At 42.8% G+C, this 72089-nt stretch overlaps 1 protein-coding gene across 1 annotated transcript; it reads right to left on the minus strand.

Moving 5' to 3' along the window:
* Positions 1-7833: 7833 nt before the first annotated feature.
* Positions 7834-53578, minus strand: AMOT (angiomotin). The gene is made up of 11 exons (XM_068962622.1): positions 52707-53578; positions 45583-46072; positions 40785-40929; positions 39785-39877; positions 36992-37137; positions 24730-24879; positions 23744-23934; positions 11516-11638; positions 10368-10600; positions 8542-9240; positions 7834-7953 (listed from the first exon to the last, which is right to left on the minus strand). Exons 1-11 carry the CDS (start codon positions 53576-53578, stop codon positions 7856-7858), a joined length of 3240 nt encoding a protein of 1079 aa, XP_068818723.1. The 3' UTR covers positions 7834-7855.
* Positions 53579-72089: the final 18511 nt, after the last annotated feature.

The raw sequence follows: 72089 nt of genomic DNA on the forward strand, positions 1-72089 counted from the left end.
GTGGAATGGATGTGGGGATCTGTGGAGCTGGCAAGGACAACTGTGATCCAGGGACCAAAGTCATCATCACACTTAGGATAGTGACCAAATTGGTAGATGAGAGTAAACAAAGACTAACTGGATGACAAGGGCTTTAAATGAACTGGAGATTTTTATATGAGTGAAGGAGGAATAATAGCTTAGAACCTGCATTGGGGAGCCTTTAAAGAAAATATCTTCCCTGTGCACTTGAAACTATCACAACATTGTTAATCAGCTATACCCCAATACAAAATAAAAAGTTTAAAAAGTACAAAAAATCCCTCCCCCGTTCGATATGTGAATTGTGGGAGAATGAACCCCTCTACTTTTGAGACTTTTAAGTGTCAGTTTGAAGCAGGAGTTATGGGATCAAACAGACAAGGTTTGTAAAGCAAAGAAGCACAAATGTGGTGTCATTCTGTTTGTTGGTGGGTTATACACTTTGGTTCCAGGAGTAGCACTTTAAATTTTTCATTATTAAAAATTTCATCTTATGCATATGAAAATATTTTGGGATGAAATGCTATGATGTCTGGGATGTGCTTCAAAATAATATAGGGTGGATGGGTGGGAGTTAAAAATTAAGCAAGATTTGCCACATGTTGATAATTGCTGAAACCCAGTAATGGTGATGTGGAAGTGCCTTCCACTATTCTGTTTTTGTGTGAATTTGAATTTCTTTGATAAAAGTTAAATAAGCTGCCTCATCTTTATAGATTCAGCCTATCCTTTTGCCTTACCTTTTCCCTATAGTCTCACTTTGTGAAGCTTTTATCCCCTCTCTACAAAACCCACAGGGACAAGTATTCATCTGCATTTTACTGATAAATTATTGCATTTAACTTCTCTGATCCTGTTAAGGGATTTATCCAAAGGTAAACATCTGTTTAGCAGCAGATTTAGGACTAGAACTCCATGTTCTTTTGACTTCTGAACTAGTATGTTCTACCACCTAATTAAGTGAGTTTTTAAATTTCCATTAAGAGACTGTTAAAATTCAAAGGAGTTCTCTAGGGACTTGGATCTTGGAAACATAGTCTTCACTTGGTTGCAAGTCTGACAAAGTGAGCTTGCCTTTGTACATGCTATTTCTTTTGCACTTAATGTTTGTTCCCACCCTCTAGCTCACCAGGTTAACACCTGCACATCCTTCAAAGCTCAACTTACTTCTCCCACACATATACTTTGTTCCATTCCCACAATCATTCCCTCCTTTGCACCAATTTTGCAGCTTGTTCAGTTTTTGTGTTTCATATATCACAATGAATTGTAAATGTATGTGTGTGGTTTTCTCTAATAAACTAGAATCATGCACTGTGTTTTATGAAACTTTGGGGCCTTGTACATAATGGCAACATCTAACTCATCTCACACGCTAGTAAAGTAATGCTCAAAATTCTTCAAGCCAGGCTTCAGGAATACATGAACCATGAACTTCCAGATCTTCAAGCTGGTTTTAGGAAAGGTAGAGGAACCAGAGATCAAATTGCTAACATCTGCCGGATCATCAAAAAAGCAAGAGTTCCAGAAAAACATCTACTTTTGCTTTATTGACTATGCTAAAGCCTTTGACTCTGTGGATCACAATAAACTGGAAAATTCTGAAAGAAATAGGAATACCAGACCATCTTACCTGCCTCTTGAGAAATCTGTATGCAGCTCAGGAAGCAACAGTTAGAATGGGACATGGAACAACAGACTGGTTCCAAATAGGAAAAGGAGGATGTCAAGGCTGTATATTGTCACCCTGCTTATTTAACTTATATGCAGGGTACATCATGAGAAATGCTGGGCTGGAAGAAGCACAAGCTGGAATCAAGATTGCTGGGAGAAATATCAATAACCTCAGATATGCAGATGACACCACCCTTATGGCAGAAAGTGAAGAGGAACTAAAGAGCCTCTTGATGAAAGTGAAAGAGGAGAATGAAAAAGTTGGCTTAAAGCTCAATATTCAGAAAACTAAGATCATGGCATCTGGTCCCATCACTTCATGGGAAATAGATGGGGAAACAATGGAAACAGTGAGAAACTTTATTTTGGGGGGGTTCAAAATCACTGCAGATGGCCATTGCAGCCATGAAGTTAAAAGATGCTTACTCCTTGGAAGGAAAGTTATGATCAAGCTAGATAGCATATTAAAAAGTAGAGATATTACTTTGCCAACAAAGGTCCATCTGGTTAAGGCTATGGTTTTTCCAGTAGTCATGTACAGATGTGAGAGTTGGACTGTAGAGAAAGCTGAGCACCAAAGAATTGATGCTTTTGAATTGTGGTGTTGGAGAAGACTCTTTAGAGTCCCTTGGACTGCAAGGAGATCCAACTAGTCCATCCTGAAGGAGATCAGTCCTGGGTGTTCATTGGAAGGACTGATGCTGAAGCTGAAACTCCAATACTTTGGCCACCTGATGCGAAGAGCTGACTCATTTGAAAAGACCCTGATGCTGGGAAAGACTGAAGGCAGGAGGAGAAGGGGACGACAGAGGATGAGATGGTTGGATGGCATCACCGACTCAATGGACATGGGTTTGGGTGGACTCCGGGAGTTGGTGATGGACAGGGAGGCCTGGTGTGCTGCGGTCCATGGGGTCACAAAGAGTCAGACACAACTAAGTGACTGAACTGAACTGAATATGTAGTTATTCAGCAACTCACACATGCCTAAAACCAATGGTAGAGGCAATAGGCAAATGAACGATACATGGGAGCCAAAACAAATACCCTGGGCTTGGCCAGTTTGTGCATCTGAGGGGTGAGTACTTGGATGTGGTACGAAATGGTGGTGCTGTGGGAAGCGTTTTCCCCTTTAGAAACCAAGTCCTGTTATTCAGGGATCTTCATTTAAATACCAGAGTGATTGCCAATCCATGTAGAAACTGTCTCAAGATCCAGTCACTTAACAGTTTTTTTCCTCCAATAAAAGCCAACCTGTAGGATCAGATGGAGGTGGTGAAGGAGAGAAGCAGGAAGTGTTTTCTTCCTGCAGCGTGTAACTCATACAGATAGCGCGGATTGCTTATCATGGTGGAGGAGGCTGACAGGATGGACGGTGCAGTACCACACAGATAAGAGGACTTTATAATACTGGATAATAAAGCTGCTCTATAGCACAGGGAACTCCGCTTGGTGCTCTGTGATGACCTAGATGGGTGGGATGTGAGAGTTAGGAGGGAGGCTCAAGAGGGAGGGGATATATGTATACTTACAGCTGCTTCACATTTTTGTACAGCAGAAACTAACACAACATTGTAAAGCAATTATTCTCCAATTAAAAAAAATACTGATATGTATACATACTCCTACAATGTGGTCACTTTTGAAGGAACGCCTGCTTTTTCTGTCCACAAATGACTGCTCATTAAGAACTAGATGTAATATATTTCTGAAAGGAATGCTTCACAAAGCTTTGTAAGAAGGTGTGGTTAACTTTAGTACTCTCTTCTCTGTCCTGAAAAAGAGGAGTGGGTTTTCACACATACAGTTTTTAAAGCACTCATCATTAAATATAAAGGGAATTCAGCCCAATTTAATAAAAAAATATAGAATGGAATGAATTCTATACCTTCTCCCTATCCATTCTGCACCACTCAACATGCTCAATGTCAGTGTGAAAACTGCCATTTCAAAGCCTGTGGGGATCTTATCCTCCCAGGTCAGGCTGGGACTCAATGGTTAACAGGAGGCACAGAGAGGGCAGTGTAAAGTCAGCTTTAACATTTTCAGTGAAAAGAGCCAACTTGTTTGTGGGTTTGATTTGCTTTTAATAACAAGCTCCCTCAACCAAAACTGATGAATTGGCATAAGAACAAGGGTACAAAAGGAACATCAAGGGGCCTTCCAAAATGCTAACCCAAGGATGAATTCTCTGCTTTGGGTGGCCATCATTTTATCCCTTGGAACCAGGAGATAAAAAGATGCAAAGCTTTTAATATATGCTTCCTGAATATATAAAGGAACCAGTTAGACCATGTGGCTCATGGTGATGTTGTCTTAATACTTTATAATCACATTCCATACCTTAAACAAATGCAAAATCTGCCACATGCTGCCCTTCAAAGGCGATTTCACTGGATACTGAATTGAAAGTAATCACTGATACAGCATAAATAAAGCCTCTTCTGGGTAAACACCAAAGCATTTTCCACACAGTATTGCATTTTAAAATAGCTAACTTTATTATCAGTGAAAAGATAGGCACAAAGTGGATTCAAACCTGCTTAACTTTATTGGAACTAGCTCAGTTGATTACAGAACAGGGTCTCCATCATTATGGGGCCACATACATTTTAAATCAAAGGTGATTCCTGTCCAGCCATCTGCCAACCTCAGCTATCCATTCTACAAACACATGCCATCAATCACAAGGGAGGCCAGAAGGAGGTCTGATGGCTCCACGTAACCCATCGTTGTTGCTACCAGAGAAAAATAAACAAACTCCCAACACTTGTCTAACTGATGATGGATGGTACTTGGAAGATATATTTCCAAGGATCATGGCGGGCTGAAATTGGTGGCAATTAGCCCGTAGCTGATGCCTTCCTTTGAAAACATGTTCAGCAAGACTGCACACATTTTAAGTAACACATTCCAAATGTGAATGAGCAATTGAGATAATGAGATTGCATGGCTAACAGACAAGAGAGTATCATTTATAAAAGTTAGTGCATATGTATACACTTGAAGCTGCCGAATTATGAGTGGTTAGGCTCTTGATAAAAAAGTAGTCTGCACAATCAGTTTGTTCGTTTCTCAACTGGTGTCCCCACCCACTCTGTAACAAGAAAAAGAATGCACGACTGGGCTCTTGGTGTTTCCCATGGCAGATGACATCAGATACTTTAGGTTCCCACTATCCTGTCGTCCTGAAGCTCAAAAGCAGCATTGAGAATAAATCCTTCATTAAAACAATAATCAGATACATGGTCTTAAAAGACAGCTCAAGCTAGTTTTATTTAATAGAAAATTGTTAATAGGAATTTTATATCAAGTAATGTTTATTCTAATGAAGTTTTTCTGTACATGGGACATTGGTATACAACTGACTCAGAAGGTCCCCAGAGACCACCAGGCAGTACAAGTTAAGACAACAAGGTCACCCTCCTGTCCTGAGGTGCCAGTAAAATGCATAGATAAGTGGGAGTCCAGAAGAATCCCTCAAATGTTATTATTTCCACACAATCATGAAAAGGTGGCTAACTTGAGATTTCTCCCATAAACCTGAATTTTTAAAATGACACCTATTAGAGATTTTCTGAAAAGGCTGGATCTATCCTCCCAGTAAACAGAAAACACTGACATGGACTTCTTCCATCTCTTAGATGTTCCGTATTACTTTAGCAAATTACCTGGGATTAAAAACTGAGCCAAAAGGGACTCCCTCTGGTGTGAGGGGGCAGAGAAGTTGTGAAAAGTTCAAAATAGTAGTTGGCCAAGAACTTCTTTTCCTCAAAATACAGGAGTCTAAAGAGACAGCTGCCACACAGTGTGGAATGCAGACATTTGTCACCTTACAAAATGTGATTAAAACGATGGCTCCCAGAGCTAGCAAAAACTTAGCAATGTGTCATGATCATGAAAGGAGTAGATGAAATGGTGGTTTCTTCTTTTTCTTTTCTATTTATCTGAATAGAAAGTAGCAGTCCTGAGGTTTGCTACTTGTTGCTTCTATTATGTGAGGGTTTCCCTCCATGACTAAAGGGTAGTATGAGTGAGTATTAACACAACTGCACTTTTCATTTCTATTTGGGATTCAGTTGATGACTGAGGACTTGTGTAGGATGATCATTTCATTTTTTAAGATTTCAGTCAAGACTGGCTGAAAAGTTACATCACCTTCCCTCCTGTCTCTCCCTCACCACAGACAAAATAATTCCTTTCAGGAACAATACAAAAATATTGTTAAATATGCCATTCCTACATTTGCAGAGGAACCCTGTAAAACGATCTGATACCCAAACCCATAGCAAGAGAAGAAGTGAGGTTGATTTCTTAGGGGGATGTTTCACGTGACTCTGTTGAAATAAGGATCAGGAAAGCAAAAACCTTGCAAAAGGCACTGCAGGAGAAGCAAGGAATTCAAAACGTTGGACAAATTACTCAAACCAGGGACACTGTCCAAAGCGCATGTGCTCTGGACTATGTTGGTGTCTCTTCTTAAACGGGAGCATTTTGTATAGAAAAAATGTTTCCCAGAATAAGTATGGTAACTGGCAGAATGGAAAGCTGTAGTGTGTGGTCTTGAAAAAGTCATTTAACCTCTCCAGGTCTCAGATTCCTCATTACTAAAATGAGGGGGTACAGCTATAGCTAAAGTTCTTCCAGCCACTATGCCTCACAATGTAATATATCAGGCCTACTCTTCTATTAATCTGGTTTCTAGCTAACACATCCCCAAACCCCATCCCCCCCAACCTTATCTAACACCTCCCTTCCTTCCCTCACCCCCCACCCGATACCCCTGAAAAATGATCTTAATGACATTGTCTGTGGATCTGTCACCTTAATGAAGGGCAGAGAGGTGACACAGAGCAGAGACCTGTGGTAACAGACAGCCATTCTGTGTCCCTAGAGGCAGCCCAAAGGCAAAGCTTGGGGCTATGGCCTCGTTGGTCCCTGCCCACATGTGTGTTTCTTGCTGCTCTCCAAAGGTGTTCCAAGATGAAGTCCCTGGCAGTGAGAAGAGGTAGCTGAGAATAGTGCTGCAGCACCCTCTCCCCCGACTGCAGCATAGTACTTTGGGCTTCTGATGCTATTCCATCGGAGGTGATAGCCAAATTTGTCTTTTAAGACGTATGTGAAGAATTTGGGAAAACAACACGAGTTATTTCAATGCAGTCACCAAAAATTCAAAGCCTTCAACTTTCAACAAAAATGCTTCTTCATTTTGCCAATGATTAGCAGTTTGAGATTGGTGACACAGCCAGTGAATTTTGCTGGAGAAGAAATAAACACTAAGCAGCTTGGTCTCAGGAAAGGCAAGCAAGCTGTGTTCCTGGCTCCACACAGACTACACAAGTCTGCATACAGCACCTCATGCAACTGTCCGTCAAGGCCTCAGGTGGTCTAACTCCCTAAGAGAGAAGTTGTGCTAATTTACTTTCCTAGCATCCGACAGCAATATATTAATTATCCAAATGCATAAATTACTCCAGAGTATATATATGAATGTATGAACCTCCACGAGGGGAACCAAAAGAACCCACGTCCAAAGCACCACTGTAATAAAGATAAACACAATCTCCTGGCCCAGGGTAGCTGGGAAATTGGGAGGGGGAAATCAACTCCAGCACCCTTCCACACCCCAATAGTCCCTACCTTTTCTCCAGTTTACACAGCTTCTACAACTATTCCCTTTCATGAGCCCAAAGCAAGAGGTCTCTCTGGATGCTGCCTAGGTGGTAACCATACAAAACAGCACACACCTCAATCCTCTCTGGCTTCCCACTTCTGAACTACATGTTACACACAGTCTCCAAACATACTGTGCTCTTCTATAAAAGAATGATCTGGAATATGGAAATGCGAAACAAATTTCAGCACGTTCAGAACATTGATGTATATCCAGCTATTAACAGTCCTAGTAGTTGTATAAATCCAAACAATAAACTTTAGAGCACATTTGAATGGATCTGGCTTTAGAGGTACTCCCTAAGGGTACCAGAACAGACTGGAGTTCGTACAGTATTACCTAAATACTATGTTGATTCAATAAAAAGTTTCTTTAAAAAAATCCCCTCCCCCAACCCTTGTCTTCACCCTCAAAATAAGAACAAACAAAAGGGAAGAATGATTAAAAGCATTCTTGCTGATACGCTGCAGCTCTTGATTTGACCATTTAGATGAGATATTCCACCATCTCTGTATCAGGCTCTTGTCCCAGGATCTGAATGGGAGTTTTTCTTTCCAGAGTGTTGGAGTGGAAAACAGAGCCATCTAAATGGAAATAAAGGTTTAGAAAACACTTAGGGACAAGGTGAAAACTCACGTTTTATCCTCATTTAAAAAATTATTTATTTTTAATTGGGTAATTGCTTCAAAATATTGTGTTGGTTTCGGCCATCCATCAACATACATCAGCCATAGGTATACATCCTGATTTCTTAAAAAAAAAAAAAAAAAAAAAAAAAAAAGGTTTTGGCCACACTGTGTAGCATGTGGGTTCTTAGTTCCTCTACCAGGGATCGAACTCACACCCCGTGTTGGCAGCTCAGAAACACTCAAAATTTGAGAAATGGCTTTAGAGCCCATATTTAAGCCTATGGCAAAGTAAGATTGGCCCACTACCCTCTGCATCTTGCTCACCTGAGCATTTACTGTTACTCGGAAAATGACCTTGCCTCATCCCCATTCCTGTCCTGGAGAAGTCCTCGACAGACTCTCTGCCCTCATCTCTTCTGATGAATCTGCTTTAGCACTTAAGAAGTCCGGCCCACATGACCAACTGTACCTACACATCAGGCCAACCCACCAATCCATAATTGAGGGCAAAACTCTGAGCTACCTGACCCAGAGAATCCTTACCTGGCTTATCCGGATTGCAGCTCAGGCTTGGTGTAGACAAACGACGTGGTCCAGAACCAGCGGCTGGACTTGCAGGAGCCTCAGACTGAGCCAAAGCTGGAACTGGAGTTGGAGCTGGAGGAGCAGCCGCAGCTGGAGCTGGAGTTGGTGCCTGAGTCTGAGCCGGAGCAGAAGCCTGAGACGCTGCCGGAGCTGGAACTGGAGTCGGAGCTGGAGCTGGAACTGGAGCCGGAACAGCTGGAGCAACCTGAATGGCGGCGGCGGCGGCGGCGGCGGCGGCGGAGGTGGCAGCAACAGGAGCAACAACAGTAGCAGTGACAGCAGAGGCAGTAGCTGGAATTGGAGCTGCGGTGGCAGCTGCAGGAATGGCAGCAGCCAGAGTAGCAGCCGCAGTTGCTGGAGACGGGGCGGTGGTGGCAGCAGCAGCTGGCGCAGCGGCAGCAGCGACAGCCACTGGAGCAGCAGCTCCCATGGTGGTGGTGGTGGTGGTGGCAGCGGCGGCGGCAGCAGCAACTGGAGCAGGAACAGAGATGGGAGCTACAGCGTTGGTTTTGTTGGATTCTACTCCCCGTTCCGTTTGGGTGCTGCAGTCCCGGCTGCCTGTCTTGGAGTGAGCTGACAGCAGGGGAGTCGAGGGCGGCACAGGCGAAGGGGTGGAAGGAACTGACTCAGCACGGTAGTCTCCACCCAGGAGGATACCTACCAAGGAAAGAAGGAGAGAACTTAGAAAACTACAGGCTATTCCAATAGACACCTGATGACCTCTTCTTCCTTGCAGGAGGTTCAGGGGGAAATAGGAACAGTTCCAAATTCTTTCCTTGTGACTCTAGGGAACCCAGAAATTAGTTTGTCAGGCACCTCCCACCAGCGCTGGCTCAAAGTTTCTTTCAGACTGGGCAGATCCCTTCTGGTTCTCATTCTCTAACCCCCAGCACAACATATTTAAACCTTTAAGTGTCCTGGGTATCTGTTTTGATTTATTTTTCCAATAGTGATTGATTTCCAACAAGCTGTCAGAATGCTTCTGCTTGGTTCCACTTGTAACCGACACTAGCTATTAGCAAACAGCTGAAAAGGACTGAGGCAAGGATTCTGTAGTCGCAGATGGGTATGATAGTAATTGTGTGATCTAAGGCTCTCATCCTAACCATGGTCCCCCAAATACCTACTCTAACCAAAGGACAGTGCAAGTGTCAGAGGACCAAGAGAGGTATTAGAAGCAACAAAAAGAGCTAAAATAAAAAAATATAAAGAGCTTGTTTCCTCAGGCTCTAAAAAAATGTGCCTCGTGGTATCCACAAAAGTTCTGGGGTTTTGATTAGAGGGGAAGGAAAGGACAGGAATGGAATGAAAAAGTACATTCTGTTCTCAGAACATTCTGGTAACAAAAACCTGCCACCCAGCTCCACTTAGGTTAACTAGAACTCTGAGTCCTCCTATTATATGGGAGGAAAGAACACAGAAAAAGTTGGAATTTTGAAGTGTTGAATGACACGAAAGCCACATGGGCTTTGGACAAAGCCAAAAGGTTCCACGTGGCAAAAGCCAAAGCTGAGAATTTTTAATAGGAAATTGACATTATCTTCCTTCCCAAAGAGAACTTGGGATTCTTATCAGCCTGTGGCTTCAACCAGTGTTCTCTCAGTGAGACTTCACACTGTCTGCTAAATATGCAGTCAGCCTCTCAGGATGACTAAACTGAACCTGGTGTACCTTCCTCTCTAAAATCAGGACCATCACTCCTTCTCATTGCCATGTGGGCATGTATCCAAGTCAGGGTTCTCTCTAAACATGTCACTTTAATCTGCTGTGTTTACTGTCATTACCTAGGCTCCCCTTCCAGCTCTTGTCATCCCGCTTCTCTTCCATGATGGGGGTGCCAGTCAGGGTTGAAGAATGTGAGAGCAAGCCTGATCCAGCATTGGAAATGGACATCAGAGACTTTGCTGGTCGCATGGATGACAGCTGCTCTGTCTTACTCGGCTCCTTCCGGGAACGCTGCTGGAGTACTTTGATCATGGCATCCTTCTCAATAATCTGGGCATGGAGGGTCTTAATCCTAAAAGCCAAAGACAAAAAAATGTATAAAATATTGTTGCCACCTCTAGGTTCTGATCTCACTACATGCATGGACTTGAGCTTCGATTTTCTTTTTCTAAAAAATCTTTTTGGCTGGCCATTCTGCCATGGTATGGGGATCTTAGTTCCCTAACCAGGGACTGAATCTGTGGCCCCTGCAGTGGAAGTGCAGTTCTAACCACTGGACCACCAGGGAGGTTCCCCATTATCTTTTCAACTAAGGGGTGGTCTACTTATTTCTGAGTTGTAAGACAAGAGACAGTGTCTTGCAACAATTTTTAATGCACACCCAAATGGGCACAGCAGAACATCCAGGAGTTATTGCTTAAACCTTAGGAAGCCAAAGAAAAAGTATCTGTGAAAAGAAAGGTTGTATGTGAGAGAGTAAAGTGATGCAGTGGGTACCACAGATAAGAATCTGAGTCAATGGAAATGATGAGTCAGTCAATGAGAACTTCTAAGATTGGGCTACAACTTGGGCTAATAAGTAAGTGACCATGAGCTTACGAGAGACATCAGATACCCTATCTCCCAGTTTGAGTGGATACTCTTTTGCCAAGCACTTTACTGTACCACAGAGTTGAGGTGCAATCCTAGAAAGAATACCCCAGAGTGCAAATAGTAACAATTCAGTTCTAGCAGAGGGCCTATGAAAAGCAATTACCAAGGACAATGAGGAAAGCAATATTATTTGGAATTCCAGAGTTAGAATAATCAAGGTAAAAGTCATTCCACCTCAAATCCTAAATAACAGGCTGGGAGCAGGGAAGAGGTGGAGGAGGTTGCCTTATCAGGTGTCCCTGTGGTGAATGAAGATGCTTGCTCTTCCCCACTGACCTATCTGGTGTCTCTGCACCAACTCTCAGATCCACCAGAGTCCAGATCAGCATTTTACCTGCCCTCCATGTCAAGGCAACGCTTGTTAGCCATCAAGATTTCTTCTTCCTCCTTCTGGATGCGAGCTTCTAGAGCCGTGTCATAGCTGGTATTAGGAGAGTGGCTGATGACTGTAGTGTCCCTGGGAAGGAAAATGGCAGTGATGATGATGGGAGGGCAACAAAATTGATGAATCCTATCTCCCTCCTAAGTCAAACGTATTGTCAGAAAGTCCTAAACTAAAATCAAACTTATCAGGAATGGTGGTTTTCTGGGTGACTTACTGGTAAGAATCAGTGATGGGTTCTATGAGAGATGTACAGGCTTGCCTTCAGAACTACATAGACACCCTCCCAAAACCTCTGGCAGAAAGTCCCTTCAAGTTTTTAGATCATGGCCAGGCAATAGGAAGACATTTATTTTTTAACTTTATAGTATTTATATTACATATGAGAAATGCCCACTTTATTCTCATGACAGTCATGGACAGGAAAAAAACTAGACTTTGAAGGAAGTCAGAGAATGTACCAAATTGCTGTTGCTACATTCAACAGCATAACTCTACCTGAGTGTTTGCTAAAAACGAACTCTAGACATGTCAACAGACCAGTTCAGGTAGGGCATGGGAACTGAGTGAGAAGCAGAGTCTTTGAGTCAGTGCCACTTGATTCCTATCGAAGCTACATCTGAAACATTCTAGGGCCAAATCAGTGAGTCCCCCTCAACTGACCAGTCTCCTGCCAGAGTCCCAACTGCCTGAGGGACCATCATGTTCCATCTGAAAGTATCTCAGGCCATTAACTCAAAGAGTAACTAACAAGGAGAAAATATGTGTGTGTATGTGTATGTGAAAGAGGTAAGGGGTGGGGGAGAGACACGGAGAGGAAGGGAAAGGATGTAACCCATAGACAAGGCTGATGTTTAAACAGCGTAAGTCAAAGACACATGACACATGGAAATCCTATATTCCCCTGATAAGTGATATCATGCATCTTTCTTTAGTTCATTTAGAACCAGTGGTAGAGAAGAGAAGGAAGAAAACTGGATCTTACTTGAGTAACTTGGAGGGAAAGAAAAAGGGATTAGGAAGAATGTTGATGTAATAACATTGGTTTTAAAGAAAACCAGACAATGGGCTGAGAAAACAATGACCGGCACTGCTGTGTGATACTTCCTCTGAGAATGAGGATCTGCAGGAGAACTCCAGGCATCTTTTGTGCTGGCAGCTAGTTATGTCCTGTGAGCTTAGAGACTGTGACCAGTGCAGATGGCAGTGAAGGGGCAGGGGAATGAAGAGGCAGAAAGTTGGTATTAAAGTTGGGATACTTTGGAGAGCTTCTGCAAAATTAACAGTTCCCCCAAATGCTTGCCTCTTATACATGAGGTGGGGAACAATGTACCTGAATTGTGAAGTAATTGGAGAGCAAGAAGGGAAAGGACCACAGTGGCTTTCATCATTTGCTATATTCAAAATATTTTAGCATCTCAGAATTTGGAGAAGGCAATGGCAACCCACTCCAGTACTCTTGCCTGGAGAATCCCTACCAGAGGAGCCTGGTAGGCTACAGTCCATGGGGTCGCTAAAATTCAGACACGACTGAGCGACTTCAGTTTCATTTTTTACTTTCATTCATTGGAGGAGGAAATGGCAACCCACTCCAGTATTCTTGCCTGGAGAATCCCAGGGACAGAGGAGCCTGTTGGGCTGCCGTCTATGGGGTCGCACAGAGTCGGACACGACTGACGAAACTTAGCAGCAGTAGCAGCAGCAGAATTCTACATTTGCCCTAGTTCAGTTCACTTGTTTGTAATCCTACTGGGAATGGCCCCTGTGTCCCAAAGTATGCAAAAGAAAGCAGCGTTGTGTAGTGTTGAGAGCACAGACCATGACTGTAGACCTGGTAAGGGTCAAGTTCCACTTTCCCAAGTCCTCTACCACTAACAAACTCTAAGAGCTCAGGAACTGGTTAACTGCCCTAAGCCTCAGTCTCCTTGTATGCAAAACAGAGATAATAATTATACCCATATCTCATAGGATGGGGGAGGGGAGGGATAAAATGAAAGTATGCATGTAAGACATGCAGTGCCAGGCACAAGAAAATCCCCCAACAAAACTATCCATTATTAAGAGAGAAAAGTATAGGTAGAAAGAAAATTGCCTACAAGAGAGTATGAGTCGAATGAATTCCAGCTCTAGGTATGACCCTGGAGGAGTTCCCCACAAGTGCAGAGTTCCCATGTGATGGCCTGGCTCTGACACTGGGGACTTGAGTTTGCGGTCTGTCACTGGGGGAGCCAGTGCTGGCTTCCTGCCACTTTCACTGCATAAAAGACCATTTTGGGGACACATAGCCCTGCCAGCTAATTGATATGGACACTGTGAACTCCTCAGGAATGGAGCCTGAAAATGTGGGGCACTTAGTGAATTCCTACAGAGCTGCCAGGATGGCCTTCAACATCAATCTTCCTTGTAGACCAGGGCTAACAGGCCAATGGCTTAAGCCAAAGCAAGCAGGCACAGCGCTGGAGGGAGCAACTTGACCTGCTAACTTCCAATACTCTGACCGCACCCAGTAGAGAGATACTGGACTTGAAATGACAACCTACAGACCCCAAACCCAGATACCTGAATTTACTATTCTGCATCTGAAATTCTTAAGTAAACTGTTTCTGGCAACTATCCTTCCAATCATCTTCTCTCTCCTTCCTCTGTCTGACAAAGTTATCCCTGTCACATTACTTACATTGCTTTCTAGAATGTCACCCATGACCTCCTAATTAAAACATCTAGCGGCCTTTTAAACGTCAAGGCCATCTTTTCCTATCGGTAGCAGCCTTTTGTTTATTTAATATGGGAACTCAACCATGAGTGGAGCACTGTGTCTGAAGTTCCTGGGAGGCTGGAGAGTGAATGGACATGGATAAGACTAGTCCCTGAGTGCAGGGAACTTGCAAGGGGAGGGGGAAAAAAGAAAAGAATTAACTACTACAGCAATGAGTTTGGACTTAATTCCAATAGGCACCGAAGATTATTAGAGCTTTTCAAAGGGAATGAAATAATCCAGGCTGTGTTTTAGGAAGATAGCTTTATCTCTGCTGAAATGTGATGGAGAGATGAAAGGAACCATAACACTAGAATCAGGCAGGCCAGTCAGAAAGGTTATAATCCCAGCAACAGATTTTGAAAATGGGACCCAGTGAAGTGGCACAGGAAATGGCTACAGGAGGGAGAATTGCTAGAACCTGGAGACTATTTAAATTTGGATGTTAGGGAGATAGAAGAATAAATGAGGACTCTGTTGTTTCTAATTCTAATGACTAGAAAAGATGGCATACTGCTCTAATTCTGTGACAGGAAACCAAGAACTTTTCTCTCTCTTTATTTTTTGGAAAACACTATGAGTTTTGATTTTAGTTACAGTGGAGTTAAAGTATCTTATTGAATAGCCATGACAATATACAACAAGTTGTTGAAAATTCTAACTTTAATCTTAGAGATATCAGAGTTACTATTCAAAGTTAGAGTAGTCAATTCAGTTCAGTCACTCAGTCGTGCCTGACTCTTTGCGACCCCATGAACTGCAGCACACCAGGCCTCCCTGTCCATCACTAACTCCCGGAGTTCACACAAACTCAAGTCCATCGAGCCGGTGATGCCATCCAGCCATCTCATCCTCTGTCATCCCGTTCTCCTCCTGCCCCCAATCCCCAGCATCAGAGTCTTTTCCAATGAGTCAACTCTTCGCATGAGGTGGCCAAAGTACTGGAGCTTCAGCTTCAGCATCATTCCTTCCAAAGCACACCCAGGACTGATCTCCTTTAGAATGGACTGGTTGGATCTCCTTGCAGTCCAAGGGACTCTTGAGAGTCTTCTCCAACACCACAGTTCAAAAGCATCAATTCTTCAGTGCTCAGCTTTCTTCACAGTCCAACTTTCACATCCATACATGACCACTGGAAAACCATAGCCTTGACTAGACAGACCTTTGTTGGCAAAGTAATGTCTCTGCTTTTGAATATGCTATCTAGGTTGGTCATAACTTTCCTTCCAAGGAGTAAGCGTCTTTTAGCTTCATGGCTGCAATCACCATTTGCAATGATTTTGGAGCCCCCAAAAATAAAGTCTAACACCGTTTCCACTATTTCCACATCTATTTCCCATGAAGTGATGGGACAGAAACCATGATCTTAGTTTTCTGAATACTGAGCTTTAAGCCAACTTTTTCATTCTCCTCTTTCACTTTCATCAAGAGGCTTTTCAGTTCCTCTTCCCTTTCTGCCATCAGGGTGGTGTCATCTGCATATCTGAGGTTATTGATATTTCTCCCGGCAATCTTGATTCCAGCCTGTGCTTCTTCCAGCCCAGCATTTCTCATGATGTACTCTGCATAGAAGTTAAATAAGCAGGGTGACAATATACAGCCTTGACGTACTCCCTTTCCTATTTGGAACCAGTTTGTTGTTCCATGTCCAGTTCTAACTGTTGCTTCCTGACCTGCATATAGGTTTCTCAAGAGGCAGGTCAGGTGGTCTGGTATTCCCATCTCTTTCAGAATTTTCCAGTTTATTGTGATCCACACAGTCAAGGCTTTGGCCTAGTCAATAAAACAGAAATAGATGTTTTTCTGGAACTCTCTTGCTTTTTCCATGATCCAGAGGATGTTGGCAATATGATCTCTGGTTCCTCTGCCTTTTATAAAACCAGCTTGAACATCTGGAAGTTCACGGTTCACGAATTGCTGAATCCTGGCTTGGAGAATTTTGAGCATTACTTTACTAGTGTGTGAGATGAGTGCAACTGTGCAGTAGTTTGAGCATTCTTTGGAATGGCCTTTCTTTGGGATTGGAATGAAAACTGACCTTTTCCAGTCCTGTGGCCACTGCTGAGTTTTCCAAATTTGCTGGCATATTAAGTGCAGCACTTTCACAGCATCATCTTTCAGGAATTGAAATAGCTCAACTGGAATTCCATCACCTCCACTAGCTTTGTTTGTAGTGATGCTTTCTAAGGCCCACTTGACTTCACATTCCAGGATGTCTGGCTCTAGATGAGTGATCACACCATCGTGATTATCTTGTTCGTGAAGATCTTTTTTGTACAGTTCTGTGTATTTTTGCCACCTCTTCTTAATATATTCTGCTTCTGTTAGGTCCATACCATTTTTGTCCTTTATCAAGCCCATCTTTGCATGAAATGTTCCCTTGGTATCTCTAATTTTCTTGAAGAGATCTCTAGTCTTTCCCATTCTGTTGTTTTCCTCTATTTCTTTGCATTGATTGCTGAGGAAGGCTTTCTTATCTCTCCTTGCTATTCTTTGGAACTCTGCATTCAGATGCTTATGTCTTTCCTTTTCTCCTTTGCTTTTCACTTCTCTTCTTTTCACAGCTATTTGTAAGGCCTCCCCAGACAGCCATTTTGCTTTTTTACATTTCTTTTCCATGGGGATGATCTTGATCTGTATCTCCTGTACAATGTCATGAACCTCCATCCATAGTGCATCAGGCACTCTGTCTATAAGATCTAGTCCCTTAAATCTATTTCTCACTTCCACTATATAATCATAAGGAATTTGATTTAGGTCATACCTGAATGGTCTAGTGGTTTTCCCTACTTTCCTCAATTTAAGTCTGAATTTGGCAATAAGAAGTTCATGATCTGAGCCACAGTCAGCTCCTGGTCTTGGTTTTGCAAACTGTATAGAGCTTCTCCATCTTTGGCTGCAAAAAAATATAATCAATCTGATTTTGGTGTTGACCATCTGGTGATGTCCATGTGTAGAGTCTTCTCTTGCGTTTCTGGAAGAGGGTGTTTGCTATGACCAGTGCGTTCTCTTGGCAAAACTCTATTAGCCTTTGCCCTGCTTCATTCCGTATTCCAAGGCAAAATTTGCCTGTTACCCCAGGTGTTTCTTGACTTCCTACTTTTGCATTCCAGTCCTCTATAATGAAAAGGACATCTTTTTTGGGTGTTAGTTCTAAAAGGTCTTGGAGGTCTTCATAGAACCGTTCAGCTTCACCTTCTTCAGCATTACTAGTTAGGGCATAGACTTGGATTACTGTGATATTGAATGGTTTGCCCTGGAAACGAACAGAGATCATTCTGTCGTTTTTGAGATTGCATCCAAGTATTGCATTTCGGACTCTTTTGTTGATCATGATGGCTATTCCATTTCTACTAAGGCATTCCTGCCCATAGTAGTAGATATAATGGTCATCTGAGTTAAATTCACCCATTCCAGTCCATTTTAGTTCGCTGATTCCAAGAATGTCGACGTTCACTCCTGCCATCTCGTTTGACTACTTCCAATTTGCCTTGATTCATGGATGTAACATTCCAGGTTCCTATGCAATATTGCTCCTTACAGCATCAGACCTTGCTTCTATCACCAGGTCAGGGGCAGCAGCCAGGAGGAGCTACCCCATACCAGAGGTCAAGGGTGGCGGCCGAGAAGAGCAACCCCATGTCCAAGGACCAGTGGCTGCATGGGTGCAGGAGGGCTGAGAGGAGCTACTCCACGTTCAAGGTCAGGAGGGGCGGCTGTGAGGAGATACCCCTCGTCCAAGGTAAGGAGCAGTGGCTACTCTTTGCTGGAGCAGCTGTGAAGAGATATCCCACGTCCAAGGTAAGAGAAACACAAGTAAGATGGTAGGTGTTGCGAGAGGCATCAAATGGAGACACACAAACCATAATCACAGAAAACTAGTCAATCTAATCACACAGACCACAGCCTTGTCTAACTCAATGAAACTAAGCCATGTGGGGCCATCCAAGACGGGTGGGTCATGGTGGAGAGGTCTGACAGAATGTGATCCACTGGAGAAGGGAATGGCAAACCACTTCAGTATTCTTGCCTTGAGAACCCCATGAACAGTATGAAAAGGCAAAATGATAGGATACTGAAAGAGGAACTCTCCAGGTCGGTAGGTGCCCAATATGCTACTGGAGATCAGTGGAGAAATAACTCCAGAAAGAATGAAGGGATGGAGCCAAAGCAAAAACAATACCCAGTTGTGAAGCTAGAGTAGAGAGCAAGATAACTAAGACAGAAGGTAGAATGAGAGGAAAAATCGAGAAAGGAAATGGAGAAAGGTCTCCAGAATGCAAGATTAGATAGACATGCATAACAAGTGTGACCAGCTTCTACCCTCTGGTATCCATTTCTTTACTTCCCTCTTTCCCAGATGTACTTGGTCCCAAATAAAAGTGAAACACTGCACATCTGGAGAACACTAACAACCTGATTTAGTAAGTGCAAAGTAATAAGTTACATGGTTGGTCAGGTGTGTTACGTTTTTATTTTTTTGCTGCTATTGAGAAATAGATCACCATTTGTGAGCTGAAACTAAAAATCTGCATTGCCAAATCGGTTCTTCTTAGATGAACTCCTACTTGCTAGTAATTTCCCTCATCTACATTAGGCATCTAGAGAGGAATCTTTAGGAATACAATAATATGAAGTTATAATATAGGCTATGTTACTGAGCTTATTTATAATAGTCTAAGAAACTAAATAAACCTCAAATAGCAACTCTCAAAAGGGGATAATCCCTATTTCACCACCTTTGAAATCATCCTATATGGGGCACAGCAGATTATAGAGTTAAGATGTCAAAAATGCAGATTTAAGTCCTGGTTCTTCTGTTTTTTAATAGCTGTATGATCTTGGGGGAAGTATTTCATCTGTCTGTGCTTCAGTTTCCTTGTCTATACAATGAAAACTAGTACTTTGCTCAAAGAATTATCATTAAGATAAGCAATAATTGTAAAGCACTTAGAACAGTATCTTATAGTAAACACTACATGTGACTTCTTGCATTGACAGCTTTCCCTTTGACAAGAGATGTTTCAAAAATCAAAGTGCCAGAATGGGTATAAACAGAAAACCTAATGTCTTCTCACCTGAGAAAAGACAGATGTCTATTTTTGTATTAAAAATCTATATTTTATTATTCACAGTGGTCAAACACTGGAAACAATCTCAAAATCCACCATCAAATGAATGCATAAAGTGTGGTACATCCATGTGATGGAACACTACTCAGCAATAAAAAAGGAACAGACTATTAATATACATGAAATGCTGGGCTGGAAGAAGCACAAGCTGGAATCAAGATTGCTGGGAGAAATATCAATAACCTCAGATATGCAAATGACACCACCTTTATGGCAGAAAGTGAAGAGGAACTGAAAAGCCTCTTGATGAAAGTGAAAGAAGAGAGTGAAAAAGTTGGCTTAAAGCTCAATATTCAGAAAACTAAGATCATGGCACCTGGTCCCATCACTTCATGGGAAATAGATGGGGAAACAGTGGAAACAGTGTCAGACTTTATTTTGGGGGGCTCCAAAGTCACTGCAGATGGTGATTGCAGCCATGAAATTAAAAGATGCTTACTCCTTGGAAGGAAAGTTATGACCAACCTAGATAGCATGTTGAAAAGCAGAGACATTACTTTGCCAACAAAGGTCTGTCTAGTCAAGGCTATGGTTTTTCCAGTGGTCATGTATGGTTGTGAGAGTTGGACTATGAAGAAAGCTGAGCGCCGAAAAATTGATGCTTTTGAACTGTGGTGTTGGAGAAGACTCTTGAGAGTCCCTTGGACTGCAAAGAGATCCAACCAGTCCATCCTAAAGGAGACCAGTCCTGGGTGTTCATTGGAAGGAATGATGCTAAAGCTGAAACTCTAGTACTTTGGCCACCTCATGCGAAGAGTTGACTCACTGGAAAAGACTCTGATGCTGGGAGGGATTGGGGGCAGGAGGAGAAGGGGACAACAGAGGATGAGATGGCTGGATGGCATCACTGACTCAATGGACGTGAGTCTGAGTGAACTCCGGGAGTTGGTGATGAACAGGGAGGCCTGGCGTGCTGCAATTCATGGGGTCACAAAGAGTCACACACGACTGAGTGACTGAACTGAACTGAACTTAGAGGGAGCTCAGAGTAATCATGATGAGTGAAAGAAACTTAAAAAGAGAGTACTATATGGCCTTTTAAAAAAATACGACATTCAGGATTTTTTGCAAAAACAAACAAACTTTTTGGTCAACCCAATGTTGGGCAATGTTGCAAGTTTGCCAACGGAAAAGGCAAACTTACAATGACAAAGAACAGATGTTGTCTGGGGTCAGGCATGGGAGAAAGGGTCGAGTTAAAGGGGCATAAGGACACTTTAGAATGTGTCCTCTATTTTGATGGTGGATACATATACAATAATATCTTTGTAATGATATATAATAATGTTATTTTACATATACAATAACATTATTGTATATCATTACCAACATTCACCAAACCAGACACTTCAAATGAGTAGTTTTTAAATATGTAGCTAATACTTCAATTGAAGAAAATTCTGCAACTACCATTGACACCAACATTTCCTAATCATGAAACCTGTTATTTACCTATGAGCTATTATTTTGGGAATATATTAAGTTTGGGATACTAGCAGAATACACAGAAGAAACCAAGCAGGCCATTACAATGTGACACTAGATTTAAGGATTTAAATTGTAGAGTGAGAAATCATCTCTGTCCTTCTTTCATTTCTTTTCTCCTTCTTTCATTTTTTGTCCTTTCTTTCCTTCCTTTATTACTCAAACGTATGTTGAGCACTTTCCTTCTGCAGCCAATAGCCTAGGTACTTAAAAATTATTCTGACAGAAAATAAGATATAAAGGCTTTACTACAGAAAGGGGCAAAGAGCAGAACCTTGGTTAATATGTTAAGGATTGGGAGGAGGGAAAGTGAAATCATTGGAGAGAAAATAAATGGCAAGAGAAGTTGGAAGGGAAGGCAGAAAAGCACACAGGTTCTGAAATAAAGTTTTCTGAATGCCAGTTTCCAAATCTGAAAGCTCATAAAGAAAGAAAGGAGGAAAAGGAGACCAATCTCCATGGCAGAGCATAAGATGCAAATATTTGGTAAATAGTATAATCTTAGCAATAGAAGGGTCTGGAGGAATCACCTAGTCCAATTCTCTCATTTTACAGGAATTCAAATACAATCTCTCAATCTCTCATGTGGGTTGTATTAATAGGCATGCAAAAGGTACACAGTCCAGGTATGGAATGTTTGTCCAGGGAACTATTACAAAGTGTTCCTACTAGGTGGGATTTGGCTGCTTTTTATCATTAAATGATAAGCATGCCCATTTTACTGAAAATAGTGATTACATGGAAACTTTCTACCTGGTGATTTAAAGGAATTCAATTTAAATTAAATCTCTTTTACAGGAGCCAACAGACTCTGGAAAGAAATCCATCTGAAAGGGGATTCTCCCCATATTCTAAACTTCCCAGGGAGGCAGGAAAGGGGTAGTTTCTTTATATAAGTCCCCCAAATGACAACCTCCTACCTTTCCTGAATTTTGACCTGGAGTCTATTCTGAAGTCAGTTTCAATAGCAAACTTCCCAGCACCAACATTTTCTCACACAGCACACCTTCATGAGCTCTAGCTTTCTAAGTTTCTGCCCAAAGATGACAAAAATGCCCTCATCTCCCTTTCGTCATTAGGGTTTCCTGAACAATCTCTGAACAAAGAGTGGGCACAGGTGTTTTCTTGGGAACCAGCAGCTAAAATTATACTTCATTCTGCTTCTAAGCTGCCTACAAACTTCTCGACCATCTTCCAGCATAGCTGGGGCTTCTATGCACTCTATTACTGCACTGGCATGTACTGAGCACACTGTTCTCAGAAGAAGAAAGAAAAAAGACAGGTAAGCTTAAGCCCATGAAGACCTCAAAATCAAGACATAGGCAATTTGTTTAAGGTTTATAGGGGGTATGTGAAAACAGACAGATCACATTAGAGAAATGTAAGCCATCTTCCTGAAGCACTGGGATTAGATTTACAAACCACCAGTCCAGCTTTTAAGCACTGACCTCCCTCTGATTTGGCAAGAGAAGGACTCAAAAATAAATGTATCCACCGCCCCCTCTACACATATTCCAGCCCAAGTCTGGCAACCACTGCCAGACTCTGATGACTTACCACATTTAGGAGAATGCTAAAACAATACTAGGATTTTTAATAACTTTCTGTGTAGAGACCTATCTGGGTGCAATATGCTATAGCCTGCCTTAGCTACCCAATTCCGGACCATGCTCTGTCTATATCTCCAACATGCACCATCTCCTGATTCAAATTTAGTTTTTGTTTCTTTCCCAACGGATGATTACAAACAGCAGCAAGACAGACAAACTGGGTAAGAGCACAGTGTCTCCCAAAGACCAATGATAAATGTTTATAACGAGAAGAGGGGAAACACATAAAAGGCAAAATGAAAAAGTCTCCTGCCATTTTCTCTGCTTTACCAAATGGAATGTGACTGCTTACATGCAATGAACTCAGGGACACTGAGAATGCGGGCTTCAAATAGACCTTCTCAAAGGGCACAGACAGATTCGGGTTCAGTACAACCTTCGGCATACCTTGGAGGAGCCAGAGCTATCAAATGGCAGTAGCCACTCCTGAGTGACATTTAGTTTTGGAGCGGCATTTCTCTGGAGAAGCTTTCATTCCAGTCCTGGGGCTAAACAAAGAAACCTACACACGTGGCTCAAAAAACCTGAGGCCCTGGGGAAAGAGATGTACACAATTTGATCTGGTCTGCAATTGTTTGGGCTCCTGAGGAAAGCTGAACTATGAGTCTAGAAAGTTCATCAGTAACTTGAATTTTCAAATCCTGTACCCTCAGCCCCTACATTCATTCAGTCTCTGCATGTGCTGTGCAGTGCTAGTTACCCAGTCATGTCTGACTCTTTGTGACCACATGAACTGCAGCCCACCAGACTCCTTTGTCTATGGGGATTCTCCAGGCAAGAATACTGGAGTGAGTTGCCATGCCCTCCTCCAGGGGATCTTCCCAACCCAGGGATCGAACCCAGGTCTCCAGCATTGCAAGTGGATTCTTTACCACCTGAGCCACCAGGGAAGCCCCAGAATACTGGAGTGGGTAGTCCATCCCTTCTCCAGGGGATCTTCCCAACCCAGGAATCAAACCAGGGTCTCCTGCATTGCAGGGGGATTCTTTACCAGCTGAGCTACTAGGGAAGGTCCAGTCTCTGCATAACCAGATTAAAAAAAAAACTGAAAACCACACACTTAAGCAGAAACTGAGAAAAAAGAACCACAACATGACGGGGGGTGGGGGGACACTGGAAAAACTATCACTCAGTCACTTTTCTGTTCTCCCCACCACCCCTGCCCTTCATGTCGAGATTTTACCAGCCAACTACTTACCTCTGAGCAGCTACAGTGGCCGCAGCATCCAGAGCAAAATGTCTCATCACATTCTCCTCCAAGTACTTCTGCTCCCACTTAGTCATGTCAGCTTCCAGGGCCAGGATCCTCTCTTCCTTCTCACGAAGGATTTCCATCAGTGCAGCGGCACTGTATTCTGAAACATTGGTCGGCTGAGAGTTGCCCTGGCGCTGTTGGGGGAGATGCCGAGACCTCTGACATTAGTGTGTTAGGACCATGGTGGGCCAAATCCCATTTGAAGAGTCCTTATTTTTGGACAGAACTACTGCCCAAGCCACTGCAGTTTGGACTCCAATTCAGAAGCTAGGGAAATTCCTAGGACTTTCTACCTTAGGCTTGAGTATGTGACTCTGGACCACAAAAGGAGCCTGCCATATCAAATTATAATGCTGCTCAGAAAGTGGATCATAGAAACAGAAATTTAAAATCTGGGATTTCATCTCTACCTTTTCCCTAAATTTGTGTGATCTTAAGTGAATCATGCCACCTTTCCTGGATCTTTATTTTCTCTCATCTGAAATTGAGGAGTTGGGGGGACTTCTCTGCCAGTCCAGTGATTAAGACTCCACACTTTCCACTACAGGAGGTATGGGTTCAACCCCTGGTCAGGGAACTAAGTTCTAAGATGCCAACCATGGGGCCAAAAAAAAAAAAGTGAGATGTATGGCTAAATGACTCTTGGAAAGACCATTGGGAAAAAAAAAAAAAAGAAGAAAGACCATTGGAAAGACCATTTCCAATCCTAAAATATCCCAAAGTCTGTTTGCATAGCATCTTTACCTCTTATAAAGCATTAAGGATTGTGTTGCACTAGGAAGCTAAGGAAGCCGACTATGTCTTTACAATTGAGAGCCGCTCTGGAGTAAGACCAGGTGGGACAAGATTGTATTTTTGTTTCTCATGTCAGACACTATCTGACAAATGGACGATCAGGAGCCATCTCACTTTCTGGAAACGGTCCATACCTGCTGGATTCGGAGGGATTCCAGTTCTCTTTCCAGTCGTGTCCGTAGACGGTGCTCCAGCTGCTCTCGCTTTTCACATGCAGCCTGGAGCTGTACAAGAGCCTGCTGCATCTTTTCCACCTTATCTACATACACTTGCTTCTTCTTTAGCTGAAAATCCAGGTTGGGAGAATTGCAAGATGGAAGGAAAGAAAACAACAGGGTCAGTTATACAGAGCTCCCCAAATCCAGCCCTGTGTTTACATCTCTTCCTGTTCAGCTCCAGGAAAGAATGAATAGCAAGATGATCCTTCATGAGTAGCAGGCTGCCTTGTGTTGACTATACATAGAATGTCTCAGCAGATAGGAATTAGGAGCTCCTTTTTCATCTCTCCCTCTATCTATGTTTCCCCCAAGTCTATTTCTATCAAGAGAGTCTTTGCTAGCAAGCTCCTAAGATTCCCATCTATAGATGTCCTCACCTCTTCCCTTCTTTAAACTGTAATATTCTGGGGGAGGAATATCTTATTTTGGTCCTTATATTGGGGGGGATGCTAAAGAATGAAAGGGGGCTCCCCAGGGAGAAGAGTTTAATTTGGAATGGAAAGGAAGCCCCTTTATATAGCAGTCTCCCCTTTAAGTGAGACAAAAAGGGTGGTCAACAAGGAGGCCAGAATTGTCTTTCTGAACTCTACAGTCCTAGTAATTACTCAGTGTCATCACTACTGTACTCCTGGAACATTTCTACCCCTCAAAAGTGAAGGTGCCATGCAATGGTTCAAAAGTCTTTAGTCTCTTCATTGACCAGCACTGTCCCACCAGTTCTATATTACAAGAACACAGGTCATTTGCGATTTCTGCCTTACTCATGAGCCTGAGCTGATAACGCTGGACTGTAATCTCTTAACTTTCACTCTTGCAAAGAGAAAGAATTATATGTGCAAGTCTATGAACCATAACGAACAACAAAAGCTGAAGCAGGCTGGGACTAAGAGTTTGAGTTCTTTGTACCCTTGTAACTTCCAAGGCAAATTCTATCATGGCAAATCCCTGATTCCATTGGAAGGAAGGAATGAAGAGAATTCCAGAGCTTTTAAAAGAAAGCATATAGACCCTGGGGGCTCAGTGGTAAAGAATCTGCCTGCCAATGCAGGAGATGCGGGTTTGAATCCTGGGTCAGGGAGATCCCCTGGAGAAGGGAATGGCTACCTACTCCAGTATTCTTGCCTGGGAAATCCCATGGACAGAGGAGCCTGGTGGGCTACAGTCCATGGGGCTGCAGAAGAGTGAGACACAACTTAGCGACCACACTACCAACAACAACATATAGACTCTCAACATCTAAGAAGATAGGGCAAAGTACAACCTTCCCAAATTGTTAGGAATGAGCAGATGATGCTCCTTAATACTTAAAATGTTTGTGGGAGTGCCTCTTTTGCTAATAAAATCAACTCATGGACTCTTTCTATAGTAGAAATTCTTCCCAGCTGGTCACATCTGTTATTACTATTTTCCTGAAATCTCACTACAAAGATTTAAATGTAAAGATATTATTGATAACATGGTCCAAAGGAAATTCAAGAATTCAGCTCAACTCTAACTTTCCAACAAATTCCCAAGCCCTTGAGATACCTAGATAGACAGTTGCAATGTAAGAGGTCACCCACTTTACCAGCATTGCCCCCATCCATTTAGCTGGAGCCAAGCCAGCAGAACCACCCTGACTCCCTCATTGCAGAAACCAGGCAACAGATTCAAGGCAATGTGTCCAAATCACTGCTCTCTAGAATGTCCAGTTAAGACAATGATGATACACGCCAATCGGGAACCTCTCCTTGTCTTTTACCCGCTCTCTCTCCAAATTAGAATCGCTGAACTTTCTCTAGGTAGAAGAAAACTTCTATTTTCCTACTAGACTTGTGTTATGCTTTGCCTAGGTGACTGGGAAAACCTAAAAAATTTGCACTACATGTCTTGACATTTCCTTTCATTCCAAGGCCTAGTTCAATCTAGCCTTGTAAACCAGTTGAGGCAAGTTTTAAGTCTAAATGCTTTTATCCATTAGACCTTCGCCTAGGAAATAAAAGAAACAAAAATTGCCATTCTCTTTCTCTTAATAAGCTTAAACCTTTCTTTCCTGGGATATGTGACTATTTGTAATAACATAGACTAGGGCAATCAAGACCTTTAAGCCATGGATGCCCCTGCCTTCTTATTTGCTAAGCTTTGAATAATTGGACAGCAGAAAATATCCTCTATCCTTTACCTTTTGGGTTCCATAGTCCTGATGAGCTATTTAAAGCTGAATGCATTTATTTGTGAATCACTCTGAAAACCCTAGGGGAGCCGTGCAATGTTAATGCAGAGAATGTTAACTATAATTACTGAGGCTTACACCAGTTATACTTAAAGGCAATTAAAGTTAGATAGCATGCAGTTCTTGCCTTGATGGTAAAAGTACTGCAATGCAAGCTTAGAGAACTGAAAAATAAGCAGTCCAGGGCTAGGTGTCTTTCTCCATGCCCTGTCTTTCTTCAGAAAGGTACCCTCAATGTCTTAGCTAAGGAATCCCCAGCAGTAGAAGTCACTGAGCCAACCATCTGAAAGGGAAAAGCAATAAAGGCCTAGAGTTTTCTGAGTTGGCTGAAGACAGTTACACAAGTCAGACAACTTCCACAAGCAGGCTAAGAAAAATCCCATTATGCTTCGCCACTGGGATGGTTTTCCACAGGTACCAGGGCCTCTGTTGTTGGCATAACTCTTCTACTTTCTTTAAAGAAGAAACAATGCAGCTCAAACATAAACACCAAGGAAGTGAAAGTGTTAGTTGCTCAGTCGTGTCCAACTCTTTGCAACCCTATGGACTATAGCCCATCAGGCTCCTCTGTCCATAGACTTCTCCAGGCAAGAATACTGGAGTGGGTTGCCATTCCCTTCTCCAGAGGATCTTCCTGACCTGGGGATTGAACCCATGTCTCCCACACTTCAGGCAGATTCTTTACCATCTGAGCCATCAGGGAAGCCCTATAAACACCAAGATCACCTAGTAAATCCTTAATCCCTGAATAATTTAGGATACAAAAAGGCAACTGTTACATACTACCAGTGGATACTACAAGTGCTAAGACCCTATAAAGATGCACTCAATGAAGTCAGCAATCTTCAAGGTTACATATTCTATGTTTTCTAGGTCTCATCTATACACAGAAAATAACACATGTCTATTAGGCTTATTAACTCCTTTATTATCCTAGACTTTATATGCTTCATTTTTACCTTCATCATGGTAAACCCCTTTTATGTTCTGCCTCTCTTCTGTAAACCTATCTCATATGCTAAGCTCCTCAAATGTTAGCTCGGTAATTAGGACATCCTGAGTCCCCAACTTTACGTTTCAATGCCATCAGAAATGACAGTCAGTGGTTCCTTCCAGGCAAAGAGAGGCCATAGAGGAAAGTGGTTAAGGTCATGGGCTCTGGCCTCAGCCTACCCAAGTCCAAATCTTGGCTCTCCCACTTACTAATTGTATGAAACCTGAAGAAAGCTACTTAATGCCCCTGAACTTCCATTTACTCATTCATCAGTAGCACAGAGATGATGATAATTTGATATACCTCTAGAAGGAACAAATGAGATAAAAATGAAGTGCTTAGTAGAATGTCTGGTACAAAAAGTACTCAGAGTTGTTTTTCTGTTTTAAAGAAAAAGTTAATGCCAAGTCGCACATGTTCTAGTCCTTTCACCTTGGAACATTCACTCCAGATAGCCTTGACATGGTTCTCATTATCTCAATAAGTCTAATTATCACATCAATTAAGGCATTAAAAACATAGCCATTTTGCCCCAGGAAGGCATATAACAAGGAGGCCTCAAACCCCTTGTGCAACAGAGCTTCATGTATCTTTAGAGGGCAAGGCCTTTCATTGGAGATACAATTAGAAGCTGTAAGGACACCATATTCTCTCAAAATGATACAATTTGGAGGGCACTTCTGCTTTATGAGAAATATTTTTGTTGTTGCTTAGTCGCTAAGTCGTGTCTGAGTCTTTGTGACTCTATGGACTATAGCCCACCAGGCTCCTCTGTCCATGGGATTCTCCAGACAAGAATGCTGGAGTGGGTTGCCATTTCCTTCTCCAGGGGATCTTCCCGACTCAGGGATTGAACCTGAGTTTCCTGCATTGGCAGGTGGATTATTCAACACTGTGCCACCAGGAAAGTCTGAGAAATACTATACCTATAGTCAAAGGTACTGTTTAAATAAAGGCACTTAGGCAGATGTCATTCCCTGCCCCACCGCACACATTTGTACACACACATCAGAAATTTCCATTTGACAGTAAATTGAAGGATAAAGGAGCAAGGTGGCAATCAGGAGACTTGGGTTCTAGTCTCACCTCCATTCTTAATGGTAATTTCCTTCTCTGTTCTCCCATTTGTAAAAAATGAAAGAGGTTTTCAGTTCAGTTCCGTTCAATCACTCAGTCGTATCCGACTCTTTGCGACCCCATGAACTGCAGCACACCAGGCCTCCCTGTCCATCACCAACTCCCGGAGTCTACCCAAACCCACGTCCATTGAGTCGGTGTTGCCATCAAACCATCTCATCCTCTGTTGTCCCCTTTTGCTCCCACCTTCAATCTTTCCCAGCATCAGGGTCTTTTCCAATGAGTCAGCTCTTTGCATCAGGTGGCCAAAGTATTGGAGTTTCAGCTTCAGCATCAGTCCTTCCAGTAAACACCCAGGACTGGTCTCCTTTAGGATGGACTGGCTGGATCTCCTTGCAGTCCAAGGGACTCTCAAGAGTCTTCTCCAACACCACACTTCAAAAGCATCAATTCTTTGGTGCTCTGCTTTCCTTATAGTCTAACTCTCACATCCATACATGACCACTGAAAAAACCATAGCCTTGACTAGGTGGACTTTTGTTGGCAAAGTAATGTCTCTGCTTTTTAATATGCTGACTAGCTTGGTCATAACTTTCCTTCCAAGGAGTATGTGTCTTTTCATTTCATGGCTGCAGTCACCGTCTGCAGTGATTTTAGAGCCCCACCCCCCCAAAAAAAAGTCAGCTACTGTTTCCACTGTTTCCCCATCTATTTCCCATGAAGTGATGGGACCTGATGCCATGATCTTAGTTTTCTGAATGTTGAGCTTTAAGCCAACTTTTTCACTCGCTTCTTTCACTTTCATCAACAGGCTCTTTAGTTCTTCTTCACTTTCTGCCATAAGGGTGGTGTCATCTGTATACCTGACGTTATTGATATTTCTACAGAGGTTTTGGGAGCCAGCAAACCAAAATGGTCAGCAGTAGGCCAAATTCAGACATGCTCACTCATTTACATATTGGCTAGGGCTGTCTTCCGGCTGTAATGGCACAGTTGAGCAGCTGCAGTTGCAAAAGAAACTATATGGTCCACAAAACTGAAAATATGTACTCTCTGGTCCTTTACAGATAAGGTGCCTGCCCCCAGAGTGATTTTCAAACTGTTCCAGAGTCCTAGCATTCTAAAGAGTGCTTCAGAAGCCAACTGCAATTGGTGAGTTGTAGCAAGTGGCTCCTCTTTTATTTATTTTTGGCTGTGCTGAGTCTTCCCTTTCTTTCCCTAATCTTATGATCTCCTCTTGTGGTTCCTTAAATCATTCTTACTTTCTGCCTTGATCTTTTAGACTCACCTTCTCTTCCAATTTGTCACCTCCTGCTGTACCTCAACGGTCCAATCTATGGTAGTTTACTCTTTTACCTCTATACTAATGATTCTTAACTAGGGGTGATTTTGTCCCCAGGGAACATTAAGTGTGGAGACATTTTTGATTGTTAGATCTGGAGGTAGGTTGCTATTGGCAACTTGTTAGTGGAATCCAGGGATACTGCTCAACACCCTACAGTGCACAGGACAGCCTCCCCCATCACAATCACCAAAAAATGATCTGGCCCCAAATATCAATAATGCTGAAGTTGAGAAACCTTGCTCTCCACTTCAGCACTACTGGAGATTTCCTTCGTATCTCTCTTAGGTTCTAATTATAGTTCATTTTTCACTATACTGCTGGTGACCAGTTAATATTAAATAACTGTCAAATACAGGAACAAAAATGAGCATAGCATAGCTTAGCTATAATGCTAAGATATAAAAACAATAAACACATTCATAAATGTATTTACTTTGCTTGGAAAGTCAAGATAAGAGCTTCAAATCATTTCTATTAAGAGTTAAGTTTTTAGAGGGGAATCATAAAATTGGGGGAAAGAATTGCAGGAAGGCAACCTATTGAAGAATAGGGCAAATACTCTTGAGCTAAATCAATCATGTTTTTTCATTGCACTTCTACAATAATTTGAACCCATTCCCAAGTATTTGGCAGATCTGTTAACCTCCTTCTGACTCAGGAAAATCTGATCCCTGCAAATGAATACCACGTGATGGCATCTCTTCCCTCCTTCCAACAACTGCAGATGTCTTTCAAATTTATTTTTTCAAGGATGGCTAATTACAAAATTACATCTAGGGCCCTGAAAGCTACCCATTTGTCTCAGTCATTTGTAAGAAAGTGATTTCATCATCAACCTTCTCCATTTATTCACTGGTAGACAAGGCATAATATGGGATATTTTGGAGTTAAGAGATCTGAGTTTTCTTCTAGATGTATTGTATTACCAACTATATAATCTGTCTGTACTTTAATTTCCTAATCTATTGAAACTTTCAAGGTTCACAGTGGGGATATATTAAGTATTTGGAAATACTTTCAAAAGGTTAAAAAAATACATGGGGGTGGGGGTGAACAGGCAGAACACAGGATTTTTAGGGCAGTGAAAATATTCTATATGATACCATAATGATGGATATGTGTAATTACGTATGTTTACCAAACCCACAGAATATACACTACCAAGCGTGAACCCTAATGTAAACTATGGACTTTGGGTGATTATGATGTGTCAATGTAGGTTCATCAGTTGTGACAAATGTACCACTCTGGTGGGGAATGTTGATAATGGGGTGGGGGGGGTGGTGCGGGCTGTGCATGTGTGTGACCAGTGAGTATATGATGAAATCTCTGTACCTGTCCTTCAATTTTGCTGTGAACATAAAACTGCCCTAAAAAAGTAAAGTCTTAATAAACAATAAAAAATATATAATATGGATAAGTAGAGGGAGTGAGCTAGATGAACACCAACATATACACACACTCAATGACTAAAGAACATTCAGACTAATACAGCACTAAGTCCGGTGTCACAGAGGTCATCCTTCATTATGTCTTGATTGTCATCTTCCCTTCTATCTCCCAGAACTCTGAACACTCACAGTCACCACAAATGTCACAACTGAAATGTACTTTCTTTGTTCCTCTCCTTCATACAACTAAGTTATATGTTGCATGTTGCTCCATGAGCCTCCAGTGATTTCCATTTGATCTGATTTAGTCTTACCCAGGAGCACATGGCTCCAAGTAAGAGTTCCCTCTGAAGCAATTTGGTAACATTACCCTGGTATTAGCAAGTTGCCTGTGTCCATTGCCAAGAAGCTGTGGTCCACTGGTAGATATTAAAAGAACTGCAGAGTAAAAAATAAAACCACGTCTAGAAACTTGCTACCAAGGGAATGGAGTTCATTCTGTTAAGCAGACTAAAGAAAAATACACAAGGCTTTTAGTTTGGGGATTTCAAATGCCAAAATCAGGAGAAAAACAGAATATCAAACTCTGAGAAGTAACTTTACCTATGTTGGGAGCAGGGACATAATTTCTCATACTGAGTGGAGCTATACCTACTTTAAAGAAAACATGTTGCCCGTAAATATGGAAAAAAGTCCTCTTTAAATGAAACACCCTTCAAATGAGTCAACAATTCATCAGCAGAGCACTCAAGAAGATTTCTTGCTATATACATATTTTATCTGAATTCCTATCTCTACTCTCAATGCACACATAAATCGTACCCTCAGATTTAGAATCCATTATAACCACTGTATGAATTTTACCTATCCGAGCAAAATCCTATTGTTTGAGGATTATTCTGGATGAGACATATAAATGTCTATCCCTAGGACATCTTCCTCTAATATTTGGCAAGAAGGAGACTATTAGATGCCCTGTGGATATGTGTGGTAGCGAAAATTATATCTCTCTAAAGTCAAAGACAAGTCAAATAAGTGGCAGGGGATTGAGAAATGAGAAAATATGAGCCATGAAGAATGGTGGTGGAAATGAAATGAAACAATATGGATTTAGTTTTGGAGAACTGAGAGGAGTGGCAAAAGGACTCTGGAAAATGCACCACCGCTAAGGGTTTTCACTGCAGTGTCTAAATATCTGTACCAGACACTGCAGCTGAGAAAAGGTTAACACTTGGGCCCTTTTTGCCCCTGAATCTCTGTGGCTGTCAATCTAGCCTAAAGCCAAAGAACAAGGCTCACTGGCTCTTTCTGCCAGCCCTCCCACATTCCACTCTATCCCTTCCTGTGCATTCTGCTCAGTAAGCAGCCCACCCGCAGCATCTTCCCTCTTTGATCTTGCCAGGGCCTTTTTCCCACTATCCCTGAAACAATTACCCAAGCAGTAGCTCCGCTCCGGATCATCATAAGACAGCAGCCGGCTAGAAGCCTGGGCTGCCTTGAGACTTGTGAGTGGATATGCCAAGCATCTGTCGAAACTCTCCAGTGAGGTCAAATTAGTGGTGGGCAGAGGGAAGTCTCTTTGAACGTGAGAATACCATGGTTGCTGTAGGACACAGAGTTCTTTTGACTTGGAGCTTAATGAGGCTCCACTTCAATAGGACCTATGTGTCCTGAAAGATAAGGGCAGGGATGGAAAGACCCCATTTACCTCAGCCAGCTGCATGCTGCGTAAGCAAGCAGGATTATAGTCAATCACCAAAAAACAGGTCTGCTCTTTAGAATGATATCCCCTTCCTAGCAAGATACCATATCCCTCGATGTCAGCAGAGCAGGGTTTGTGAGAAAATCTGAGCTGAACTTGGAAGAGGAAGGAGATTGTGACTGCAGAAGAAAGTTCTCTGTAAGGCCAAGGAACCCTTTCTGTATAGAGCTTAGAGCACAGTGAATGCTGAGTGTCATGGGCAAGAGACTTAATAGGATTAGATAGATGGAATGGATTTCAGGGAAAATACCTGAATGAGGATGTTGTAAAAGAGAAAGACGTAAATAGATGCAAAGGTCTTCAGACCATCAAAGTAGTCATCATTGTTCCCTAGCCATCTTTATTTTTATTTATTGTTGTTGAGGTGATAAGTCATGTCTAATTCTTTGTGACCCTGCCAGGCTCCTCTCTCCTTGGGGTTCTCCAGGCAAGAATACTGGAGTGGGTTGCAATTTCCTTCTCCAGGGGATCTTCCTGTAACACGGATCAAACCCATGTCTCCTGCACTGGCAGGTGGGTTCTTTACCACTGAGCCACCTGTCAGTGGGCTCACAGGGCTTCCTGTCACTTCACTTATCTACACTTCAATTTTCATTATCTGTAAAGCAGGTGATATCATTGAGATATAATTGATTTGTAACATTACATGCATTTCAGGTATACAACATTATGATTCAATATATAATATGTGTCAATCTGACCATCTTGATGCAATGCTGAATAGGTAAACTTGAGTGACCTTGCACTTAGTAGGCTAAGAAAATATTCCCTAGGGGAGGAAAAAAAAAAAAAAAGCTTAATTTGGGAAATTTTCCCTAATTCTCATTTACAAAGTAGACTAGAGAGGTTTTCTCTGGAAGAACTTCTAAGGAAAATTCATGGTGCCATTTGTAAGCCATGACTAAATTATCTGTTTCTATGAGCCATAGACAGGCATCTGCCATATCCCTCTGCCTTCCAACATGACCTGACTTCAGCCACCTCCAACAGATAGATAAATATTTTCTGTTTGGGAATACTCTTCTTCATTTAGAAATGTCCACCATTTTTGTGAAGAAATCACAACGAAGAACCCTTACTAGATTAGTTCCAAGGCTACTTACATCTTAAATACCTCCCTAATGTTCTACTTAAAGTTTTTACCCCAGGAAAAATGAGACCTCGTGGGGGCTGAGTCACAGCAAAAACAAGCAAAACTTCAGTTATCAATTCCTGTCTTTGAAGATAAGGAAAAGGAATGTTTTCCTTTGAATACAGCGGAGGAGATACGTCAAACATCACCCAGGAGCAAACTTAGCCCTTACGGGCTACTTAAATGAAAAGGTAAACAGGAATCCATGGATTTTTTCCATGAGATGTGGTTTTAAGCCCTGACATGTGCTAGAGGTGATCTAGCCTGAGATACTGGAAGCCATTTCATGGCCTCTACCTCTGCAATTCCGCCAGGTACAAGGCTCCCAGGTTACACTCGCTGTCACATGTCCTGCCTCCTTTAGCCACAGCAACTCAGAATTTCCCAATAACTAGACTGTGTGAGACAACCAGTTGGATGAGGACTAAAAAATTAACTATAATTGATGAGCTCATGTGAGATATCTCTGACTACTAGATGCCATCATTCAATTCTAGCCCAATATTCAGAGCTTCTTCTTTAAATTGTAAATCTACATGTTTTGGAGCAGGGCCCTGGAAAATGACAAAAAATCTCTGGAACAAATGCCCAGAAAAGCCTCAGAAGTCTGAAGCCAGAAATATATTTCAGGCAACTGTTTCACTGAGGGCTGTTCAGTGGGAACTACAGATTAATATCATCTCCATACATGTATGTTATTTCCATGATTAACAGCTAGTTACCACTGAGCCCTCAGACACTCAAAACCAAGATGGCTGCAGAGTCTTTATCCCCAGTTTGTCTCCAACTAGATGGGCATCCTTCCTGGAGAGGCAGTGGGCTGTATATATACCCTAATCTCAAAGCAGTCTGGACAAGCTTCCCATAGTCTGTTGAAAAAGAGTGGCCCAATGAGTAAAGCAATTATTTTTTTTTTAATTAAAAGATGCAGAGGTTTACTAAATCTGAACAAGCGCCCACATTCTCTTTTTGGGAGTGGAACCAAGGGATGATTCAGATGGGGAGACAGGCAGCAGGGTCTAGGGAATAAAGAGTCATGAGATCCCAGTTTTATTCCTGGCTCTGTTAAGAATTGCCATGTGACTACCAGCAAGCTACTTCTCAGTGGGTCTCTCAGTTTTCCCTTCTCTAAAAGAACACAGTCTTAACCCTGTCCTGTAATTTACTCTGTGATCTCCTTGCAAAAAGGGAATGGAAGGGATTATATGAATGTGGTGAAGGGCTAGCTAGAGGGAGTGCTAAGCTCCTAAGACCTGGACACCAGGCACATACAAGTATCCTTCATTTTCAATAAAGAAACTTGGCAGTACTTCTGATCTAGACAACTGATGAAGCAGAATATTAGCCTGACTTGATGCAACCTGAAGTTTAATGATTAAACAATTCAGGTTAAAGGACATCATAGGTTAGATGGCACCATCTATTAGAAAAGTTATGAGCCCACATTGCAGCTCCAACAAGCATGTTAACACCCACAAAAGAATTCAAAGGGTATTTATAAGTCAGAAGATCTTTAAGAACTAGAACATTCTTACTGAGGGAGAGGAAGCAGGCAATGAATGAAAGTAGGAGAGGCACCTCACCTATAATAGCCAGAATGGGTAAGGCTTTGTAACTGAACACTTCCTTTTTTAATCTCAAGTTTCTAAAGATTCCAACTTCTTATAACGGAGGCTATTTTTTTCCTACTAATTCCAATTTCAGAATAGACAATCAGTGAGATATATATATATATATATATATATATACACACACACATATATTTGTATATGTATTTTGTGTATATATACATACACATACATGTGTATGTATATATACACAAAATACAAATATGTAAACATATATATACACACATATATAGATATATATGTATATCTATCTATCTATCTATACCTATAGATACAAAAATATATACAAAATCTGTTATTAGCTTAATTTAAGGCAAGGTTAGCTATCAATACATAGTCAGAATTTGGAGAGGGACAGTGGTTAGCTTATTATATAAATGAGCAAATGAAAATCACTCCTTGACCTTGGCAACTTTCAATTCTGGAGCAAAAGGAAGGAACTCGAAGAGAAGAGACAAAAAATCCAAGTCCAGTCACATCAGTACAGTTATAACTAGAAGTAGCAGATAGCATCTTCCTGTCAGGGGATGATGCAGCTGCCAGTTTGCCAAAATGGGAGACCCCCCCAACCCAGGGCCATCAGTTTCTAGCTCTTCTACCCTCAGGCTCACACGCCACCTGAGGAAACTACACATACCTCTTCTTCCAGCTTTACCACCTTGGCCTGGGCATTGCTCAGCGCCTGGTCTCGGATTTCGATGTGTCGCCTTTGGTCCTCATTGGTAGAACGAGCAGTGGCCAGCTCCGCTTCCAGTTTCTCCTTCTCACGCTGGCTCTCCTTATCTATCAGGACATGAAATATCAATACTGCCATCCCAGAGCTCGCTCAAAACCTTACCTGAGCAAAACTGATAGTCATACCCATTCCTGGACATTTTAGTTTTGTAACACCCAGTAACAAGAAGCAGGATGCCGAGATCTGGACTCTTACCACTGGTTCTACCACTAAATTGCTGTGTCAATTTAGAAGTCACTTAACAATGGTGGTTTGTGCAGAAGCAATGAGGAAACAGATGTCAAAAGTATTGTGAAAAATATTATACAAAGGTGAACACAAAAACACATATAGACACACATATATCAGAAGAACAGGTAGGCTTGTCTCCTCCATTTTATTTCTTCAAACAGTCTTCTATTGGCCAATGAGCCATTGAGCCTCCACAAAGTTTCCCCATCATTTCCTCAATAGACAGTCTACTAAATCAATTAAAAAATCGATATTAAATTGATCAGAAAAAAATGGTATTTCATAAAAATGCATAAAACTGGCAATGTCACCCTTTATTCACTAACATAGTTATCAAACTGAGGTCAATCTGAGATGACACTGTAGGTACAGATGACCATGACACGTGGTTATGCCCCATGCCCTTCTAGGTCCCTCCGCTCTTAACTCTGACAGACCTCACACAAAAACTCAAACGAGCAGTTTTGATGCTCAGTGGCAGGAAGAGTGCCCTTCCTCTCAAGACAAGCATACTTAAGTCTTTAGGAGAGACTTTATCTGGCTACACCACAAGGCATGGCATGTGGGCTCTTAGTTCCTTGACCAGGGATCAAACCTGCATCCCCTGCCTTGGAAACTCAGAGTCTTAACCACTGGACTGCCAGGAAAGTCCCTGTAGGAGAGACTTTAATAGGGCAACCTACCTTTCTTCCCATCTTGACTTTACATACCTATTCAGATGTACCTTGGGAAGAAATAAATATTTGTTGAATACTTATTGCATACCAGGTATTGTACTAACTTAATCCTCAGAACAACCATGCACGACAGGTGTTGTATTATTCTCTTCTCCATTGTGCATGTGAGAAAACAGAGTCTCTGAGAGCTTGAGTACCTTGTACCATGTCCCACACCCTTAAGGCCAGGTTGTTCTGAGCTCTTTGTACTGTACCAGACAGCCTTCTTCTAGGATTAGGTTGGTCTGGCCTGTCTAGGGGGCCTTTTCAAGAGTATTTTCTTGGCTCCTGCCATACTTCCAACCATGTAGCACTCTGCGGATGCCCAAAGGCAAAAGAAATGACAGAGCCACACAAGTCATGCCCTCTTCCCTACCTACTAGGCTCCTTCCAGAACCATTTGACAGTCTTGGACACTGCTGCTAACACAGTTTGATCAACTAAATGACCACATTTGAGAAACCAGCAGCAGAACTCTCAGGACACCTGAAATACCATCTCCACACAGGGAGTTTGTGAAGTCAAAGATCCAGGGCCAAGAACCCATACATTCTCTGTGTTTTAAACTGGGAGGCCACCACCATCTCCACCAGCAAAGTAGCCTCCAAGGGACACCACAAAAGCAACTTCACAACAACTTACACTAAGCATTGATGACACCAGAAAAGCAACATTCCTTCCTCTAAGGCAAACTGACAAAAGAACAGGAAGCTCAGGGAAATGAGGAAGGAAAAAAAAAGCTCCAGTTCTAAAGCCAAAGCACAAGAGAGCAACCCAGGAAGGGAGGGGGATATTGTAAGTGAAGATCAAACAAACTGGTAAAAGCTGACTGAAAGCCGCATGGAGTGACTTGAAAGGGTCATGTGGAGGCCCAACGAAGATGCGGCCCAGTGGATCCCCACGAAGCACTTCTCCAGCTGAGAACGGCACTGGTGGAGGCCGAGGGTAGCAGCCACCAAACCTTGGGCATCTGCAGAAGTCAGAGGAGATCATCTATTTCCTCCCGACTTGTCTCGCCTTATGGACTCAATCCACTGTGTAGTTTTTTACTGCTGTTTTTACTGTGGCAGTTGGAAAGAATGAAACATTGTCTAGCTGGGTGGAGTCCATTAGGGACCCGATAATGAAAAAGATTAATTCATTGTCCTGGTCCTAGGAGTATTTCCAGACAAAGGAAACACTATTAGGATGAAGACATAGCTCTGCCCTCCCGCACAACCTCCAACTCCACACTAGAGTCACTAGTTGAGGCCTTAGCCATGGTCTCCCTCTAGTTCCCCTTGCAATCCTCCAATATGGACTTATATGATATAAAAAGGATGTTGACGGGAGCCCCAGGTACAGGTTAGGTATTCTAAGCACTTGTCTCAGTCCTACGTGGTAATCTCATCTCTTCCAGAACCAGCAGATGCAGCCTTCAATGATAAGTCCCTTCAATATGAAGGGATCTCAAGTTTACCAAGGTCCTTTTCAGCTAGCTATGACAAAAAGCCAGAATTCCAAGGGGCTTCTCTGTTTTAATACAGAAGGAGTTATGTTGATGTGACTCGATGTTGTGGCAAGCAGCCTTCGTGGCCAGAAGGAAAAAAACAATCTCTCAACTTGATGCTTAAACAGGAAAAAGAATCCTTATATGACATTCACTCTTACTGGCTGTTTTAGGAGGCTATATAGAACTGCATAACCTTTTCATACACCTCACTCCCACGCGTACATGAATACCTGCTGCTGAAGCTTTCAGACTTACTTTTTGCAAAGAGCTGAGAGATGGTTTTTCTGGTATCTTCTGACCCCTCATATTCCTTCTCTGCAAGCTGCTTGTTGGCCGTCTCCAGACGCTCTGTGGAATTTGGAGACAATCAACAGGGCCCTGAGGACAAACTTCCAAGCACAAGCTATTTGCCCTCTAAATACTGATCTTGAGCAAAACAAGCCTGTCTCTTCTTATTACACAAGAAGGGGTGACACAGACAAAGGTTTGCAAACGTGGATCCCAAAACAACACTAGACCATGACGGGAAAGTAGGAGGCAAGTACTTTAACACTTTCACTCCTCACTGACAAAACCTAAGTCCAAATTTCTAGATTCCATCCAAGAAATCTGTCCCTGAATATATGATATTTTTCATTCACTGGGAAAAAAGAGCACCAGAGTTATTATAAAATGTTTAAATTTAAATCTTTATATAATCTTTAAAGCCAGAAAGGAAGACAAGTAGCATAGACTATGGGGGCAGGCCAACTGGGTCCAGGAGACCTGAGAGGATAACTGTCTGATTTACACATCAGTTCATCCCCCTTTAATTAAGAAAGCTTAGGACCAGACATGACTGTAGTCACAAAAACCTAGCCTGTCTATGCTCTGTAACTTGCTGACCATCCCAGTGGGCTGGACAAGACCCAGAAGCCTCACCATGTGTTCCTTAGCTTAGCCCTTCCCTTCACCATCCTTTTTTAAAATTGAAGTATAGTTTACAATGTTGTGTTAATTTCTGCTATACAGCAAAGTGATTCTGAGATATATCTATATCTATATACACATTCTTTTTTATATTCTTTTCACTGAAGTTTATCAAAGGGATTTTTTGTTGTTGACTGCTAGAGGTACTGGTAGGCTCTGACATCCCTTTCTATCATAGGATATTGAATATAATTCTCTGTGCTATACAGTAGGATCTTGTTGTTTACAGTAGGACCTTGTTGTTCCCTTCATCCTCTTGACCGATGCCTTTCAGTGATTCTCTCACCTCTCAGATCCCTGTTGAAGTCATGCATTCTCCGAATCTCGCCCTCAAGCTTGTTTCTCATAGCTTTCTCCAGGGCCTCTCTTTTGGAGGATGACTTGACAAGGTTCTCATATGCCTCTGAGACTCGCTGGATTTCTGTCTCCACCTGAACAACAAAAATGAAAGACAGTGATGATGGTAGGAAGTGGATGGGGGAAGAAGATCTGAAAACATATATGCAAATCCTTAATGACAACTTCTCCCAGGGATTTATGGATGGCCAGGAGGCAATCATAATACAGTCAGATAAGAAAAGTTTCCTGAAAAAATTTCTAAGTTCAACCTCAAGCTCAGTAATTAACTCACCAGTCCCCAAGATTTCCTTAGGTTAAAAACAAATATGTTTATCTGTCTTCAGAGAAGGTTGTAGGAGAGGATAAATTTCATAAGTATAGTTACAAATGATTTTCCTTTCCTTTCTTAATTTAGAAAACAATAATAATGTATATAGTTACTGCAAAGCATTCAAAGGGTTTTTATATGTTTATTTCTATCCGGGCTGATATTGGCCTACACAAGATACCTCTCCCCCATTTTAGGAAAGAGAAGACTGAGATGGCCTTTTACTAGAAGGCAGAGGCACAGATGAAAACTAAAAACCCCAAGACTCAGCCTCATTAGTTAGTTCAGTTCAATTTAACAAACATTTACCAGGGGCCAAAAATTACTGCAACTCTTTAAAGCACTGTGGGGTGTGTAAATATGAATAAGGACATTACAGCTGCCCTCAAGAAGCTTTCAATCTAATCAAGTAAAAGAATACCAGGAGAGATATGTTATTAAGAAAAGTTGGAGTAGTGTTATAAATTGTAGGGGAGAAAGAGGTTGTTCCTGTTTGGGGGTGAAGGGAGAGGAGAATTTCAGGGAGGAGGTGGTATTTACAGTCAGATCCTGAAAGCTGGGTTAAATTTCAATGAGCAGAGGTGAGGGGAAGGGTATTCTATTCTAAGTGAGTGAATGCATTCCCAGAATGACCAGTAGTCTAATTTGGCTGGACACTGTGGGGTACACAGGGAGAAGCTGGTAAGATCTGGCTGCAAAGACAGATTGGAGTCAGGTCATAAAAGGGCTTTAATGCCAGGCATTTGGACTTTATCCCATAGTCAATGGGACACCGTAACAGATTTTTTAACAGAAATTCATGATTAGAGTTGTGTTTTATGACACTCCAGCAAATCTTGTAAAAGGTAAACACATACATACACACACAATGTATACATACACACACAACCTCAAAGAGAAAGGATCCCGCCCTGAATCAGCCCAAATTGGGAAGAAAATAAGAAATCTGACTCTAGAGTCTCTCTGGAACCAGTAGAGCTTCACTGTACATGTCACAACCACAGAGATATTTGCATATGATTTGTATAAGACAAGTAAACCCCATTGCCTATTAAGTAATTTTCAAGTTAAATCTGACTCCTGCAACCATTCTGCATTCCTTCTCAGCTTTTCACTATCCTCCTTAACAAAGCTCAGGCTACTTTAGGGGGAGAAATATTAGCACCCCTCCCCCCGCCCAGTGGGAGACTCAGGGAAACGTGGGGTTACCAAACAACTCTGATTGCACCTGCCCCAGCTCCAGCATGATGCCTGAGGCGGGACTGCCTGCAAACAAATGAAGCTTACATCACAGAAAAGAGCAGACTTGAGAGTGTTTTTTTCCTTGCAGATGGTACCAAGATAGCAGCACAGAAGGTGAAAACTGGTGAATGGCATTTAGAGACAAGATCTGCAAGGCCTGAGCCCAATAAAGCTTTTGCATGAAATTCAAGTGCTTGGTAGAGAAAATAAACATTTCTATTTGAAAGAGCAGGCTTGGTGCTGGTCCGCTCTGGGCTGTCTTCAGAGTACAAGGTTTTCTAGTGCCCCACGAAGTGCCACACCTGGAAGGCAGTCCCCTTTGTTTATGTTTTTATGGAAGTATATTTGGTGTACAATACTGTAGAAGTTATAGGTGTACAATACAGTGATTCCCTATTTTTAAAGGTTATACTCCACTTATATAAAATATGGGCTATATTCCTCATGAAGTGAAAGTTGCTCAGTCCAGTCTGATTCTTTGTGACCCCCTGGACTATACAGTCCATGGAATTCTCCAGGCCAGAATACTGGAGTGGGTAGCCATTCCCTCCTCCAGGGAATCTTCCCAACCCAGGGATCGAACCCAGATCTCCCACACTGCAGGTGGATTATTAACCATCTGAGCCATCAGGGAAGCCCAAGAATACTACAGTGGGTAGCCTAACCCTTCTCCAGTGATCTTCCCAACCCAGGAATTGAACGGGGTCTACTGCATTGCAGTTGGATTATTTACAAGCTGAGCTAGCAGGGAAGCTGGCGTTGTGTAATATATCCTTATAGCTTATTTTATACCTAATAGTTTGTGCCTCTTACTCCCCTCCCCCTATGTTGCTCCTCCCTCTTTCCCTCTCCCCACTGGTTATCACTAGTTTGTTCTCTGTATCTCTGAGTCTGCTTCTTTTTTGTTATATTCACTAGTTTGATGTAATTTTTTGATTCCTCATATAAGTGATTTCATTCAGTATTTTTTTTTCTGACTTATTTCACTTATCATAATACCCTCCAGGTCCATCCATGTTGTTGCAAATGGCAGAATTTCATTCTCTTTATGCCTGAGCAGTATTCCATCTTCTTTATTCATTTATCTGTTGATGGACACTTAGGTTGCTTCCATATCTTGGCTATCGTACACAATGCTGTTATGAACACTGGGGTGCATGCATCTTCTTGAATTAGTGTTTTGTTTTGTTTTTTCAGATACACATCCAGGAATGGAACTGCTGAGTCATATGATAGTTCTATTTTTAGTTTTTTGGGAAACCTCCATACTGTTTTCCATAGTGGCTACATCAATTTACCTTCCCTTCCTACTGGCAGTGTATAAGGGTTCCTTTTATTCCGCATCCTCATGGAAGGCAGCCCCTTTACTCAAGTTGTTCAGAGTACTATTTCAAGACATTGTACCAATCCTTTCCCAATACCATTTGTAGATACTGCCCCCACTAAAAGGGCAAGTTGTACATCTGTCAACAGGAAAAGGAGACACAGAAGGGCATATCCATCGGTTTGGTCTGTGGTGGGAGGTGAGGGGAGAGAGAGGATGGTGGTGGGTTTCCAGGTTGATTCTATCTACTTCTTCCCCTCATGAGCCTCAGGCCTTCTTATTTTTCCCAGCACCAGCTGACATCTACCTTATTCCCCTCATTTGTCCTCTTCTAACCCACCTGTGCCTCTAACCCACTGCAGCGTTGGGTCAGCTTTCACTTCTCCCAGCACTCCAGCTGTCCCAATTGCACTTCGTTGAGGCATCTTTCCCCATATTGGAGAACAAAACAACCCAGACTCTGTTCTGCTCCACCTCCCTGCCACCCATCTTCCCCCTCATTTACAAAAAAAAATTCACTATCCTCTAGAAAAGAGAGTCTGTAGAAGATCTGGGTTCACCCTTTATTTACTACATCAAAGATGGGGCCAGGGCCACCACAAATAAGAGTTTAGGGAGCACTGTCAACTGTTAAACCTAATCAGCCGAACTGGACCAGTCTGCTTATAGTGTGTGAGTACCAATGTGATGAGACAGGGGCAGGTATGAGAGAAGAGGGAAAATTTTAAATTGGGGGCAAAGCCAGTAAGAAACATTTCTCACTCAACAACCCCCATCCATCCAGACTTGGGAACATTAGGCTGCGGTAAAGGCATTTTTTTGTTCCATAAAAATACTTAGCTGATAATAAGCCCTCCTCTCCTTTAGGACTCAGATCTGGTGTTTACACAGTGTTAGCTTCATTCAGGCCCCTGAAATTTCCACTGTTGGGTGTCTCCTGAGGACAGAGTTACTGAACAATACCAGGCAACCTCCCTTCCCTCCTCCACCTTCATCCTCACATCCCTGAGCAGTCTGCATTGTCTGGGAGATCAAACCAAAGGAGCTCCACAATGACAGAAGTTGCAAAGAGGCTGCCAAAGGCAGAACCCTATTCACCACCAGCCACAGGAAGCTAAAAGCTAAGGTTCCTAGTTTAGGGCACTCAAGACCTAAAGTCCCAGCTGCAAAAGACTCAGGAGGGGCCCAGGGAAGAATGTGAACTTGGGACATACACTCCTTTTGCTACTTCCTTAGCCTCGGGCTGTCACATGTCACCCATCTGTGGTGTGCTAAACCCCTCCTGCCCCCCACACACACCAGAGGAGAGCAGATGTTTCATTTGAGCTGAGGGAAGGACCAACACAAGAAGGGGGGAAAGTAAAGGGCATTGAAAAAGTTACAATGAAAACTACCACTTGGAAAAGTACTCTAGGCCCTTTCCAGAACAAGGCAGGTCAGGATCTAACTTCAATGATGAGATTTTTCTGGGAACTATGGATTTATAGTTAAGATTCAAATTCAGTATTTTGTATTTGGGAAAATGTAATCAAAAGGAAAAGTCTTTATGCTAGCAGGTACTTCTCCAAAAGAGCCCTCTCCAGTGTTGTTGACCTTCTGAAGCAGTTTCCCTGCCTTTTGTAATTCTCAAACACTCAGTTAAGCTTTCTTGGGGGCTATGGCTTTCTGTGAAATGTTACTTCTAGAGAGGCAGAAGGTTTTTCTAAAGTTTGCTCCATCTAACCTTCAGATATAAGAATCCTGAAGACCCGCCCATATGTCATACAGGGGCCCACAAGTGGACACTTTTATATCAATATTAAACAAATAAGATTTCAAAAAGACTCAAATAGCCCCATATGGAGGTCTCACCTTCTGCAGTCTCGCCACCTTCTCATAGCATCCTTCCAACTCCTGCCGCAAGTTCCGGTTCTCATCTGAGAGAATCTCAACCATCTGCTGGGCTCTGGAAACAATGGCAAAAGGGTCGGCTGGCATTGGCTGATATGAAGCAGACGACTGCTGAGCTCGTGGCATAGCGGAATAGCCTTCTCCTGGCTGCTGCTGCTGCTGGTGATGGTGGTGATGGTGTGACTGTGGCTGCTGTTGACTCAGGCCAGGCTGGGGGAGACGGTAATGATCCCCCTGGTGAGCCTGGTTAGGAAGGAAATGCTGCTGTGGCCTAGGCAGGTGAGCCGAGTGGTCTCCTTGGCTGGGGACCAAGGGGTGTTGGGCAGGAGACAATCTAGTAGATGGTGGAGACTGCAGCAAGGGCAAGGAACCCCCAGATGTGAGGGAAGAAGTAGGGCTGTGAGGCTGAGAGTTCCGGGCTGACAAAGGCAATGAGATGTCCTGTGTTGGCCTGGAAAACACGGAGGGTGTACTCAGGTTAAGCTCCCACTTGAAGGCACAAGAAAGGGAGATGTGGAGGCTCCTGGGCCCCCAGAACAGGTGCAAAATGAGGAGCAGGCAGGGTTGGACTACAAGGTCTCTCCCAAGACCTCTCCAGTCCCTTCCACACCTGGCCTCCTCTCAATACCTGACCCACAGAGGTGTGATCCTATGGAGGACAGATCAGATGATCTCAAAGGTTGCTTTGTGAAAATCAAAGTAATGCATCCTTATACACTTGTTTCTCAAGTCTAAGCATTTCAAATGCGTCTTTGACAACGTAATTGTCACCTCATGATTTTAAACTAAGCTTTTTCTGGCATTCTGTATATGGCCCTGCACACAGAAAGAGTCACAGAAAGTTCGTTCCACTTGCCCAGAAGGAAAGAGCAAACCGTCATCAAATCCACCCCTCATCTTGTTATCTGCAACTCTCTTGGATAATTCATATAGTCAGAAAAAACTACCTGAGGATATACAGGTACTTACTATATTAGAGACACCAAATAATTATTGTTGATGACAGTTGTTAATAACTGAATGATGCTTTTTAGCAGCAATAATTCCAAGAGTTGGAAGGGATTATAAGTAACACTATCATACAATTTTGATGTACTGAATCACAAAATGTAAGGACTGGAAAGGCCTTAAATAAATTATGTAATCCAACTCTGTCAGTGGACAGAGGGGGAAACTGAGGTCCAGAGAGGAGAAGTATTCTGCCAAATATTATAGAGTGAGTTAGAAGCAGTGCCAGGGTAGAAGAAGCTAAGTGCCATTTTCAGGTTCTTTCCACTACTATTAAATAAAGTGCACTGATTTGTAGTGATGTTCAGATTCCCAATCTATTACTTATAGAAAGTTCCAGAAAGAGAACTTTGGCACATGGTTTAATGTGACTTTTCCATTTTGGTACCTAATACTGGACTATGAGCCATTAATGGAAACAGTGTATGCAAATTGATCATTTCCACCATTGCTACAACCAGGAAGAATATCTGTCAGTATACACCAAACACACACAAAAAATGTTCACCTCCCTGTCCCTGCCCAGTTAACCTAACATACTCCCACATCTAGTGGATGCCTGTCCTACAGTTGTTATTTCTCAATCCAGGGAAGACAGATGGCTAAGAGCACAGGATTTGGATCCCAACAGAGTTTGGAGACCTTTCCTACTGCTTACTAGCTGTGTAACCTTGCTCAAGTTACTTCATCTGCATGAGCCTATTTTCTTCCCGAGGTCACAAAAGAATTACTAAAATACTGGGCTTTTCTCAGTGTTGAATTACAAACAGTCTCATATCTACCTCCCAATGAGAATGGTTGACCCTGTTAGTGATTTTACTTATGGGATATCCACTTAATCTTTGCACTAAATTGCATAAAATTTGTGGTGAAACTGGGACAAATCATCAGGAGCAATTAACTTTTAACTGGCATTCCTGATGCTAAAGCACATTCCCTCCCACACATAACTCCAGTTATCATTACTGTTTATTTATCTATCACTACAAGAGATCCTCACTATGACGGATTTTTACCACTACAAAACCATTCCAAACACTTGCTCACACATACCCAATAACCCAGATGTTCACCAGAGCCCTCAAACCTACTCAAGTTGAAGGTTGTTGCTCAGCCCCATCAGTGCCTCTGGTGTACCCACATTTTTCCAATTTCACATATCTGTCACTATAAATAATTGCTGAATACTGAAGTGGGCAAACTACTTGTGGACAGAAGAGTTTACATGGTTTTCATGATGACGACTGGAAAGTTGCTACCCTACATAACCCTTATGTCTGAGAGTTCAAAGCACTTATGCAATCAGAAGCATGGGAGCTGTTTATAAACTTATGTGGGGGGAGTCTGTCTCCATTTTTCATACTGTGGATCTTTAGTTTCCTCAGAGGTTAAATGGACTATGTACTCTCCTTCCACTTTGAGTAAGAGCTATTATAAATTGGGTTGGCCAAAAAGTTCATTTGAGTTTTTCAAAACATCTTGCAGAAAAGCCTGAATGAACTTTTTGGCCAACCCGAGTTAAACTATGGCATCCTGGGATCTGTTAGGGCTTACGTCTCAGGCAGAAAAGAGGGGCTGAAATTTCATGTTCTCTAATCCAGTCCTCAAATTTTAAGGGGAAAATGACAATATTAACGTTCATCCTCATTGCCAGGATGTGTAAACCCAAGGCCTGGGAGGTGTTCTCTTTTAAAGACTGAACGCCCAGCTGTGAACTGGGCTTCCTCCCCTCAGCTCCCCTGGGTCCTACCAGCAACCTAGACCTCTCTCTCAAACGGACCAGCCACTGACCTCTCTCCCACCTGTAGACCGAAAGGCCTCCCCATGCCCTGGACAGAGCCTTGCAGGGGCCTTGTGGAAGGGGTGACCACACGTGCCTGGAAGGAGGCTCCAGAGTTGGATAAGCCCAGGTTGGTAGTGGCCATGACCACGACTGTGGGCTGTGCCTAGAGATAAATGGAGAAGAGGCAGCTGCCCTTCACATTTCCCAGGCTGGAAAAGGAAGCAGATTTCCGTGCACCGTGATGTTGGGAAAACTGAGGCAGTCCAACCCTGGCAGGTTTGCAAACACGAAGCAAGGCTTGGGCAGTCGTAAAAGAAGAGAAAGCCCTCCAGCCAACGAACTCCATCTGGATCTCAGCATCCGCCCACCATGAAAAAGCAGGACAGTATTAATGCTTGTGTGAATTCCCCCCTGAGAGAAGGGGACTGAGGAACTACGGGTGTGGGAGAGAGCTAGGGGAAATGTCAGAGGAAGCAAACCTACACTCAAGATAGAGTAATTGTAATAATGGTAATAAGGGTGTCAGCTGGGTGAGTGACACTCTCCCCAGCTCCTTCTACTGACATATTAACCAGGAACAACAAGGCACGTGCAGACAACAGAATCACACGAACCCATGGAAGCCCTGACCTGCCTCCCTGCCCCTTCCCTCCCTTTGTCCTTCTGCTTCCTAAGACAACCTGGGCCTCCGGTTCTCTGTGGAAAAGGAGACCTGACAGACATGCAGGACAGAAGCCAGGGACCAAAATCAGCATCTCCCCGAAGCCAGGGAAAATTCCCACCCAGAGACAGCTTGTGAGGACACAAACGGAAAGCAATCGAGCTGACACTGCAACTTATACCCTGCCCCCTCACTGACTGGAGCCCCTACTCTTCCCAGACACATGTCACCCCAACCCCCCACCCCAGCCCCCAATGCACGCAAGACAGTCCTAGCCTACACGTATGCATGCTCCCCATACACCCTCTCACCAGATCAGGTGCCAACAGCCTGGAACCCAATTTATTCTCCCCACAGAAACTGCCTTTCCCAAGCTCTGTGATGGTCACTCTCTGAAGCCTGGAGAGAGCTGCAAATTCCTGATTGTTTCTCTTGCACAACCAACTCTGCTCTAAGCTACAGAGTTAGGTCACCCTTAGATTCCACTAAACAAGGATTTCAAGAAACCTCAGATCTGGGCACGATGTCAACAACTGAAAGGAGGTGGCTGCTTTACAAACAGAAAGGATTTGATTTTTAAAAGCAGTTGATAAATGCATAAACCCCGGCTGCAGAAAAGGCTCAGCACTTAGACAAAGATTCAACAAACTTTTAATTCTTCAGATGGCCTGGCCTTGTTTCCCATCTGGAGTTCAGGGCATTCAGGATATTTATTTTTTAAGTGGGGAGGAGGGCATAGAGAAAATGAAGTAATAAAAAAGACTGTTTATAACATTGTGTTCATCTTAACAGCAAATCTCTAGCATTTCACAGCACCTCTGAAAAAGAAAATGGCAACCCACTCCAGTACTCTTGCCTGGAAAATCCCATGGATGGAGGAGCCTGGTGGGCTACAGTCCATGGGGTCGCCAAGAGTCGGACACAACTGAGCGTCTTCACTTCACTTCTGAAGGTCAACAAAGGTTTTTTTGGACAACAATTTGCTCAAAGAGCTTGCTCTGAATCTTGATCTGTAATTTGTGGATTAAGAACTAAGTATTTTGTCTTCTAATTGTTTGGTACTAGCAGCAGTTACTTGGAAAGGTACTCACAAACTGTCTAGCTAGTTGGTTTAAAGGAAATAAAGGAGGAAAAACGTACCTCCACCTAAAATGGTACACTTATGGAAAGCCATTCAAGGTCCTCCCCTTGGCAGGCATTCGTCAACATGTGCCACACCCTCACCTCAGGCTCTGCAAAAATTTTATTGCCAGTTTGTCTGCTGCAGACCCAAAACTCACAAAGAGCATCTTCTGATTAGGACTGTTTTAGGCTTGACTTTTCATTGAGCATGGGCTTTCCAGGTAACTCAGTGGTAAGGAATCTGCCTGCAATGCAGGAGGTGCAGGTTCGATCCCTGGGTAAGAGGGATCCTCTGGAGAAGGGAATGGCAACCCCCCAGTATTCTTGCCTGGAGAATTCCATGGACAGAGGAGTCTGGCGGGCTACAGTCCATGGAATTGCAAAGAGTCGGACACAACTGAGCATGCAGGCACATTCATTGAGCATATCACTCACCCTATTTCTCTCCCATGGCGGGCGGGGGGGGAACCACCATTTCTCTCCCATAGAGAAAAAAACACAAAACTATTTTCTCAAACCTGTGTGTTAAAATACTGCTCAAGAGAAGATAATCAGTGTGGGCTCTACTGCTTTGGGGAGCAGAGCAAGAGATCCATAGATAACATAGGAGGGAGGAGAAAATACAAATCTCTTCCGGTTAAATATATGCAACTAACTTTCTCTGGCGGTTTAATCAGTATGGAGGAAAAAAAAAAAAACCCTCTTTGGGCTCCTTAGTATTTATTTAGGCAGATCAAAGGGCTTTTCCATCTAGCTTCAAACACTGTGGGAGTCATTTCAGATCGCAAACAATACTCCTGAATGAGTTCTGAAAATAGCTTTCCTGGGAAGGCGGGCCATGTGCTAAGTGGGTCTTGGATTCTGCTCCACACCCCAGCCAACACATTCCCCTCCCACAAGGCAATACACACACATCCCATCCACATACAGGAGGGAGTCCCCCCAGACTCTTCCATGCTGATGAGAAGAGAAAAACAAAATCCCCCAGCTTCACTGACATGTTGCTGGCTTGCATGGGTCTCCACTAAGCTAAGCAGTCCAATGGACCAACCACTCCCCGGGTCCTTCACTGGGCAGATGGGAATCAGATTCTTGCTCATTTAAACCAGAAGGGCCCTGTCCCTTACCCCATTTCCTGTTCCAAGCCACTTATCAGAAGTTAGGCTCCTGCCCTTTGAAAGCTGCACAGCAGAGGTTGAAAAGGGTTAGGAAATCAACCTGAGTTAAGGAAAAAAAAAATCCTAAACTAGCAAAGTTAGGGGTGGAGCCCAAAGTGAATTGCCTCTGGCTAAAAAACAGGACCTGAAGGTGAAAAAAGTAAAATACCAGGAAATGCCAGGTGCATTCTCTTACCTTCACCCTACTCCACCCCTTGACTGCCTTCTTTCTCTCCTGAGTCACCCACTATACTTCAAGCCAAGAGACTCTTTCCCAAATGAGTAAGAGGGGACAGGAGACAAAAAGTTAGACATCAAAGAGATCATAGGCCTTGTCTGGGGGCTGCCTATGGAAAAAAGCCACCCATAATTACCCATGGTAATCAGGCAGGAATACCACATATAACTGACATCATTTTTGTCCAACCCTGAAACCTTCCCTCTGTAACCCATATGCTGAAATACTCCTGACTGGAGACATGGCCCCAGTAGGAACAATGAACAGAATCAAGGAATCATAAGGTCTAGTTGATACAGCAATAAGTCAATAGGCCCCTGAATAATTCAGAACTATATTTAGGGATTAATGAATATTCAGAACAGTCCTCCTGAACTAATGGCAAGTTGTACAGAAGCCATGGGAATATTTTTTTTTCTTCTGCATTTTAGCATTTGACCAAAACTTCTATACAATATGAGGTGAATCTAACTTAGATGTTTAAAAACATCACCAGCAACTACTAAACTCACTACAGAAGAAAGATTAAGCAGCCCAGACTTCGTGAACTGCAAGGAAGTACAAGGCTAGTCACATGCTGAACCTGCACATACAGAGTTCTCCCAACAATAATATCCAGATGCTTGTTTAGTGTCTGAGCGAATCATGGTAATTCTGCAGAAAGATTTGTTTGGAGAAATTAGTGAAAAGAATTTTGCGGAAGAGAATAAATGAAAGTGATAGGATATTCCAGACTCAGGTGCAAGATAATTTACTTGCCCTCAAAGGAGGGCTTAATAACACACAAGAAGAGGAACACTGCCTCTTCCTTCAATCTCCCAGGAGACTGGACAGTGAAATGCTACTGAAATCAAGACTTGTGCTCCTGTTCAGCCACTAGGCAGTTGAGGCCATGCTCACCTATAAAGTCAAGGGTATGTCAATTACAGGACTAATGATGTCTGAAGAAGGGTACACGTTCAGGTTGGCAGGACATTTACTAATCCGAGGGTCAGCCATGCATTGCAGAGTTTGTTACACCAAATGACTGCCCATTACTTCCCTTAAGGTTCCCGACACACAGCAGAAGCTGGTTGGGGATGAGGTCAGGGAATGACAGAAAGGGAACTGTCTTACCTGGCTGCTCCATACTCAGGGGGATGCTGATACCTCATCAGTTGCCCCTCTGTTCTCCCTGGCTGGTTCAGACGATGCTCACTATAGTAGTGCCCTGGCTCTTGGGGCTTGCACACTACAGATTGGGGTGGCATGCCCTTGAAGGGATACTCTGGTGGGGGGCCTCGATGTTCCATGCCCTTCAGGCTATGCTGGCTGGGAGGTGGCCCTTGGGCCTTGTAGAAATCACTGGAACTTGTGGGAGTCTTGTACAGGTCATTGGGTTGTGGTGGGGAGAGGGGAGCGCTGGTAACAGGCGGATGGGCCTTAACTCCACTGGTAGCCAGTGACATCTGCATGAGTCGTTCACTCAGGGAGCGAACGTGTCCTTGCTTAAGATCTCTGAGTCCTTCATCCTGGTGCATCTTTCCAGGATTGAGCCGCTGAACTGATGGGCGTCCCTCAGTCCTCATCTTCTGGTTGGTCACTCCAGTGACATAGAAGGCAGCTCCGACACTGGCATGCTGTTGGCCCCGAAAATACTGGGATTGGACCTTGGCTTCCTCATAGGTCGGGAGTTCTTCATTATTCTGCATCCGAGGAGACAGCTGTTTCTCCATGATGATGTTTTCTGACTGGATTTCTTGCCCCTGAGGTTCCTGTCGGGCAGCATGAGCCACAAGCTGTTGGTGGTGGTCTTGGGGACTCAGCACATCATTCTGAGGGCCTGGGTTCCCACTGGCACTGGGGAAAGGAGGGCCGTTCCCTGTGGCTTGCTGGTGTATGGCAAGCAGGTTGCGATTCTCATTGGGATTGCCATAGCGAAGCTGCTCTTGTAGCAGACGCTGCAACACCGTGGTTCCTCCACTTGGCTGTTCATCAGAATTTCTCATCTCTATTGCTGGTGGTGCCTTGTGAAGAGAGAGAGAAATTGGGCACCTGGGCTGCCCTTGACCTGGGAAGGGGAAACAGGAAGCTTAACACCCAGTTGATGGATAAATCAGTCCTCTAAAGGGGAAGAAAATGAGTATTTGGGGGGGTGAGGATTTCTCTGCAGAGATCAAGTAGAGAACTGAATCGAGAATTAATCAGTTAATTTGTTGACCACTTTTGGCTCTAGCATTAACATGAGGAGGAACTTGGAGGCATACGAGACCTCTGTTTCCTCTTTTACTTTTAGCCTGGGTTAAGTATTCACTCTTAACTCCTAAAAGGACTGGGGAAACCTGAAGCAGTCAAGTGAGGTTGTCAGAGAGTGCAATTTTCCTAGGCCCTTATCAAGTTCATCTCTCTGTATTCTATTGAAATGAAAAATTCAACTCCTAAGGTTGTGGCAGCAGGGGCAGGAAATTACCCCATAGGCAGGATCTGTAAAACAGTTCAGCATGTGGAGGGAGCTACAAAATGTCAAATGATAACTAAGATAAATAAAAAGTGATGAGAGAGCTTGGTTGTACCAGATAGAAATGATCTCTGCTTGATGCAAATCTTTTTCTCTGATCTCATAAAACCCTGAAACATTTTTTTTTTTAAATCCTTTTTTGTATTGTCCATTTTGGATGCTCCTTGGCTTAATAAGAGAAGAGCTTGGGATAACTGTTATTGACAAAGTTTCTCTTTCAGCCATCCAGGAATAGTCATTGAGCATTTGTTGTTGTTGTTGTTGGGTACGAGGAGTTTAAAGGGGAAGCCCTCTTTCATTTGAAGTGTGCCTCTGACAGTAGTATAGTATCCACAAATTCATTAGAAGCTCATTAAATCTTTGGACAGAATCTGTCTGTCATGTTAAGTCCTGCAATTTGATACTAAGCTTTAGTAGTGAAAACTTTCACCCCAAGGATCTTAAATAGTGTTGGAGAATGGACATGATGTCACGCCAAGTCACAGTTAGGTCAACCTGAGCCTCAGGTTCCTAGAGGAGAACTTTGGACTCCTGGCTCCCAGGTCCTGATTTCTATGATATGAAATAGTTTCCAGTGTCTCTGGAAACATGATCCCCTTTGCCTTCAATCTTACAGGGACTGACCCAGAAGATGTGTGTGGTAGCTGGAGAAAGGTCGTCCCCCTTCCTTTTCAACTTTTCTGATTACTGCTACCTGGTTTCTAATTGTTCTATTGAGCAGTTTGACTCCACAGTTAACCTTCCAGAGGCCCCCTTTAAATCCCATTTATCAGATTCTTGGGGGAAGCATATACCAAGGGGCTGAGCAACCTGCCCTTAAGTCCCCTTTCCCTCCCTGCTAATGACCCTCAGAGATTCCTGTATTTCAACTGCCAGACTGATATTTTCTATTAGGCTGACAAGTATAACATAAATCTCTCTTGGTGCCTTAAACTGGAAAGATGATTACCAAATTACTTCTCCTCTGTCAAAAGAAAAATAGAAATGGGAGTGTGTATGGTTAAAACAACACCACTCAGAAACCCCTCCTGCAAGGCAGGGAGATCCAGACCGTGAGCTGCCCCAGACTCTAGAGAGCACACCACCCCCTCCCACCCCACACCCACCCCACCCCGTACACACACAGGTTCACACACACACACTGGCACCCACGCACACTGATGGTCCATACCTATTTCTGCTTTCTTTTAGGCTTAAAGCCTTGCTCAGGATAGGGAATTCTTGCTTATGAGCAGCTCCAGAAACCGCAACAGTAGATTCCCTCTGCCCTAACACTCAGGTTCAGGGTAAGCGTCGCCAAGAATCCAACCACTGGTCACTCTGAAATGGTCAGGAGGGGGAGGGGGAGAAACAAAAATGTCGTTTCTATTTTGCCACCAATGGCCAACAGTTAACCAAACCAGTTCTTCAAAGGGGATGACTTCTCCCACTTTTTTTTAATTTTTTTTGCCTTTTATGTGAGTGGCAGAGTCCATTTCCACAAGGACAAAAGGCAATCTCAGTCTGGTGGCTGTATTCAGGAGGCCAGCCAGTCTCCTGGAGATAGAAAGGTGCAAGATGGCTCTGTCATAGCCTCACAGCCCTCAGGAGCTATTGCTCCCATTCTGAGTTGGAATGGTAGTTCAGGCACTAAGTCGTGTCTGACTCTTGTGACACCATGGACTGTAGCCCACAGGTTTCTCTGTCCATAGGATTTTCCAGGCAAGAATACTGGAGTGGGTTGCTATTTCCTTCTCCAGGGGATCTTCCCAACCCAGGGATCGAACCCAGGTCTCCTGCATTGCAGGCAGATTCTTTACCAGCTGAGCAACCATGGAGTTGGAATGGTAGGTGATGACAAAAGCTGTAACTGCCATCACCTTGACAGTGCAACCTTTAAACTGCTATCAACAGCAGGGGAGGTAAGTGGGGCTCATTGGCCCACATCCCAGAAGGGAAAGCAGTCATTAGAAAGTAGATTTTAGTAAAAAAAAAGAACACTTGGTGAAGCTCCCGATTAACAGCTACAGGCTCAGAGGGCCAGAAGAAAATCCCAACTTCTTGTCAACCAAGCCATTAAGTATTTGTTGCATCCTGGCTATTCCAGATATTTGCCAGCCTCACGCTAGACACAATGAGGGATACAAATGACACACAATATATAGTTCCTGCCCTCACAGAGCTTACAATCTGATCAACAGTCCATCCATTCTTACTAGAGTAGCAAAAGTGATGGCCCTTCTCCACACACAGCAGCAACTCTTCTCTGAGAAGATGGCTCCACTTGCTTTCTCAGTGCCCCAGTGTCTCCACGCAAGGAAACTACTAGACTCACATTATAGAGACTAGATGCAAATGCCCACCAGATATGGATTTGAGAGCCCTCACTTCAAATGACTCCTTTGACCCTCAGCAAAAAGCCCTGCAGGTGCAACCAAAATGGTTATGAAACTGAGGGGTTGAGGTGAGAGGCACATGATCTACATTCCTATTTTCTGCCCTGGACTAGCCATGACTCACTCATATCACTTAAAGGAAAGCCTTTAATCTGCACCAGGGACGCCATTTGAGGAGCAAAGCAATGCAAAGGAAGCACACCCGCGTCCCTGTGCTTTGGGAGCATGTCCAAAACATCCAAGTTGGAAAAAAAAAATCTACAAAACCGCACGGTGATTAATTTAACATTATTTCCTTGCAATGTTGCCAAAAATAAAGAGAACAGATATAGAGTGAACAAACACGGATATTTGTCTTTCCATCTTGTCTTGGTCCAATATATAATGACAATCAAAAAGCAAAATTAGGCAAGGTAATTGTTTTAGGGTGTCTCCCCTAATTTCAAAAGCAGAGGAACAACTTTTAATTGGAATCAATGCTGGACTGCTAACAGAGCAATGGTAAATAACTGCTGTGTTTCTACTGCCCAACTTTGAACAAAACAGTTGTCTTTTTTTTTTTTTTCAAACGAAACACACAGAAAACAGGGTTTTAAACTTGAGCCCCTGGTGAGAAACCACCACGACTCTTTTCCAGGACTATTTAGATTCTTCATGCTGATTTTGCCTGGCTTGCTCCTAACACCCAGCTCCTCACCAAGAAAACTTATCCAACATCTTGCTCTGTTCCTTCAATTTTGTCCCTTCTCCTCCATATCCTTTTCAAAACCCAAATCACTTTGTGTCAACTAGACAGACTGTCCCTTCCCAGCACCCCGCCCCCTGGCCTTTTTGTTTCTGTTTAAAAGAGGAAAAGAAATCAGTCTAAGAAAAAAGCTTTGCTGATTCCTTTCCAGTTAACCGATTTTTTTTCCCCTACAAAACTTATATTCATCTACATGTTCAGAGTCACATAAGAAGGAAAACACTACTCCATTTTTTTATTAGAGAAAAGATAGGAAGATTCCTTGTCTCATGCGCAAGAACTAAAATAGTGTGAACTTTGCAACCTTTTATCTGCCCGCAGCTTTAATCATGCCACTGCCAGGGGTCTGATATCATCTTCAATCAATAAAATAACCTTGTTTCTCCTGTACAAACAGACTGTCCCTGCGGATATTTGATAGGGGAGGAAAGGATTTCTGTGGTTCTTTCTTTAAAAATGCAATTTGAATCGATATATTCAACTCTTTTGTAACAACAACAGGGCAGCAAGGCCAAGCTAAGTTCTCACTGCATTTGCAGTCATCGGCCACTCCCAGTGTACCTGAGAAAATGAGCCAAAATGAAACCACCAAGGTGTTTCCCAAGCTAAGTCCCAGAAAATCAACGTGGCCAGGACACACCAAATTCCAACCCTTCACATAAATTTTGAAATCTGCCTATAAGATCTTCTTTCTATCCCTTCTACCTCCTCCTCCAGTTCTGCCCTCATCCCTCACTCTACCAACCAGGATGAAGAAGCTGAGTCAAGGGAACCTGTTTCTCTGCTAAATCTTGGTCAACTTGTTTCATACCATTTTACTTCCAGCTAAATGGAAGGAAGCCAGTTCAAAGTTTTCCCCATATCTGTGTGCATGTATTTGTGCATAACACACACATAGACACACAACCTCCCACATAAAGATGCCACACGAGCCATTGAATTCTCTCATGTCCTCTCACGTTGGTCCATATTGTGGCCTGAAGTGTTCTAGAGAATGCCTTTCCCAAGGGTCTTGAAATGCAAGCTACTCATTTGCTTCCTTTGGCAGGTAAGAAACAATGGTCCCTTTGCAGGTTATCCCTAAAACTTTCAGTGGGTAATGGGCAGGCAGTATAAATATCATGATTAAGAGCCTGGGTCCAGAAGCACACTGCCCAAATCCAAATCCTCGATCTATGGTTTACCAACTGACCTCACCCATGTCTCTCAGTCTCCCCAAGTCTCAATTTCATCATCTGCAAAATAGGGCTAACGGTGCTCATACCTCATATGGTTGTTATAAAGATTAAGGGAAGTAATCTATGTAAAGTGCTAAGCCCAGAGCCCAGTACATTGTAAAGGCTCAATAAAAGTTAGCTATTACTATTACTATTTCAAACTGGTCTTTTTCTAGCATAGTACAGTTATTTTATGAAGAAAGTTTTTTTTTTAAACCTTTTATTTACAACTCAAATCTTCTATGCCCACACCCTTAAATAAGTGAAGGCCAGAACTAGAAAGACTCTTGGAAGACCATCTGGAAGTCTAACCCTCTCTTTCTAAAGATGAAGATGTCAGAGCTTAAAAGTGATCAGAGCCAGGGCCAGAATGCAGGTTTTATTATTCCTAGGGTAACAGCACTTCCACTACAATATATGGGCTTCCCAGGTGGTGCTAGTGGTAAAGAACCTGCCTGCCAATGCAGGAGACACTAAGAGAGGCTTCCCGGGTCAGGAAGATCCCCTGGAGAAGGAAATGGCAACCCACTCCAGGATTCTTGCCCGGAGAATCCCTTAGACAGAGAGCCTGGCGGGCTACAGTCCATAGGGTCACAAAGAGTTGGACATGACTGAAGTGACTTAGCATGCACATTCGTACTACAATATATTATGTAGTATATTAGCTTGTACATTGAAGATTCTTAATAAATATTCATTAAATTGAATTGACTCTGGTTTTAAGAGATTATAAATCTGGCTTAATGCGACCATCAATTTTCCAAGTCCACTGGAAGTAAAATGTTAACGGGAGGAGGGAAAATTCAAAGACATAAGAGGGATATGTTTAGCCAGAGGTATGGCAGAAGGACCTGGCAAAATCTCTCCTCTTTAGGCCATGATATGCAGGTAGGTTGGAGAGTAATAGGAATCTCCACTGATCAATATTTCCAGGCCTCTGTTTCAGGTCTTGTCAACATCGTACCAACTTGGTACTTACTGTGGCTTAAGTCTAGCACTAGTTTAAGAACAGGTTATGAGTTGGGCCCACCTCTTTGCTCCTATCTCTACTTCTATCTAGATTAGGTTGGGAAATTATTTTAAGAATCACAGTGGGTCCTTGGCATTTCCAAATCTTAGGATCAGTGTCAGTTAACTGTTTCTCAAATGGTAACTCAAGGCAGGGTCAATTTGGTAGCAGTTTTACTCTTCTGGATTCTAAAACAATCAGCTTGAACAAGGTAATAGTCAACAAAGGTGATTAACCCTAAAGAGTACATGAGCAGTGAAACACTAACAAGGAGAATCCTGATGCTACCACCCTCCACTCCCCTCCACACAGACCCATTCCAAGGGAGGAATAGATCACACCATCACATCCCATTTCTTCTTGCCTCAGAAAAAGTATAAGCAGTCCATGGAATCAGATTGAGCATAAACTGAGAAAAGGTTAAGAATATACCTGAAACTTGCCAGCTTTACCAATCTCCTGTTTTCAGTGGCATACTACCCATTTTTATTTTACAAGTATAATAATATAAGCACAATATGCAAATACTGATAACAAAGAGAAAAAAAAACCAATCATAATCCCAGCACCTCAGCCCAAGCATTGTTAGCATTATAAAATATTATCTGTAGTTTATTTCTATGTGTTTTTGTATTTTTCACAAAGCAATGAAATATTAACATAGGTATCATTTTGGCTCCTCCATTTCACTTAATCATAAGCACTTTTTCTATGTTGTGGCATAGACTTCTTAACAAACAATTCAATGTCCATTAAATGAGTGCACCAAGATTCCCTAATCCATTCTCCAATTATTAAGAGATTTAAATTGCTTTTTCACTTTCTGCTAAATAATGTGACAAGATCATCTTTGTGATTTAGCCTTTTTTCAATATTTTGGATTGTTCCCTAATAATAGAGTCCCAGAAGTGAAATTAATGGGTCAAGGAACATGAATGTTTTCAGACAACTCACCAACAAAAAATAAATAAATAAAACTAACAAAACACCAAAGCCCCATGAAATCTCTCCTTCATTTAATGAAAAGTTCTTCTGCTCCCATTTTTCCACCAGGGCAGAGCAGGACTCCTGGGAGGGAAAGAAGCCAGTGTAGTATCCTAGTGGCTTGCGAAATGGCAGAGTGGAATGTGGGTTTCCCTGTGAATCCAGCTTGCATGCACTTGCCCCAAATTGCCACTCAGCCAAGAAGCTAATTAGTAAAAGCATCAGGTGGGTGAGAACAGGTTCATGGCCTGTAATGGCTTATATCATGTTTCATTTTTGCCCTTGGAAAGATCTGACAGCTCAAAAACATTCAGTTCCAGCGACCCAACATGGTACATTCTGAGAAATAAATCTGTTAATTTTCAGAACCAATCTTCAATATATTTTAAAGGCTATTTTGCTATATAGAAATAAGTGCACATGACCAATGAGCCTGTGTGTGTATCTCTATTTTCAACCACAGTTTTGAGGCACATTTAAGGTCAGTCTTGTTTAATATTATATGAGTAAGTGGCACCTGTCTTACATGGTCAATGTGTTATAGACGGAGGTTTATTTGCAGATCCAACCATAAAAGTCATCCAGTCTTAAGACAGAGGAGGCAACAGGGCAGAGATGCCCCTGGCTTAGCAAAAGCAGACACAACAAGCATTTCTTTCTGGGCTGCTCAGTCAGAGCTTTCAGAAGACGGCAGTTCCTCTCTCTCCATCTTCTCCTTGAAGAATTTTCCCAATCCATCTCCATCTTCCCCTTGCCCCCAACTCTGCTCAATGTGGAAAATTAATTCTCTCTTCTCAGTCTCCTCGCTGGACTTTGGACACATCTCTATTACAATACTTATTGCACCATATTTTCCACAAACATTTATTGAGCACTTACTATAGCCAGCTTCCCCCCTGGCTCAGCTGGTAAAGAATCTACCTGCAATGCGGAGACCTGGTTTCGATCCCTGGGTTGGGAAGATCCCTTGGAGAAGGGAAGGGTTACCCACTCCAGTATCATGGCCTGGGGAATTCCATGGAATGTATAGTCCATGGAGTCGCAAAGAGTCGGACACAACTGAGCAACTTTCACTTTCTTTCACTTTACTATAGCCAGGCACTGAATAGGCCCTGCTGCTGCTAAGTCACGTCAGTCATGTCCGACTCTGTGCGACTCCATAGACGGCAGCCCACCAGGCTCCCATCCCTGGGATTTTCCAGGCAAGAATACTGGAGTGGGTTGCCATTTCCTTCTCCAGTACATGAAAGTGAAAAGTGAAAGTGAAGTTGCTCAGTCGTGTCTGACTCTTTGCAACCCCATGGACTGCAGCCTACCAGGCTCCTCCGTCCATGGGGTTTCCCAGGCAAGAGTACTGGAGTGAGTTGCCATTGCCTTCTCCAGAATAGGCCCTAGAATGGATTAAAAAAAAAAAAAAGTAATATGGAGTCTAGTCCTCAAGGAGTTCCCAGTCAAGCAGAGGGGGCACAATTCAATGGGAAACCAGAGGTTTGAGCAGATAGCTCAGGCAATGCAGAGGATGCTGCAAAAAAAGAAAACTCTGGGCCACCTGAGCAAAACTTCCTACGGGGAAAAATCCCATGAGCTGAGTAGGAGAGGTGGAATCTGATAACCAATGTTGGGGAAGTTGAAAAAGGGAGGAGTCAAAAATAGGTTGATATATATCTTCCAGAGTCATTAGCATATGGTAAAAGCTAAGGTCAAAGAGTGGGCTGGATCATATAGAATAGGAGCAGAACAGAACAAGAATGAAGCTAAGGATAGACTTCTCAAAAAAGTGATCATTAAAGAGTCAAGTGCTTTGCAAATGTGGGAGTGAGAGAGAAATTCCCTTATGTACTGAATGGCTTTTCCCCCATATACCTTTAATCGAGACCTGACACTGCTCCAGGGTCAGAAGTCCCCACTTGCAATGCAGAGAGAAGAAAGTTCATTCTTATTCTTTTATGCTTCCAAGTTGAAGCATATGCTTCCAGGTTGAAGTGAAGTGAAAATGTTACCCTCAGTCATGTCTGACTCTCTGCGACCCCATGGACTGTATCCCACCAGGCTCCTCTGTCCATGGAATTCTCCAGCCAAGAATACTAGAGTGGGTAGCCATTCCCTACTCCAAGGATCTTCCCAACCCAGGGATGGAACCCGGGCCACCTGCATTGCAGACAGATTCTTTATCACCTGAGCCATCAGCGAAGCCCCAATAGAAATCATTATGATAGGCTGAGCCAGAAATGGAAATTTGTGATCTTAGAGGGCATGGGCTGAGTGCATGATTTCCTCTGTATACTTCCCAACACCTAAAATATTAGGTGCTTAATAACTGCCTATTGAGTAAATAACTTTCCAAAGACTCTGCTAGAAGCAACAGAAAGAGAAGAAAAGGAATGAAAGACACAGAATAGCAATAACAATAATACTCCTACCTTAAGTTTCTCAGCCTTTCTTCTAAGGAGACAGAAGCTTTCACTTCTGTTATCTTATTTGTCCTTCTCCGCAGCTCTGTAAGGAAATAAAGCCTGATGTAATTAATTCCATTTTATTAACAGGAGAAGCTTAAGTCCAGGACAGATAGTTTTTGATAATTAATTTGACCAAGGTTTCACTCTGACTTACTCGTGGGGCCAGGATCAGAACCCAAGTCTTGTGACTTCCTGCCCCATGCTGTGTGACTAGACACAAACTTCTACAGAACTCTCCAATTATTAAGATGACAGTTCCCAGGAAAAATTCATCAGGAAAGCAAATTCCTCTGGGACTTCAACAGTCTCTTGAGCAAGCCAGTGCACTGCACCTATAAGAAAATATCTAAGACGTTTCCCCATACCAACACTGCAATGGCTCAATGTAATCATTCACAGTGGTGCTTTGCTAACATAATCAGGAGCTCTCCGTTTTGTTGAACCCGTTTTGAAGGGAGCTCCATTTGCCTTCAGTCTGGCTTTTCTGTCTGAGTGGGGCTCAGGTGCTGACTACAGGTGTGGCACCCAGCAGGTGCATGGACAGAAGCCAGCATTTCGTATCTTCATACCAAAGGGCCTGAGTCACTCCCCAAAGGCAGCCACTTCTCCTCCCTCTGATTTGCAAGCCCCAGGAACCTGTCTTCACTGAGTTGCTACTGAAAAACAAAATTCTAGACCCTGATTTCTCAGGAAGGGCTAAGGTGGAATCAATTAAACTACAAATCAGATAACCCAGCCAATGTCCCCACTTACTCTTCGAAACTGGTGCAGGCACACGTCATATTGCATCAGGGAATATATGTACAGAATGACTATCCCCTACTAGTTACAAGGGAAAGGAGGACCACAGCAGACCCATATTACATATTTATTTAACTACAGGACACTTATTCTATTGCAAATGACCTTCAACCCTCAGAAGCAAGGATTCATTTCCCTAAATAAGATGGAGTACAGTAGAAAGAACATGCTAGAAATTCTGCACTCCAATTCCCATCATAACCACTCTATTTCAGGCTGCCATGGGAGAACCACTTAGCAAACTCACAAAAAGTACCAGGTCGGAAAAGTCATCACAGTGTCCTAATGGAAGCCAAGCTGAGAGCCTGAGGCAGACAAAATGTTCTAGGGAGTAAGGGGGGCGGTCATCAAATTTTTCTTAGCTCCAAAATTTTTTTTTCCTAAGAAAGCAATTTGCCTCCACCAAACACACACACACACACACACACACACACACAACAAAGAGAAACTAATTGTAGGAGAAAAGGACGCAAATGTTACCTTAATAAAATGGTTTATTGTCATTTGTCGTATTTCTCCAATTCATATGGGAAACTCAAACTAATAAGCTTTGGTTTACAGCCCATGATCCACAAAGTAAAACTGGCTACTAAACTAAAATGTGGTCACTGTATATGAACAGAGTGAAAGAAAAATCTGAACTGAAAACCTAAATGTAATAAAGAGGAAATTAGATTTCTTCAAAATAGGCAATCTAAATAATTTTCCCCATCTGTGATTTTTATCTTTGCTATCAAATGGAAAATAATGTCATTAATTCAATGCAAATCCACGCCCCTTGAAAACAACCAAAATGAGTAAGTGATGTACTAATTAGCTTCCTAATGGGGAAGGTTTTAATTGAACCATTCTATAACAACCTTCATCAAAGTTTCCAGGGCAACTTCATAAAAGGATGTCAAACCTGGCCCATATTTTTATCCCCTTAAAAATAATTCTCAATGCACAGAAACACAGAAAGCTTATTTCTCTTCAATGCTGTTAACACTCAGGCCACTACATTTTCTGATGTCAGCAATCTCCTTCCCACAAATATTCCAAGTATGCACCACCGTCATTCTCCTTTCAATTATGTGGTTTCTCTGCTCCTTTACTGATTGAGTCCAGGCCTCTCGGATAATGAGAAGCATGTGCAGGGAAAATATGCTCTTAAAAAACACATACATCAGTTTCATCTGCATTATGAGTGGGGGGAGGCGATCATTTGTCCATATCAAAAGGATCAAAATTTGAAGTATACTACAGGATATATAAAGGGAAAAAATAAAGATCAGCATCAATGCCTAAAGTTGGGAGGCAGTTATTGTGATCTGAAGCAACATCAATAAGGATAAAGAGGACTCCCCCAATCCACCCTTTCTAGCTTGGCCACATTTATATTTAATGTTATCTTAATGTTGCTTTGGGGGGTATTTAAGTTCTGACATACACATGGAAATGAGCCACAAATTGTACAGCAAGCATAAATATTCCATCATTAATAAAAACCAGCTGTGTATAAAACACTACAATGGCTGGGTTTCAGTTACTGGCTATCATCAGTATGTGTCACAAACAAATATTACTCAAAACTTTCTCCCTTAAAACACACACACATGCATCCACACACAGAGATACATGCAGAAATTTTCTTTACTCTTTAATTTTTTGTAAGAACTTTGAAGAACTCAATGATCTCCATGGCACATTCCAACTAATGTTTCTTTTTGCAGCTATTTTTCACCACCCCAGCAGATGCTGGAGTCCTCTGATTAGAACCTCAACTTATCATATAAATGACAATGTTGTAATTGTTTTTTATAAAAGTCAAGAGGACGAATAATACAAATGTTGGGACAATCAATTATAGTCAGTACGGCAATTGAGGCACCAAAGGGCTCTGGATGTTATAAAAGAGAAAAAGCTCATTAAAAATGAACACCTGCTCAGGACCCTATAATAAGCCTGCTCGGCCATCATGCAGACACCTTTCATCCAATGACCTCAAAGCATGTGCCCAATATGAAGCATGCCTAAACACCTCTGTGAAATATTAATATCCTTGCTTCCCAGAAGGGTAACTGAAGCTCAGAGCAGCTAATTCATTTACCCTTGGTCACATGGCAAGTCAAAGGGTTGGGCAGAGAAACCCAGAGCCTGGCTTCAAGTCATGCAGTCTAATGATATTTCATGAGTTGGGGCAATAGTGAAAGTGACTTAACAAATGTCAAGGGCAACCTACAGAGTTTTGGGTTTTTTTCTTAAGCAGATTTTCAAAAATCACCTTAGGAGATGTTAGCAGATATATCCATCTGCATTTTTCCCATGAACACATATCATTAAAAAAGTTCCTATATTTGACTTGGTACTTTCTGATTACTAAAAACTCATACTTCACTTTCCTATTCTGTTAAATGAAATTTAATCTAATTTATGAAGAGCCTATCAAAGGAAAATTAAAGGACCATGCAACTGAACTGTCACTGTATAGTAAACCCTCAAACGAAGAATCTCTGATGTGTGGGTCATCCTGCTTACTCCCTACGTCTTTTATTTAATTATCTAAAGCCCTTAGTTTCCTTACTATTATTTATTCTAGTTTAATATTGATTTCAAAGCTATTAAAAATTTTGTGTTCTCTTGCTTTTTCTTTCTTGTTTGGGAGATTTCATAGTATACCCATATTTGTACTCTCCTGAAGGGATACCATGATACAGTGACTTAAGAATCATTGCTAATGATTTAGACAAAGTAAACAGTGAACTCTAGTTTTCCTTTTGCTTAAAAAGAATGGGAGAAGGGTAACAGGATATCAAGGGAGTACACTTAAAAGCCTTGCTAGATACATGAACACCCTATATTACAGAAATGGATTAGGGATTACTTATTAAATCTGTTAGTTTCTCCTGGCATTTGATTCCTCACATATACTCAGATTCTGACTTCATTCCTCCACATAGATTTACAAAGCTCCACATAGATTTACAAAGCTAAGTCTTAGGTGGGCTCTTTTTCAAAATTTAAAAGCAACAGTGTACACTTCTAGGACTCTCACTCTGTAAAATTCATATTAGCACAGAAACAAGGACTTGAAAGGAACTACAAAAAGTGAAAGCAGGTGATCTGTTAGGATGTTGGGATTCTTGATGAAGTTTTGGGCAGGGTCTTAGCTTTTTAATTTGATATGTTGCTAAAATACAAAACACAATGCATTTATATCAATATATTGATTATTGATATATCCTTAGAGGGTTTTTCTTAATATATCCATGTGACTACATGATTGTATTTCTAACAACTGCTGCACCTCATTTAGTAGGAATCATTCACATTCACATCAGAAATCGAGGCCTAATTAGAGAACCCTAAACTTTTGATAACTGGTTCTCAAAATCACCCTGTCTGATCCCCCACAATTTAAAGAGGAGGGTGGCAAACTTAGAGTTGGGCTCAGAACCAAGTCCCACTCACCAACAGGCTCACAAGGAAAACTTATTGTGCATTTTTTTAATTTAAAATGGCATCAGTTGCTATTATTTTTGTCAGCCTTACTAGATACATGAACAGACTACCAGAAAAAAAATTTCCGAATCCTTGGGTTATTCAAATACAACAACTGGAATTTAAATCTTCTACCTATACAGGATAGAGGCCCATTTAGACTTCTCAAAATCCACGAAGTCTGATATTGTTTCAGAAAGTCATACTAGCTTTCTTCTATGAGTGGATGTATGCTGAGGCTAAACGTGGCCAGCATTATTACAAGTCAGGATGATTTAGACAATTAACTCCATGCCATGTAACAAAAAAAATTCCAAGACCAAATAATGGCCTCGCTTATTCAAGCAATAATCATTACAACAAAATTCTAAAACCTTTATGCAATAAATATGTTTCTGAGCAGTCTCAGAGTGAATTTTTACATATCAAGTCATAGTTCAAAGACATTAACTAGGAAAGCTAGTTCTTTCAAAGAAAACGGTAGTGGATTCTTTTATAAAACAAATGACCTCCTATTTTCCTTCTTTTTCCTTTTTCCTTTCCTAGTTCAGATTTCGTGTATGGAAGGGGAGATGGCCCTCCTTTCTCTGTTTTAAAAGGGGTCAGAAGCCCACCATGGAGAAGAGTAATGCCATATGGGCAGCTTGTTTAATACCCCCCTTAGTTCTTGGGACCAAATTCTAACCTTTGACTTAGGGGTGGGACCCTAGATTTTGGACCAAAGTCCACAAAAGGAAGCAAAGAACGAAGAAGTAAGCAAGACTAAAGACAACACGTCATAGTAAACCAGCAACAAAAATTCCTGGGGACAGGAAATCAATGGAGCACAATTCTAAACAAATTGGTTTAGTCCCAAGCTAATTAACTTGTCAAGCAGATCTCCAAACCCCCTGAATCCATGAGGGAAAGAGGTGATGTAATAGGAGATTTGGAACATTTACCCATTTACTATCCTAAAAGGCTCAGCTACGACCACACACACCTCTCTCCACTCCTTTCAGTAGGTTTAAGCTGGGCATAATGGGTGCAAAGGACAATTTCTTCCAGACAGACCCTAAGAATAAACTGTTCTCATGCATTCCAAATGCTCAGTCTCCATGGAAGAGGCTACCTGGTCACAAACATTTCTCAAGAGGGACTATATCATCAACACTTCCTCATTGGTAACACCCCCACCCCAACAAAACAAAACAATTTCTAGCCATCCTGAAAACTTTGGGGCACTTTGGTGGGGAGAAAGGAAAAGAAACCTTAAGAAGGGAGTAGGAGAGTGTGAGAAACAACTCTTGTCCCCAAAATGGAAAAAAGGCCTTAAAAAAGCTGATCAAAGGACGAAAAGGGGGATGGGGGAGAAGGGCTGCTTAATTACAAAGACACCCTTTTAAAGAAGGCACAGGCCCTGGGAGAGGGCTCTTAGGAGAGGCACAGAAGCAGATGTACCCACTTAGAATTCTGGCACTCAACGGAACCTCAAGGTCATAGCATCCATTCCTCTGCTTTCTGAACAGACTGTTCCTAAGGCATTCTAGAAAGAGACTGATTCGGTCTTTACAAAACTTCATAAAAAGCAACTCCACAAAACACCTTGGTAATGCATTAGTCTAATAAATCCTACTTCATAAACCAGAAATGAGATTTCAATTTCCAAATCCAAAACAGTATTGAATGTGAATTTTTAAATTCCCTAAAATCTTTTACATAGGTGAACAGATCTTTCAAGCAAAAGTTATTTTACATATAAGCATGGTTAGAGATTTACTTCATATCTAGACCATGAAGTAAGAAAAAGTGCTTTCAATTTTACGGAGCCACAGACTTTTCCAAAGAAAGAAGTATCTTAAAATGAAGTATGATGTAGTGCCAGAAAGTGTCTGTAAATGACACTGGATAAACCCATACAGAATAGCTGGAACCTGAGTTATCATCTGTAAATAGATGCAAGTACTCTACAACCACCTGGCTATTAAAATGTCCCAGGCCAGTTACAAAATGTAGTTTCGTCAGGCCAACTTTTCCTTCTCAGTTGATCTGAAATATGATAGCCTTTAAAATTGTCACCCTGTAGCATTCCTTCCCTCCTTCCTGCTTTCATTTCCCCCATTGAAATCAACTAATTAAATCAGGTAAAAATATAAGAAAATAATTTGTTCCCCAATAAGCAATGTGTTGCAGACATCTTGGTAATTGGTCTTTGAACACCATCATTCTTATAAGTTTGCCATGTTTGCTAGATTGGAGGTTAGGTGGGAGATGGGTGAAGATTTATCTAGCATCCAAAATGGTATTTCAAACTATTCTTAGCTACTAAATGAGGGTGCTGAAAGGTCTAACTCAGAAAGCTTCACAAAGGCTGTTCTGAGAAAGGACTTTTCACAAAGCCTAGTTCAAGGAGACTTAAATACCCTTAGCCCCACATTAGGGAAGATTATGGTGACTAATTATCTTCCTTTCTGAATGGGAGAAGAGGGTTATATTTTTTAAAGCTTTAATCTGCCTCCCAATTTCCACTCTTCATGGGGGTGGGGGAGGACAGCGAAGAGGAAGGAAAACTAAATCAGATACTCCAAGGTGTCAGAAAATCCCTTCTAAAATACATGTTAGAGATTAGAAATGCCATTTCTCACAAACTGTCCTTTCCTCTCTCATTTAATCGTATGTAGTCCTTTACTGCAAATTACTATTAAATTATTACTAGCAGCAATTAACCAGGGATTGCTCAGTCTACAAAGACTGTCACTTTGTCTCTCACTTTTCTTCTCTTCATTGGCTTACCCTGATAAAGCTGTTCTGCTGCTGAAGCATCTGTGTACAGCGACCCAGCCTTGGGACCCTCAAGATACCTGCATGATCAGGCAAAACTAATTACTAACATCCATAACGCAAATAAGGGGCAACCCTTTCTTCATGACCACACACACACCTATACCTAAAAGAGTATAGCACTGTAGATTACTCCTCCAGGCTAAGATTTCAAGAATTCACAGCCCCGGGGAAGAGGAGTGTGAGCTCCCACCCCAACCCCAAGCATTTAGGAAAAATGCATCTAACAATCTGAGATAAACCCAGACATTCCAGATGACTTAAACGTAGACTTCAAGTTCCCTCTGCTCTTTAGTTCCTTTTGTGTTTAATTACCTAGAGACCTACAAGGACCCCAGAAGGCAAGAAAGTAAAAGTGCCATCAAATAGTGGTACCCATTCGCATCTCCGTAGGACGGGAAAAGGAGCGCACACTCTTTAACCTATTTAACTTACTGCACATCCCGGAAAACTTGAGGCCAGCTGCAAAGAAAGTAGAACACAGGCATCCCCACGCAAATCTAGATCGACTCACTCACGCTGAGGTTATGATCAAGTTCACGCCACCACGGATTCCTGCCCCAATTCCCCGCGAAAAGTAACCACGCGTCTCCTACCCCTGAAGGAAACGAAGACAAGGTGACGACTCTGCTCGCGCAAGTGGCTTCGGTCCCGGGCCAGAGGCCAGGGGTAGGCAGGAGGGAAGCCCCAGCTCCCGGCTGCTCCCCTCCTCACCGCTCCGTCCGGTCTCTCCTTGGTGGCAGTGGACAGGCAGGATACCGGGCCGGAGGGTGGAGCAGCGGATGGTCGGAGGCGAGACAGACTGGAGGTGGGGGTGGAGGGGGCGCTGAGAACCAAGAGAAGATGAGGCGAAAGGGAGCGGAGATGGAGGAATAAATCAGGGGGTCTACCAGCTTAGGCAGCTAGAAAGCTCCTCAGAAGGAAGGGGCGTGACTGCGATGAAGGCAGCTCCTGGGCAAAGGAGCTAGGAGCTAGGGGAGGGGGACGAACGGGTGGCTTTTCTTCTTGCGGTGAGCGGCTAGGACCGCCCAGAAGCCGGGGCGGTGGGGGTGGGCGGGGAGCTGGGTGGACTAGGCAGTGGGGCGGAGAAGAGGGCGGGGAAAGAAGGGGGGGAGTCGGCCAGGACCCCGGGCTGGGGGGGGGGGGCGGAAGAGGGGCGGGGCTAGGGGGCGGGGAAGTTCAAACAATTGAACGCCCGGGTCCGATAGCTCCGACGAAAGCGGGGACGCTCGCTCTGGTAGCCCACGAACGTGGCACAATTCGGTTATAGTAGCCCCGAGTCTACGCAAAGACTGGCTGGGAGGAAGGAAAGACTTGTGCAAAGACTCCAAAAATAGTGTGCGGCAACAGCGGAGCGGAGTCGCGTGGGAGAGCTAGTGCCACTCCCCGCCCCATAGCGGGAGGAAGAAAAACAAATAACAGAAATGCTGAAAAGCAGCTTCTCTTGCTTAAAATAATTCAGGAAGGAGCAGCGATCCATCGTTTTCCTTCCCCTCTTGCTTCCTATGACCAGGAGGCCCCCACCCAGGTCACAGCTCCGCGAGACACCCTCCTTTCTTCCTCCACTCCCCCTAGCCACCCCTTTCCTCCCCCGCGCCACCCTGCGTTCCCGCCCACTCCCGGCGGCGGGCCGCGCTGGCAACTGGGGTGGCGTGGGCGGTGCTCTGCCGAGTCTCCGCCTCCTGGGCGGGCTGAGAAGGCCGGTCTGGGCGGGGCCGGCCTAGAGGAATAAATCCCGCCCACCAGTCTTTGACGGCTACCGGTTGGCGAATCCTGGCCCAAGGTTCTCTTATGATTGGTCACTTGCGTCGTCGCTCGGATTCTTTGGTCCCACCCGCCCTCAAAATTAATAAAACCAAACAAGAGGCTATTGTCTTGCTCTCGGTTCTCTCGCAGCTACTGCCGAGAAAAGAAAGATGAGACGCTTGGTTTTTCCGTCTCCTAAGAGAGTACAACAGTGTGTCGGCTGGATCCGGTACACCTTCCCGGCCCTCCGGGAATAGGTAACTTTTTTCCCCCCTTAATTCATTAGGCCCAGAGGGGGGAAAAAAGTATGAGAAGTCTCAATGTGGTGTTCACATTTCCCGGCTGCGAAAAAATTGGTATTGCTTGAAA

The sequence above is a fragment of the Capricornis sumatraensis genome, chromosome X, assembly GCF_032405125.1.
Source record: "Capricornis sumatraensis isolate serow.1 chromosome X, serow.2, whole genome shotgun sequence".
In the NCBI taxonomy this organism is placed as follows: domain Eukaryota; kingdom Metazoa; phylum Chordata; class Mammalia; order Artiodactyla; family Bovidae; genus Capricornis; species Capricornis sumatraensis.

Coding starts and splice junctions, on each gene's coding strand:
- AMOT (XM_068962622.1), bottom strand. CDS start 53,578: ATGAGAAATTCTGATGAACAGCCAAGTGGAGGAACCACGGTGTTGCAG. Junction 11,639..23,743: donor GCCACTGTAGCTGCTCAGAG/GTAAGTAGTTGG, acceptor TTTCCTTCCCAG/GGACACTACAGTCATCAGCC. Junction 9,241..10,367: donor GAGCTGGAAGGGGAGCCTAG/GTAATGACAGTA, acceptor TTTCCTTGGTAG/GTATCCTCCTGGGTGGAGAC.